Source organism: Natator depressus, chromosome 5, assembly GCF_965152275.1.
Source record: "Natator depressus isolate rNatDep1 chromosome 5, rNatDep2.hap1, whole genome shotgun sequence".
Taxonomy (NCBI): Eukaryota; Metazoa; Chordata; order Testudines; family Cheloniidae; genus Natator; species Natator depressus.
Window position 1 is genome coordinate 117,042,170 of NC_134238.1, and position 72,089 is coordinate 117,114,258.

At 44.2% G+C, this 72,089-nt stretch overlaps 1 pseudogene; it reads left to right on the forward strand.

Annotated features, from left to right (window-relative positions):
* Nucleotides 1-48,630: 48,630 nt before the first annotated feature.
* LOC141987991 (signal peptide peptidase-like 2B pseudogene) lies at nucleotides 48,631-50,348 on the forward strand (annotated as a pseudogene).
* Nucleotides 50,349-72,089: the final 21,741 nt, after the last annotated feature.

Here is a 72,089-nt window from a genome sequence, read left to right on the forward strand (position 1 = left end):
CTGCTTTCAACTACCTGAAAGGAGGTTCCAAAGAGGATGGATCTAGACTGTTCTCAGTGGTACTAGATGACAGGAGGAGTAACGGTCTCAAGTTGCAGTGGGGGAGATTTAGGTTGGATATTAGGAAAAACTTTTTCACTAGGAGGGTGGTGAAGCACTGGAATGGGTTACCTAGGGAGGCCGTGGAATCTCCTTCCATAGAGGTTTTTAAGGTCAGGCTTGACAAAGCCCTGGCTGGGATTGGTCCTGCTTTGAGCAGGGGGTTGGACTAGATGACCTGCTGACCGGGGAGACTTTGGCAAACCAGTAAAGTGCCTGAAACCACTATGGCTTATTGCTAAAAGCAGCCAAGTCAGCAGGTTGTAAATTAGCCAAGTCAGCAGGCTTAGCTTAACCAAGGCAGATGGGGAGCGGGGGGGTTGGGTGCCACAGAAAGGGCAGCTTGACCCCGCATCCTTCCTGATAAGAATTGTGTTGAAGTTGCTGATACATGCATCTTAGAAGAGTAGGATGTGCCCCAGGAATGTCTATTGGGGCCTCAAGGCTGCAAACTCTGGAAAAACCCACACCTGGTTAATCGATAATCAGAAGGAGCCTCTTGCTTGCCCATTGAACAAGTTTTCTTTAAGGGACATATCATTCTATTACTAATGTATAAATAAGGGGGAAAAGTTTGAGGTGGTGGGACTCTTCAGGACTGGACTCTCCCTCTGGATGCATCTTGTGTTCCCCACTAGCAGACAGGCTGCCGCTGTGCCACTCGAGAGCCACACTCAGCTTTGGTAATTATCAAGGGTTGGGGGTGTTTTACTAACCTGTTGCAAACGTGTATAAGTGCTTGAGACTAAGTAAAGTTTGCTTTAAGTGAAAGCACTCTTGTGTTTTCCTGTTTGTGCCAGCCATCTATCAGTTGGACGGCTGTGTCTCCCCTGATTTATTTCCTGACACCTCCTCACACAGAGTAAAAAAGTTACCAAGAGCTTTGGTTGAAAGAACCTCAGGTAACACTGAGGTCCCTTCCAACCCTGATATTCTATGATTCTATGTGCCGTCAACAATTCTAATGCATAAAGGGTCTCTTCTTCATTCCTGGTGAGGAGCAGGGGGAATAGAAGTGTACTTGCTGCTTGAATACTGTTAAATATTCTAGGCAGAGCTACTCTGGGATATTAGTGGGTATCGGCAACACAGCAGTGTGCTAGAGGAGGAGCAGAAAAAAGGGCTCGTCTACTGGACCTTACACCTCACTGCTAAAATAGAACCTGCTCCTGAGTATCAACTGTCATGGACTTCAGCTGGAGGTGAGGGTGTTCAGCATCTTGCTGTGTCATGCAGTTTTGCCATTGATTTTAGAGCCATGGTTTAGGAAGATCATAAACCCAGAGCAAATAATCTGTTGTACTCATTGTTATTCTTTATGGTGATATAAAGATTGGTCCATGATCGGCCCAGTTCTCTTTTAGAGTTAGTGGGCCAGATTCTCCATTGCCATGCTCATTAGATACACCAGTGCAAAGTGGGTGTAAAACACTACTAAATTAGAATGGCAATTATTTACACCCACGCTGGACTGGTGTAAATAAATGCACAAGAATGGGCCAAGTTTTGCGGGGAGGTGTCTGAAATGGTTGAATTACCCGGAGTTAAAATACAGTGTGTTTGTGCAATCTTGGCCACGTTGCTTGGGGCCACATTTTCAAAAGTAGCCTCTTAATTTGGGTCCTTTAGTTTTCCAATGCCAAAATCTTGACACCTATGGCCTAATTTCCCACCTCCACCCCACTGCACACATGGTACCAAGTACCCAGCAATTGCTACAATTGGTGGAGCTGAACCAATGGGAGCAATGGAGGGAAAATTGTCCATACAACCTATCTTTCCTATAAACTGATCACATCAGTCTATCAAAAAAGTGCCAGTTATGTGATACTCCTTATGATACCCCTCATGCCAGACACACGCTATCCTTCGTCCGCAATGTAATTAGTGTTTTTCTATGCACATAGGAACTTACAAGGTGTCTCCTCAGATTTAGAGCACTTCTGATGATGGCCATTAGTCAGCCCAGGGAGAGAACCTTATCTACATATAAAAGTTCTACCGTTTTAATTATACTGATAGAGTTAAAGTGGCAGAGCTCCTGTAGTGTGGACTCAGTTAGGCTGGTATAGTTATTCCCATACAGGAAGGAGAATAAGCTATACTGTTATAACTGTGTCCACACTAGGGGTTGTGGTGTTACAAATATATTGGTAAAAAATCATAACCCTAACTGAAATAGTTATACTGGTACAACTCCCCCCGCCCCCCGCCCCCCGCCCCTGTGTAGACCAGATTTAAGAAGTCTTGGCAGACACTTTTAAATATAATGATAAAAAAATAAGATTTTTCTGCAGATAACGAAGTTCATGATTAATGTTTTCCAAATGCTTCCCTCCCAAGAGGCACCAGACAAAAATCTATTATTGTGGTATAATGTTATCTTGTGGATACCGCAGGTATGGAACAGGTAGTAGGCTAGGCAGAGATACAGAGACAGGTTGAGTTGAGGAGCTCTCCAAGGAGGATACTGAATCTGGTCTCATCCATAAAGTTGTTGATGAAACAGGTAAATAAAAGACTTTCACTGAAAATGGAGGTTCCCTGTTTCTTGTTATTTTTATTATGGTAGCACCCAAAGTTTCCAGTAAAAATCAGCACTCCATTGTGCTGTGCTCTGTATTAGGGTTGCCACCTGTCTGGGTTTTACCTGGATAGTTCAGTTTTTGGATTCTGTAGCTGGTTTTTGACTGGAAAGTCCAGTCGAAACGGGGACCTGGCAACCTTAAATGTTACCCAAACCAAAAGCCAGTTACCGTGGGGCTGGGAGAGGCATGGGGTCATTAACCCGCACCAGCCCCTGCTCAGCTGAGGCTGCCTCCTACCTGCAGGCAGGCTCCTTGAGACGATCCAGCGAGCAATGCGGGGGAAAGGGAAGAGGAACAAGTGATGGGGGTGAGGCCTTTGGGGAAGAGGCATGGCAGGGGCGGAGTCTTGGGGGGGAAGAGGTGGGGCAGGGCCAGCACCTGGGGGTCCAATTATCAGCAATTAGACAGGTGGCAGCTTTACACAGATGCCCCACCCTGGAGAATTTACAATGTAAGGCCTGACAAATTAACTTGATAGATTTCTCTGCAATTGCTGTCTCCAGGGGGAATTTCTTTTTAATGGCAACTGTTAAAATTTAATCAGTGGCATCAGCCACAAATTTAAAGTATTCTGGGTCCCGGAGACTTGCCTAATAGGTATAACACCCTCAGTTCCATACACACACTAAATCCTCTGCTCCGTAGAGCCTACCTGCAATTAAACTAGCTCTGTATAATCTACAATTGTTGTCAAACATTTGGGTTCCTAGGGAAACACCAGCTGGCAGCATTAAAGTTTTATTTGTAAAAACAAAGCACGATAATAAAAAAAACTACACTTTAATAGTAAAAATTTACAACACAAAAGTTTACTCGATTTTTTGAGAGAGCCTGAACAATGTACAGAGTGTAGATAAGAGGGGGGCGGATGGCTAACAGGTTCTGATTGGCTAACAGGCTCAGAATGGTGTAATGATAGGCGGTGCTATCTCAATACCGTCTCGTGAAATTCAGAATAGATGTCTGGCATTGGTATGGAAAAGATCTCCTTTGCAGAGGGGAGTAATGATAGTAATAAAAGGTACAGTACTGCTGCTCACAACCCAATTCCCATCACAATGCAATGCTGTGAAAAAGTTCTGCTCACGCAATGTATTCTGACTAAGTTATGCCTCGGTGCCTTTTTTCACCTTCCCCACATTTAATGAAGCAGAATGAGTTAAAATGATACATCCACCCAGGGACTTAATCCAGGTGAAAGTCCTGTCTCCCAGACCAAGAGCACAGGAGAATCCTCCACTCCATAGAGCAGGGGCGGGCAAACTTTTTGGCCTGAGGGCCACGTCGGGTTTCCAAAATTGTATGGAGGGCTGGTTAGGGGAGGCTGTGTCTCCCCAAACAGCCAGGCGTGGCCCGGCCCTGCCCTCCTATCCGACCCCCGCACTTCTCGCCCCCTGATGGCTCCCCCGGGACTCCTGCCCCATCCAACCCCCTGCTCCCTGTCCCCTGACGGCCTCCCCCCCGGACTCGAACCCCATCCACCACCCCCGCTCCCTGTCCCCTGACCACTCCCAGACCTCCCACCCCTGACTGCCCCCTGCCACCCCATCCAACCCCCCGTCTCATTCCTGACTTGCCCCCCTGGGACCCCTGCCCCATCCAACCCCCCCTTCTCCCTGTCCCCTGACCTCCCCCCGCCACCCCATCCAACCCCCCCTCCTTCCTGACTGCTCCCCTGGACCCCTGCCCCCATTCAACCCTCCTGTTCCCTGCCCTCTGACCGCCCCAACCCCTATCCACACCCCCGGCCCCTGACCATCCCCCAAACTCCCCTGCCCTCTATCCAACCCTGCCCTGCTCCCTGCCCCCTTACCACTACAGCCGGGCCACCCAGAGCACCGGGTCAGTCTGCGGCTCTGCAACTGTGCTGCCCGGCCGCCCAGAGCATTGCACCGGTGGCGTGGCATGCTGAGGCTGTGGGGGAGGGGCCGGGGGCGAGCCTCCTGGGCCAGGAGCTCAGGGGCTGGGCAGGAGGGTCCCTTGGGCCGGATGTGGCCCGCGGGCCATAATTTGCCCACCTGTGCCATAGAGGCTATGTTAGCCTTTGCTTTATTTGCATCCAACTCCGCTCTGTGAAAGGCCGTTTCACCCTTGAAGTAGAAGATCAATCAGCCCCGCCCTTGCTCCCACAGTCCCAGTGAATGAATATCCTTGCTTAAGGTCGCCTTGTCAGAGAGACCGCAGTTGTTGCAACTTAACTGTTCTTGGCATCTTTTGTGGGGGAGAGGCTAGCTTTTCTATGACCAATAGGTGTTGCAACTGCAGATTGGACTCAGTTCAGCAGACAGGCACATGTCCTCACAAGTGCTTATGTATGGAGTTGTGATGGGGTGTACCACCCCCACATTGGCTCAGCAGACGTTAATCCAACTCTGAGGGCCAAGGAGGCCACATGCCCTCGGCTCTGCTAGGCATGCTCCAGGTGGAAGACGGATATAAGAGGGATCAGCTCAGCTCACTCGCAGCTGATGGCCCAAGGGAATGGAAGTGCACTGCAGGTTCCTGCGGAAGGACTGTCGGCACTTCAGGACATGGAGGCCCGTCAGACTGTGATGACCTACGACCCCCAGGCACCCGACACCACAGAGGGAGGAGAGGCTGTGGGAACCCCGAGACAACAAGCTAGTGAGGAATAGATAGGAAGTGACACAGGGAAACTTAACAGGGAATCAGTTGTAGAATTGGGCTTAGCTTGGTGTGGTTCAGTGGGATCCCCTCCGAGCTGGTGGCGGGCAACCCTGCCACCTCCAGGGCCCTGGATTGGGACCTGTTGGAGTAGAGAGGGCCTGGGACCTCAACCCTTGTCACCAGCAGCCCTGAGGTGGTGACCCACCCCCTCCAACCAACATGACCCTGAGGGAGAAGGCACCTATAGTAATTCTGCCCCATAGGCCAGACCACCCTGACAAAGAGCAGAGCTATAGGGATTCTGGCTATTAGGCTGCACAGCCCTAACCACGAGGGCAGCTCTATGGACTCTGGCCATTAGGCTACACTGCCCTGACAGAAAGGGTAGTTATATTGACTCTGGCCATTAGGCCACACGGCCCCAGCTGGGAGGGCAACCATATTGAATCTGACCATTGAGCCACCCAACCAGGCATTGAAGAACTACCTGGACGATCTCCTGAACCTTAGACCACATTGCCCTGAGACTAGGGACAGTCATTCAAACTCAGCTGTGGGACCATAATGCCCCTTCACCCTTCCCCCAAAGGGTGATGGGGTATACCAGCCCGGTGACAGGGGGTTACCATCTGTCAAAAAAAAAAGAAAAAGGCTATACTATTAAGTCCCACGTTGCTCTCTCTCTGAAACCTAGCTTACTACCCACGTGCACTAATGGGTGTTAGCTCAGGCCCATTGACTTCGACAGGTCTCCTTCCATTGCCTTAATATGGGCATCATTTTAAATCCTATTGATATCAATATAAATTCCATCATCACTTTGAGCACATGGGGCTAATAATCCTCCCCAGAGGGAGCTGTCTTCAAACAGGGAGTGAAACGATGGACCAAACCCACTCTGAAGAAAGATGTTGGGGTAGAGATCCTCAGTTGGGTTCTATAACTCCACTCATGCTCCTGGTGCCTCATCCCACTTGGTAAGTCAATGAGTAATATAATGGCAGTTCTCTTACTTGAATGGGAGCTCTTGGTGCTCTGCAACTCTGAAAAGCAGGCCATGTGTGCAAATACAGCAGCCATTCTGTGCTCTTCAAAAGCTCCCGACTGCCTCAGACTTTAGAAACTATGAAGGGAGAATACTAGCCAAGATCCCATGCAAAACTCCAAGCTTCAATGCCAAACTTCATGGATTTGACTGAGTACTTCTTCCAAAAGGTACCATCATAATTAGAGCTGGGTGAATATTTTTGGCTGAAACTTTTTGCAGCAAAAATTGCAGTTTTGGTGACACCAAATTGTTTTGGCCAGAAAAACAAACAAACAAAAAAAAGTTTCTAAAGCGAAAGCATTTCAATTTTTGGAGTTCAAATGATTTTTCTTTTAGAAATTTGCTTCAATTTAATTTTTTAAAATGCAAAACAGTGAGAAAAGGGCTGACATTTTAAAAATGTTCATTTTCCCATCAAATGAAATGTTTTGTTTCACTCAAAATGATTTTTATTTTAAACTTTTCAGTTTTCCTCAAATATTGTTTCCGGTTGACCCAAAACAATGTTTTACATTTCTTTCAGAACTGCCAGCGCACCAAAACCCATTATTCACACAGATCTAATCATGATATTAACTTCTTTATGAAATTGTAGATGTGATTCTCCTCTCACTTACTTCAGTTTTACACTGACGAGAAAGGACAAACAAGTACCTGGATATTTCTCAATTTAATGCCTGCTTCTGCCCATCAGCAGTCTGAGAAAATCATCCCACTTTTGCAGATCATTCAGCCATTCAACCACATCAGAACCTCTGTTCTCTGAACCTCAGGTTTCCCAGACTTCTGTGCCTGAAACAGGGTTGTGCCTTCCAGTATCTATTAATTACCCCGATTATTATCCAAATGCATTCGCTGTTTCCCAGGGCGAGGGGACTGCACGGTAGTTATAAAGATTTGGCAGTAATAATTATTTTCATTTCAGCCGCAACATGCTGAACAGATTCAGAACATTTCCTTAAGTTTTTAGCAAATATCCCAAGTATTTGTGTCCTCCTTCAAGTGCTTGATGCTTTTACTCATGGCCGAGTTTACAGGAGGGTTGGGGGATCTCAACAGAGATTTTTGCATAGTTCGTGTATCAGCCTGGCCAGAATATTTTCAGCAGGGGCCAAAGACAAGGTGTTTTAGGGGGAGGCTGGGGAGAATGATCCTCCAAAAATTGATTCATGTTGGTGCAATATGTTGCAAAGAAAAGAGGGGATTCCCCCACCCCCTTCTTTTCTTTAAGATAGCACTGGATGCTGAAATGAATACCAGAAGGAAGAAAGATACTGCACGTCTTTTCAAAAGCTACCTCAAGTCTCTGTGCTAAAGAGCTTTCTGTTTGGTTGTGTTGTTGTTTGAAGCTCAGACTCAGTAAGTGCACCTCTTTGTGGTACCTTCTTTCTGCTGTCTCCCAGATCTTCTTTAACCCTGTCGTTGCTGGCTATCTCTTGCAGCCTTTGTGTTGCAGAGAGGGGAAGGTGGGGTCTTTTAAGCTTATGTTGCCATTGAATGGAACCAGGTTGTGGTTGGCTCTTCTTAGGGAGGGTGGTAGATGAGACACAAGAAATCTTCCATCTTATGGAGGGGCGTGCAAAGGCAGCGGCCATCCCAAAGCTGGCAAGGAGGTGGAGTAATGGTCTTGGCCAGGGGTTTCCAAACTGTAATATGTGTGCCACTGCTGGTACATGGGCTCGATGTTCTATCAGTTTGTCATAAATAGAAAGGGAAGGGTAAACCCCTTTAAAATCCCTCCTGGCCAGAGGAAATCTCCTCTCACCTGTAAAGGGTTAAGAAGCTAAAGGTAACCTCGCTGGCACCTGACCAAAATGACCAATGAGGAGACAAGATACTTTCAAAAGCTGGTAGGAGGGAGAGAAACAAAGGGTTTGTGGGTCGGTCTACATTTTGTCTTTGCCGGGGATAGACCAGGAATGAAGCCTTAGAACTTTTAGTAAGTAATCTAGCTAGGTATGTGTTAGATTATGATTTCTTTAAATGGCTGAGAAAAGAATTGTGCTGAATAGAATAACTATTTCTGCCTGTGTATCTTTTTTGTAACTTAAAGTTTTTGCCTAGAGGGGTTCTCTATGTTTTGAATCTAATTACCCTGTAAGGTATTTACCATCCTGATTTTACAGGGGGGATTTCTTATTTCTAATTCTATTTTTATTAAAAGTCTTCTTGTAAGAAAACTGAATGCTTTTTCATTGTTCTGAGATCCAGGGGTTTGGGTCTGTGGTCACCTATGCAAATTGGTGAGGCTTTTTATCCAACATTTCCCAGGAAAGGGAGGGTGCAAGTGTTGGGAGGATTGTTCATTGTTCTTAAGATCCAAGGGTCTGGGTCTGTAGTCACCTAGGCAAATTGGTGAGGCTTTTTACCAAACCTTGTCCAGGAAGTAGGGTGCAAGGTTTTTGGGAAGTATTTTGGGGGGAAAGACGTGTCCAAACAGCTCTTCCCCAGTAACCAGTATTTGTTTGGTGGTGGTAGCGGCCAATCCAAGGACAAAAGGGTGGAATATTTTGTACCTTGGGGAAGTTTTGACCTAAGCTGGTAAAGATAAGCTTAGGAGGTTTTTCATGCAGGTCCCCACATCTGTACCCTAGAGTTCAGAGTGGGGGAGGAACCTTGACTCAGTTCATTTCACAATCATTTTTTTCCAGGTGGTACATGAACCAATGGAGTTCAAGAGCCACTGGTCTCAGCTGTGGGGGTACTTGTCCTGCTGACTAGAAGCTCTGAGTCTTAGTGCTTCCACAAGGTACAATGTTTCCCTGTGCTCCCGATCGGGTGATTTGGCAGTACATACCACCCTAAGAGCCACAACATTAGGGATTCATAATGGGAGCAGGTAAAGAATAGGAAGTAGCCTTTCCAGGAGAAGATCCACCTCCTTGAAGGCAGAACTCTAGCAAAGACTTCTCGGTGATCATGCCAAAACAGTATTTACAAAGTTTTTCCTTTTGACCAGAAAAAGGAGGACCATTGTCTGGTGCTTAGAGCACGCCACTAGGAGTCAGGAGCATTTACTTTGCCTCTGATTCTCTGTGTGACTGTAGGCAAATCACATAACATCTATAAAATGCCAGTATTGATCTCTACTTCACAGGGATGCTTGGAGATTAAAGTTTGGAAGGTGCTTGGAGGTCCTTGGATGAAAGCTGCTGCGTAAATGCATATTTCAATTAAATAGTCGACATTTATTTGTAACAGTTCAAATCTGTTAGTCGTTGCATTCTGGGACAGGAAGAATGCACTAACAGAGGGTCTACCTTTAATTATTCCATTGCAGCAGTTTTACCAGAGTCTTTTTAGCAATTCTCCACGTAATTCCTTCCGTTTCATACTGCAAAGGGTCATTTTTATTCATAGCCCTTTTAACTTTATTAAGAGCTTCTTCTCCACTGGGATCATCTGCTTTTTTTTTTTTTTGGTATTCACTTCAAAATGAATGAACCTCTTGATATGAGGATTATCTTTTGTTCCTGGTTTTGCTCTGGCAATGAACTCAACGATAGTTTCTATCTCCTCCATTCTTTGCAAAAAACCCTTACATCAGCATTTATTATTATATTGTATTGAGTAATTTCCAAAAAGTATTCAAGGGAGTGTGTGTCAGGGAGAGGCATTTCATTAGCATTTTTCAGCTTTGCTGGTGCAGAGTCAGTTGAATTTCAGTTAACAATAGGAAATTATTTCTACCAAAAATTATTACCGAGCATAACTTTTAATCATCCTATTCATAGTAAACGTGATTCTAATCCACAAACCTCATCATAGCGGTGTGAATGAGGTCTACTAAGTCACCATTTTCAAACCCTCTTCGCTATAGACTATTTTGCCAATGTATCCATTCAATGTTTGTTAATATGGTCAAAACCCCAGAGACAACTCTGGATTATAAAACCTGCACAAACTATTATAGGATTATTTGTAGCATAACCCAAAATTCCCAGTACTTCTGACTTCAAAGTCTTGCATGGATTATAGAAAAGCATTGCTTTTAATCTTCCTTCTTAAGAGAGACCTCTACTGCATTACCTTCCAGCTCTGGATTTACCCCAATTTTATTCTATAATTTAAACGTTTCCTCACAATAAATTGCAAATATTTTTTCATCACTATAATCACTTACGTATGTGAATGTAAAACTAATATATAGGGTAAGATTTACACAACTCACTTTCCAAACTCCTGGAAAAATGAATTATGTGATCTATTAATATTAATATTCCCCATAGTTCACATGTGTAAAATAGCTCTCCTATTGATGCAGGCTATGCATCTGAGGCCTGATCCAAAGCCTAATGAAGTCAGTGGAAAGACCCTCATTGACTTCAGTGGACTTTGAATCAAATGTTTGAGTAGACAGGAAATATTTGTATCTCATACCCATTTAGGAAAAATTTTAAAATGTCACCAAATTTGGGTTTGTACGCTCCCCAGGGCAGGGATGGTGCCTTGGCTTGTTTTGAAAGATATCTACCACATATTTGGGTGCTCCAAAATAAACTGCACTTGCAATAATACTGTTATGTAAGGTATTTCGAAACTTCTTTGATGTGCCTGTACTGTAACTTCATTAACATTCAAGGTAAAGCTATTTAACCTTTACCTCCCCATCTTTACCAGGAAACCTAATAACCAATGGATGGTATTGTGCCAGATCCAGACCAGTGGGGTACAGGAGTCTGGTCCTTATTGGGATCCAGGAAGTGCTAAAGGACCCGCCCCAGCCTAAGAGAGTACAGGAGTCTGGTCTTATTGGGATCCAGGAAGTGGGCAGGCATAGCCCGCCCACTGCTAAAGGATCCCCCCCCCAGCCTAAGAGGGGGGTCCACAGGACCAGGAAATACAGGAATCTGGTAGAAGGCAGATATACTGGCCACTGGATGAACAGTTTTCTGTTCCCTGAGTGACCAGAGCAGGGGCTGTCCTAGAGCAATCAAGAACCTGCTAGAACCAATTAAAACAGGCAAGCTAATTAAGACACCTGGAGCCAATTAAGAACATACTAGAATCAATTATGGCAGGCAGACTAATCAGGACACCTGGTTTAAAAAGGACCACCCAGCAGTTAGTGGGGGCGTGTGTGTGTGTGTAAGTAAGTAAGTGTAAGGAGCAGGGAGTGAGAAGGTGTGTTGCTGGAGGACTGAGGAGTACAAGTGTGATCAGGCTTCAGGAGGAAGATCCTGTGGTGAGGGTAAAGAAGGTGTTGGGAGGAGGCCATGGGGAAGTATCCCAGGAAGTTGTAGCTGTCACGCAGCTGTTACAAGAGACCCTGTAGACAGTTGCAATCCACAGGGCCCTGGGCTGGAACCCGGAGTAGAGGGCGGGCGCAGGTTCCCCTCAACTCCCTATTTGAGACAAGAGGAAGTGACCTGAACTGTGGGTCCCACCAGAGGGGAAGGTCCCTGGCCTATCCCCCAACCCACTAGGTGGGTCTGCAGAGACTGCGGGGATTGTTCTCCTCCCTTTCCCCGTGCTGGCCAGTGATGAGGTTAGCTGAGTGAATGGCAGGTTTGATCCATTAGCAAATGTGGCCAAACTGCGGGTGGCTGTGAATCTCTGAGGCAAGCAAATCTGCAAATAAGCGCAGGACCCACCAAGGCAGAGGAGGAACTTTGTCACAGTATGAATTCTTCTCCAGGGCTTGCTTCAAGAACTATATCAGATGGCTGACATTCAAGTTAGCCGAGGATGGTTACTAATTATCCCATGACCAACTTACAGTTTTCTCTACTTCAATATTCAAAATGTATTCACAAAATAATTCCTAGTCTGTTCATTGCTTGCAAACAGTGTTCTGTAATATATTTGATATTTGAAAGTTTGAGCTGTGTTTTTTATTTTGATTGGACACATAGGCAACATCACATTGTTTCTGTTAAAAGAAAAGGAGTACTTGTGGCACCTTAGAGACTAACCAATTTATTTGAGCATAAGCTTTTGTGAGCTACAGCTCACTTCATCGGATGCATACTGTGGAAAGTACAGAAGACATTTTTATACACACAAACCATGAAAAAATGGGTGATTATCACTACAAAAGGTTCTCTCTCTCCCCACCCCACTCTCCTGCTGGTAATAGCTTATGTAAAGTGATCACTCTCCTTACAATGTGTATGATAATCAAGGTGGGCCATTTCCAGCACAAAACCAGGGTTTAACAAGAACGTCTGAGGGGGGGGAGGGGGTGGAAAAAACAAGGGGAAATAGGTTACCTCGCATAATGACTTAGCCACTCCCAGTCTCTATTCAAGCCTAAGTTAATTGTATCCAATTTGCAAATTAATTCCAATTCAGCAGTCTCTCACTGGAGTCTGGATTTGAAGTTTTTCTGTTGTAATATCGCAACTTTCATGTCTATAATCGCGTGACCAGAGAGATTGAAGTGTTCCCCGACTGGTTTATGAATGTTAACTCTTATCAGGTCAATAGTGTAAATACACACATGCATGAGCTCCAAATTCACTTTCCACAAATAATCGTACTTACAGCTCACTGTTTCTGTGAATGTTCCTGCCAGTAAACTCATAGGCAGGAATATCTACTGAAAGCTAATGCAAAAGAGGCATCAATATAGCAGAAGCAAGTTCAGGTTTTACAAGTGAATATTCATGAGAAAACTTGGGAGTTATTCACCCAACTCTGCTCATTAAGACTGGCATTAGGGAATTCCTCTGATTCAATCAGTTGGGTCACAGGGAATCAATCAATCAATCTTCACACTCTACTCTTGGGAAAGAAGTTGGAAGGAATGCTTAATCAGGCCTTCTGTGGCCACTCTAGAGGGGAGACTTCCTCCTCAGAAATTAGCACTGTTACTTGCAGAGATAAGGAGGGCAATGAACCTTTTGCGGCTCAGTGTCTAGACTGGGATTTTAGCTGCTGTCCTTAAAGTGGGCTTACCATAGGGCCTAATCTTCCTAGGTTCTGGAATCCCTAACTCCCATAGTTCAAGTTGTCAGGCACCTTGCAGGTGGCTTTCAGCCTCCCAGGATCAGTTCCATTGTTTCTACAATGCAAATCCTGAAGAGCTGTGTCAAGGTTCCTCCCCCACTCTGAACTCTAGGGTACAGATGTGGGGACCTGCATGAAAAACCTCCTAAGCTTATCTTTACCAGCTTAGGTCAAAACTTCCCCAAGGTACAAAATATTCCACCCTTTTGTCCTTGGATTGGCCGCTACCACCACCAAACAAATACTGGTTACTGGGGAAGAGCTGTTTGGACACGTCTTTCCCCCCAAAATACTTCCCAAAAACCTTGCACCCCACTTCCTGGACAAGGTTTGGTAAAAAGCCTCACCAATTTGCATAGGTGACCACAGACCCAAACCCCTGGATCTGAGAACAATGAAAAAGCATTCAGTTTTCTTACAAGAAGACTTTTAATAAAAATAGAATTAGAAATAAGAAATCCCCCCTGTAAAATCAGGATGGTAAATACCTTACAGGGTAATTAGATTCAAAACATAGAGAACCCCTCTAGGCAAAAACCTTAAGTTACAAAAAAGATACACAGACAGGAATAGTTATTCTATTCAGCACAATTCTTTTCTCAGCCATTTAAAGAAATCATAATCTAACACATACCTAGCTAGATTACTTACTAAAAGTTCTAAGGCTTCATTCCTGGTCTATCCCCGGCAAAGACAAAATGTAGACAGACACACAAACCCTTTGTTTCTCTCCCTCCTACCAGCTTTTGAAAGTATCTTGTCTCCTCATTGGTCATTTTGGTCAGGTGCCAGCGAGGTTACCTTTAGCTTCTTAACCCTTTACAGGTGAGAGGAGATTTCCTCTGGCCAGGAGGGATTTTAAAGGGGTTTACCCTTCCCTTTCTATTTATGACACGCCCCCCAAATCTCAGCTAGGGTGAAACACTGGCTGGGATTTCTTCCTGGAGCTCTAGGAAAACAGAGTTAATAAGACACATGCATCTCTAAATATACTACCAAGTACATAAAGACTAGCAATATTTTCTACATCTCAAGGATGATTTTAACCAGTTGATTCTGGGAAACTTTCACGGGAGAGTGCATCAGCCACTTTGTTAGAAGCTCCTGAGATGTGTTGGATGTCAAAATCAAAATCTTGGAGAGCTAAACTCCACCGAAGAAGTTTTTTGTTAGTTTCTTTGACGGTGTGAAGCCACTTCAGTGCAGCATGGTCGGTTTGCAGGTGGAAACGTCGTCCCCAAACATATGGGCGTAGCTTTTCCAGGGCGTAGACAATGGCGTAACATTCTTTTTCAGTGATTGACCAGTTGCTTTCCCTCTCAGACAGTTTTTTGCTGAGGAACACTACAGGGTGGAATTCTCGATCAGGTCCTTTCTGCATTAAAACTGCTCCCACACCACGCTCGGACGCATCTGTGGTTACTAGGAACGGTTTGTCAAAGTCTGGGGCCCTTAGTACAGGGTCAGACATGAGTGTCACTTTAAGCTTGTTAAAGGCCTTCTGACACTTTTCGGTCCACTGAACAGCATTTGGCTGTTTCTTTTTGGTTAGGTCTGTCAGTGGGGCGGCGATTTGGCTGTAGTGCGGTACAAATCGTCTGTAATAACCGGCCAAGCCTAAGAAGGATTGAACCTGTTTCTTTGACTTTGGGACAGGCCACTTTTGGATAGCATCCACTTTGGCCTGTAGGGGGCTGATAGTTCCTTGACCCACCTGGTGTCCAAGGTAAGTCACTCTGTTTAGGCCTATTTGACACTTCTTAGCCTTAACAGTTAGTCCTGCCTCCCTTATGCGCTCAAGGACTTTTTGTAGATGTTCCAGGTGGTCTGCCCAGGAATCCGAAAATATGGCCACATCGTCAAGGTAGGCGACTGCATATTCTCCTAATCCCGCTAGGAGACCATCTACAAGTCTTTGGAAGGTGGCGGGTGCATTTCGCAGCCCGAAAGGGAGTACATTAAATTCATACAGCCCGAGATGTGTGGTGAAGGTTGACCTTTCCTTGGCAGATTCATCTAGCGGTACCTGCCAGTACCCCTTGGTTAAGTCCAAGGTAGAGATGAACTGGGCCTGTCCCAGTTTCTCTAATAGTTCATCTGTGCGTGGCATTGGATAGTTGTCTGGGCGAGTTACAGCATTTAGCTTACGGTAGTCCACGCAAAAACGTATTTCCCCATCTGGTTTGGGAACTAGAACCACTGGAGATGCCCATGCACTTTCAGAGGGGCGGATTACACCCATCTGTAACATATCCCGGATCTCCCGTTCTATAGCAGTTCTAGCTTGAGGAGACACCCGGTAAGGTTGGACTCTAATTGGGCGAGCATTACCTGTGTCAATGGAGTGGTATGCCCGTTCAGTCAGTCCTGGGGTGGCTGAGAACGTTGGCGCGTAGCTAGTGCACAGCTCCTGGATCTGCTGTCGCTGCATACGCCCAAGGGTCATGGAGAGGTTCACCTCTTCCACACCACCAGCACTTTTCCCTTCATAGTAGACACCTTCAGGCCACTCAGCGTCGTCTCCTCCCTGGGCTATAAACTGACAAACCTTTAATTCTCTGGAATAAAAGGGCTTTAGAGAATTAATATGGTACACCGTAGGCTTTCGGTTGGAGGTGGGGAATGCTATGAGATAATTAACAGCTCCCAGGCGCTCCTGGACCGTGAATGGCCCTTCCCACGATGCTTCCATTTTATGGGCCTGGAGCGCCTTTAAGACCATGACCTGGTCCCCTACTTTGAAGGAACGCTCTCTGGCATGTTTATCATACCAGGCTTTTTGCTCTTTTTGAGCATCCTGTAAGTTTTCTTTAGCAAGGGCTAAAGAGGTTCGGAGGGTGTTTTGTAGGTTGGTTACAAAGTCCAGAATGTTAGTTCCTGGAGAAGGTGTAAATCCCTCCCATTGCTGCTTCACCAACTGCAATGGCCCCTTAACCTCACGGCCATATACAAGTTCAAATGGGGAAAACCCTAAACTGGGGTGTGGTACAGCTCTGTAGGCAAAGAGCAACTGCTGCAACACTAGGTCCCAATCATTGGAGTGCTCATTTACGAATTTACGTATCATGGCCCCCAAAGTTCCATTAAACTTCTCCACCATGCCATTTGTTTGATGGTGGTAAGGAGTGGCAACCAAGTGATTTACCCCATGAGCTTCCCAAAGGTTTTTCATAGTTCCTGCCAGGAAATTAGTCCCTGCATCTGTGAGGATGTCGGAGGGCCAACCTACCCTGGCAAAAATGTCTGCTAGTGCCTGGCACACACTGTTAGCCCTGGTGTTGCTTAGAGCTACTGCTTCCGGCCATCGGGTGGCAAAATCCATGAAAGTCAGTATGTACTGCTTTCCTCTGGGTGTCTTTTTCGGAAAAGGACCCAGAATATCCACAGCTACTCGCTGAAATGGAACTTCAATGATGGGGAGTGGCTGGAGAGGGGCTTTGACCTGGTCTTGGGGCTTTCCCACTCTTTGGCACACCTCACAAGACTGGACATAGGTAGAAACATCCTTGCCCATTCCCTCCCAGTGGAATGACCCCCCCAAACGGTCTTTGGTCCTGTTCACCCCAGCATGGCCACTAGGGTGATCATGGGCTAAGCTCAAGAGCTTGGCCCGGTATTTAGTTGGAACTACCAACTGTCTCTGAGGATGCCAGTCTTCCTGGTGTCCACCAGAAAGAGTTTCCTTGTATAAAAGTCCTCTTTCTACAACAAACCTGGATCGATTAGAAGAGCTGAGAGGCGGTGGGTTGCTCCGTGCCGCCGTCCAAGCTCTCTGGAGGCTTTCATCTGCTTCCTGTTCGGTCTGGAACTGTTCCCTTGATGCTGGAGACATCAGTTCCTCATTGGATTGTGGACCTAGGCTTGGTCCCTCTGGAAGTGATATAGGGGATGGAGCTGTTTCTGTTGACTGTGAACCGCTCTCCGCTGGTGCACTATGTTGGGATTCAGGCTCCGGCTGAGCCTCTTGTGTAGGGTTATCGGCTGCTACCAGTTCAGGGTCGGTGGGGCCCTCTGGTGTTGAGGTTGCAAGTACTGGATTCAGTGCTGGCAATGGGTCTGGTGTTGGTTGTTCGGCTGGTTCTGGTTCTGGGACTGGTTCCGTCTGGGTCTCTGGGACTGGATCCACTACTGCTGTTGCAGACATTGGTCTGGGGTCCGGGTCCATCACCTCTGACCGGGTCCTGATAGAAGTTTCCGGAACAGAGCTAGGCCTCACGGCTTGTTTAGCCTGGCTGCGGGTGACCGTTCCCACCCTCTTGGCCTGCTTCACATGATTGGCCAAGTCTTCCCCCAACAGCATGGGGATGGGATAATCATCATAGACTGCAAAAGTCCACATTCCTGACCAGCCCTTGTACTGGACAGGCAACTTGGCTGTAGGCAAATCGAAAGAATTGGACTTGAAGGGTTGAATCGTCACTTGGATCTCTGGGTTGATTAAATTGGGGTCCACTAAGGAAGCATGGATAGCTGACACTTGTGCTCCGGTGTCCCTCCACGCGGTGACCTTCTTCCCGCCCACACTCACAGTTTCCCTCTGCTCCAAGGGTATCTGGGAGGTATCTGGGCCTGTGGATCTCTGGTGTGATTCCGGTGCAATGAACTGTAATCTGTTGGGGTTCTTGGGGCAGTTGGCCTTTACATGCCCCAGCTCGTTACATTTAAAACATCGTCCAGCTGACGGGTCACTGGGGCGAGGAGGGTTGCTGGAGAACGGGGTGGTGGGACGATAAGGGGTCTGGAGGGTTCTTTGGGAGGTAGGTGGGGCTTTGGGCGGCCCCCGGTAATAGGGTGTGGCCTGGGGTTGTCCCTTCTGGTCTCCGCTCCAACTGCGACCAGTTTTTTTCTTCTCTGCCACCTCCACCCATCTGGCTCCAATCTCTCCTGCCTCGATTACAGTTTTGGGCTTCCCATCTAGGATGTACCTTTCTATTTCTTCAGGAACACCCTCTAAGAATTGTTCCATTTGCATTAGGAAGGGCAAATTTACTGGAGACTCACCACTTGCTCCTGATATCCAGGCATCCCAATGTTTCACAATGTGGTAGGCATGTCGGGTAAATGACACGTCTGGTTTCCACCTTAGGGCTCTGAACCTCCGACGAGACTGCTCGGGTGTTATCCCCATTCTGACTCTTGCCTTGGATTTAAACAGTTCATACTTGTTCATGTGTTCTTTAGGCATTTCAGCTGCTACCTCAGCTAAGGGTCCACTGAGCTGTGGCCTCAGCTCTACCATGTATTGGTCAGTAGAGATGTTGTACCCAAGGCAGGCCCTTTCGAAGTTTTCTAGGAAGGCCTCAGTATCATCGCCTGCCTTGTAGGTGGGGAACTTTCTGGGATAGGAAGTGGTACTTGGAGAAGGATTGCTAGGGTTTGTTGGGATATTCTGCTGAGCCTTTATCTTCCCTATCTCCTCCACATACTTCCTCTCTTTTTCCTTCTCCTCCAGTTCTTTGTCCCTTGCTTCCATAGCTCTCCTGTGAGCAGCCGCTTGGTGTTGTTCTGCCTCTTTTGAATTGTGCTGAATAGAATTAGAAATAAGAAATCCCCCCTGTAAAATCAGGATGGTAAATACCTTACAGGGTAATTAGATTCAAAACATAGAGAACCCCTCTAGGCAAAAACCTTAAGTTACAAAAAAGATACACAGACAGAAATAGTTATTCTATTCAGCACAATTCTTTTCTCAGCCATTTAAAGAAATCATAATCTAACACATACCTAGCTAGATTACTTACTAAAAGTTCTAAGGCTTCATTCCTGGTCTATCCCCGGCAAAGACAAAATGTAGACAGACACACAAACCCTTTGTTTCTCTCCCTCCTACCAGCTTTTGAAAGTATCTTGTCTCCTCATTGGTCATTTTGGTCAGGTGCCAGCGAGGTTACCTTTAGCTTCTTAACCCTTTACAGGTGAGAGGAGATTTCCTCTGGCCAGGAGGGATTTTAAAGGGGTTTACCCTTCCCTTTCTATTTATGACAAGCTGTTAACCAGATTCTCTGCCTTCCCTTTAGAAAGGGACATTGTCAAGGAGAGAGGAGAGCTTAAAAAAAACATTAACAAACTGGAAGCAATAAGAATTGGACACATTTTCAAAGCACAAGCGCCCATCCCATGCGGTTCTCAGGCTAAGTGTCTGCTGCTGTCTGGTGAGACACCTTATTGTATAGTTGAAGATATCACCAAGACCTTCTAATATTGGACGGATATACTTATGAATTACAGTGTTCTTGTCAGGCTCTGACCAAGTTTGGCTGCTGTCTTCTCTCAGTGCTGGTCTCAAAACAAGGGAGATCACCGCAGATGAAGAGCTTGCTTAAAACTACTGGTAGTGCCCAATTAGAACATGCAATTGTGGTAAGTTTGTGTGCAATTTATGCATACAATTGCCCATATTTATACCCACACTGACATGTGCCTATCTCTTTGCAAATCAGGCCCCAGCTCTCTCAAGCTCTGGGCCCAAGTCTGCTCCCATTGGCAAAACTCCTATTGACTTCAATGGAAGGAGGATTGGGCCCATGTCGTCATCATTTTTTTCTTTCTTTTTTTGGCTGCTGCTGGTGGTGGTGGTGTTTTGGGTTTGTCTGTGAGTATGTGTCCAAATATATTTGGCAAAAATAGAACAGCATTTGAGCAAATTCACTTCTGGTGATTTACTTGATCCTCTGTTTCTTCTTTAAATTTACAGTTAGAAGTTTATTAGAGAAGGTATTAATGTTTAACAGAAATATACTTAGTTGTCCTCTGTGCTGGAGACAGAAAAACACTATACACTGTATCTAATTGGTTGGAAAAATTCCTTACTAAATAAATCCACACTTTGCAAAGAAAAGATTTACATGTTCAGTGTCCAATATGTATTATCTGTAAACAGATAAATCCTTACTAAAGATTTTCAAGGCAGTATAAATGGTATGCATGAACCCATATGAACAATGAATTGCTTAAAATAATATCTAGTATTAATCATGTATAGTCCCAGCATCTAACAATGAGGATCTTTTAAAGAAAAACTTCCTCTTTTTATAGTGTACATATACCCCTTCCTCTGAGCTCTTTACTGAGCTAACGTCACAGACTGGTGGAGAGAGGACAATAGGCTACAGTGTCCTCTTCCAGATGAATTTTAAAACTGAGGTCCTGTTCTGCTGTGATAAAGATCTCCAGCATTTTTTTGTGAGTGTAGGTTTGTTAGCCCTTGTTTACTGGCCAAGTTCCATCCCAGGTAATTACTTCTACTGATTTAAATATCCCCTACCCCCTGGTTCCAACTGGGTTCAGTTTCTGTTCTAGATACAAGTTCATGTTGTCTTCTAAACTGCTGTGCAGTGTTGACACGTGCACTGTTAAACAATGCTGCATTTCACCCTGCTGGTGCCTGCATTTCAAACCATCGTGCAACGAACCCTGTGTACTGTTTGTATATCCGTTTATAAATCACTTTCTACCAGTTACTCTGTTCGTTCAAGTAGCAGATGTCTGTGAAGAGGATCTCGTCCTGCTGGTGACCCCCATTGAGGAAGTCAGCTTGGTTTCCACATGATGGGATTTCTGTTTTGTTTTGAGTTTGCCTTCTGGAATATTACATACAAAAAACATTATGTTATCAAGCCTGCAAAGCCAAGCACTGAAAAGTAGAAAATGCCAGAATTAAGGCTGCCTGTGCAATCTTAATTCGGCCTCCTTGTGTGTATGCATTATGATAGTCTAATTCTGTGACCACATGCTACTTTTCCCCCCTGAAGGAGCCATGCCTGATTAGGTGCACAAGCTGAACTGTGCTCTGGGAATGAATCAGAATTTTGTAAGTGAATCAAGATATTGTTGGTTGCACCCCCTGCCTCGTTTTGTTGCAGAGCTGGAAGATGGTAGTGAATGGGGGACTGCAGAAGGAGAAAGGAAGGTCTCATGGATAAGGCAGCTGAATGCTGTCCTGGACTGAGAATTGGATTCTATCCCTTCTTGCTATCAGAGTTCCTGTGATTGTGGGCAAGACATTAAAACAACAGGTGGTCATTAATTGTGTGTTCCCCACCTTCTGGATGCCCAAATTGAGACCCTGGGGGTCTCATTTACAGAAGTGCTGAGCACTCATAGCTGCAACAAGAGTTCTGTTCTGAACATAGCATTTTAAGGCATTTAGTAAGTACTCTGAAAACTCAGGCCCTAGGTATCTTAAATTGGGCACCCAAACTTAGTGGAGATTAAACAATTTTGACTTCCATTCCCGATCTATAAAATGTGGCTACTAATACCACTTTCCTTCCAGGGGTGTTCCGAAGATAAAGTCATTAGTTGTTTGTGAAGTACTCAGAGTGGTGATGAATGCCATAGAAAAGCTCATTAGGAAATTAATAATTCTATATTCAGAGCATGCTGTGGTAAATAACCCCAGGCCAGTATGATGGGGTGTAACAGGCATTCACTGCCTTCTGATGGACACCCCAATACCTTAGCACACCTCATCATCGCCAGTGGTCCTTTAAGAGAAGGGCAGAGAGTTCTGACCACCTGGGGTTGCCTAGAAAGGCCTCCAAGGGTAAGCCGCTGGTGGAACCAGCGAAACAGTCCTCCGGAGGCTAAAAGGGCTGGGAGATGGCAAAGGCCAATCAGGGCCCAGCCCACAAGATGAAAAGATATTTCTATCCAATGGCAGTGCTGGAAACCGAATGATCCATCCTCCCTCTGCTTTAACCCAAGAAGGCCTGGTCAGAGGCTTATTTTGACTGCACTTTTCAGTTAGGTCAATGAGAGACTTCCGATTTATTTTTCAGGCGTGTAAGGTCCAAGGGGGCCATCCTGAGTTAGACATCAGTTGAACTACTGAAAATTAGGTGAGCTCACTTAGTGAGATGCCCCTTGGCTCAGATGAGCCTGTGACAGTCACACACTGAATGGTGAAGATAAAATGAAATATTAAATATCTGCTCCTTCAGTGAACATCATCCGTCCTGGTGTACTGAATGAGTCAGGGGTCCAGTGGGAAAAAATAGTGCTTGATCATGTAATTAAATACTGCATCATGATACATGTGACTACATAATGACATTATCATGTAATTAAAGACTATATCATGATGCACAGACATCCTTATTCTGGCATTTACTAAATGTTCAGTGCTTGACTTTTCAACCTTTAATGTTCATTTAACATGTTTTGTTTTGTTTTTTTAATTTCTTAAGTCTTTAAAGAAAGCAAACTGGGGAACAAATACATTCCATCATGTGGAATCATATTAACATCCACTTGAGTCATCAGCTGGGTTGGGACCTTTAGATCTGCCCCACAGACATCTCCTGCTTGAACTGAATAACTGGTGCAGTAGCTGGCAGTTCTTGTTTATGTGAGCCAGCCACTAGAGGAGAATGATAAAGGCACTTTGCCAGTGAATTTCATTGCTATTGGCAGACGAATGATGAGGAACAGGAATCCTGGGTTCTCTAGTAATTACAGATTCTTCATACCCAATGCCTCTAGCATGTCCCTGTCCTCTTTTACTCTTATTTGCTCTCCCTCTGAGGTCCTGCCCCTGGTTCCCCACCCCTCTACTCCTATGGCCACTCACGACTTCTGCCTCATTCCTTCTCCCCTGTGTTCTTGCCCCAGCTGCTATGCTACTGATGTACCCCCTTTCCCTCCTTTTCACTCTTTTTCCCTTGAGTTTGTGTCCCCTTCCCTGCCCCACACATACACACATCACCACCAAATTCTTACCCTCCAATCCCCAGCTCCTGACCCACCCCTCAACCCCCAGCTTCTCTTTCCCACCCACACTTTACTGCTCCTCATCCCTCTGCATTACAAGAATGAGGCCACCGCCACCTTCTCCATGTTCCCTGGGTACCAGCAGCAGAGCAAGGGGAGCACAAGAGAGACAGGCTCCCTGCTCTTAGTTCTGGTGCCCAAACCAACAGCAGACCCCAGAATCTGGGAGGAACAATTGCAGGGAAAGTCCTGCTCAGCCTTGGGCTGGAGCATGTTCAGTTGGTCCCTGGGGATGGCCCATGTACAGTCCAATTACACGTAGGCACACAAAGGGTATGGAGCATGCTCAGTGCAGATGAAGTCTTTGGAGAATTTAGCTTCCAAACTAACAAGTCTGTACTAATCATGTGTAAACTGAGATTTTCCAGAGGTTTATAACATGGTCAGATTGAGGTGAATTTTCACAGGGATAGCAAAAGGCACGTTCCTGAGACCAAGGTGGACTCCTTGTCAAATTTAACGTCCTGTCCCAAGCATGGAGGTGCTAGAGCTTCTCAATTAAAATAGTAGTGAGAATGTTTTTAACATGGAAAAAAACAAGTATTTTTCCCTAATCTCAGTCTCAGATGAACAATTTTAACTGAAATGTAAAAAACAAGCCTGAGGCGGACACCTGATGTAGAAAATTTCAGCCTGAAAGGCTTAAATTTGTCAAAGCTAGAAGCCCCTGAAAACACAGCCTTATAATGGAAAGTGTCGACAATCTTACCGACAGGCAGCACTGCCAGCTCTACCTATGATAAGGAGCCTGGATTTTGAAAGGGATCTTAGCGCAGCCCCCTGTTTGGCCCCTTTAATCTTTCTGGTGCAAATAAATGCAGGTCCAAGTTCCTGAGGCTTGCACTAACTGACTTGTGGGTGGAATTATGGGCGTTAGATATTGGCATATCATGACATAAATTGTACCTACAAAACAGTGAATGAAAATTGTGGGACAGGGTTCAACAATCTGAGCCTCTTGGAAAAACAGAGCTGGGAGAGCAATGAGAATCATAGGATTTATGGCGGCCAAGGAAAAGAATACTGGGAGAACAAGCTCTCTCATGCTTAAGTTTTTTGATTGCTTCAACTTCCTGTCCAGAGGAAAACAAGAAGAGCAGAGGCACCTGAAAATGACAAGTCATGTGAGGGGGAAGCCATTCACATTCTCTCAAACCAAAACACAAATTGTTGGGGTTGTTTTTTAGTTCAGTTACCGTGAAATTTGCCCCTGTACTAAAGCTCTGCACAGTCTACCACCATTTAAGACCCATTTTAAAGTAACAAGAACTAATGTGGTACTTAAGTGGTGTAGTATGCCCTCTGCACAGTGTGAATTTCACTCAATGTTTGGGCCAAGGGAGGAATCATTCTATCTCCCAGACCACACTTCCTTCCTCCCACACAAAGACTTTGCAGTAGGGCAATCTCCCATTCAGCGCCTGACTACACTGAACACAGCTTGTTCCAGAGACACCCAGTGCTGATACTCATCACACTGGCATTTGCACCACACCGCTCAAATCTTCGCTAGAAGAATAAAAGGTCTTCCAGTCTTATGTAAAAGATTTGTTGGTGGGTAGTGTTTTTAATTTATGGATGTATCCCCTGTCAAGGCTGGCGCTGGCACTTTGAGTGCAGAAGGTGGGGGCCCGCAAGGATTCTAAACATTAATACTGGCCACTCCAGGCTGGTATTAAACTCCCAAGATTACAGCTTTTCTCTGACCTTGGATGGGTAGATGTTGCCACCACCCACGTGCAAAAAAAACCCTTTTGGAACCCAGGAAGGCGCACTTGGGAATTCCTTCCTATGGGGTACCCTCAAACCCTTTCACATACACCCTCCAGGGAAGAGCTGAGAAAGAAAAACAAAAGAAATCAGCTGTTGCCACCAGCTAATTCAACAACATGTGCACAAACCTCTTAGGACACACACACAAGACCCAATCCTGTTCTTTAAAAAGGTACATTTTATTAAAAACAAAAAGAAAGAAAATACTTCTGGAACTTAGGCTATTGCTAGATTTAAAAAGAGCAAATATAATAATAATTAACCATCAATAATGGTTTTCTTGAGGTCCAGTTTAATGGTTACAAGCAAAATAAAAGTATTTGGGGGTTAGCACAGAAGAGTCCACAAGCCTTACAGAAATAAAAGAGACAAACCTAACCGCATCTTCCTAGACATTTCCTGATCTACTTACATATTTGGGGTTTCAAATGAGTAGTTTCTAGGTATGATTTGATGATTTTTTCATACCTGGCACAAGCTCTTACAGCATAGTTCCAGCCCTGTCCCTACTCTCCAGGAGAACAACCACAGACAGCCAAAAGGGAAGTCTTGTTTCAAATTTAAAAAGTTCTAGCCCTTCTATTGGTTCTTTTGGTCAGGTGCCCATTCCCTTCCTTTTACCTATGGACTTTTTAACCCTTTACAGGTAAAGAAAGTAGAGAACAGCTACTAAAAGGGATTTTGTAGCTAACTGGCTGGGTGGGTGTCCATAAAAGGGAGCTACCCCACCCCCTTCTATTTATCACCCCCCCCCATGCATAACTATGCATTTTGGGCTCTGTTTCCTTGTACTTCCGAGTAAATCATAAGACTCAAGGGAAAGGGAGACAGGGCAAAAAACATAAGGATCATTATTCTCTCCATGTAGGATGCAAGTATTTCCAGCTGAAGTCAAGTAAATGGGAATGACTTCTATGCTGTTGGGAAAGAATTGGGCCCAAGCAGCGTGGAATCTGCTCTGATGGCAGGATGCATTTCTTTCATCCTGTCTCATGTGATGTTACTTTCTGATGTATGTCCCACATATTAAATTATTTACAAATGAAAGACTTGCGGGGATGGCTCTTTCACAGGCATGTGGCAGTTTTTGTGTCAGACACATAGCTGGGATTATTTCTAAGTGTAAAAAAAAGAAAGACATTTTGGATTCACCTAAACAAGTTCTGCAGTTTCCTATCCGTGATCTAATTTGTTTTGTTGTTGTTTTTTTAATTAGACAACACAGTTTATATTGCCTTTAATCACAGCATACTCACCATGTAATTACTCTCTAAGTACATTTATAAGAATTGTTTGTGTGTGCGGAGGTGAGGGAGTGAGAGGGTGGATGTAATTATGTATATAGGGAAATGTAATGATTAATTATCTTAAGTATGTAATCTTACCAAGAGGTTTGATAAAGTGCAAGCGAAACAATCTCTTCCTGTGTACTAATTACTCACAGCAGGGCTTGAGCCAGCTGTCCTTACTCAGGCATAATTCCCATTCAAGTTTATCTAAAAGGAAGCCCATACACTAAAGTCAGTGGGAGTTTTGCCTGAGTAAGAACATATGCAGCGGGCCACATTCTGATCTCAGTTACTCCAGTGTAAATCCTGAATAACTCCCTTAACTTCAATGACCTTACTCTGGATTTACTCCTGTGTAACAGATCACAATCTGGCCAATGAGTATGAAATATGTGTCATTATCATTGCAGTTTTTTTTCCTTTGCTGGCGTATAGCAGAAGTGTTACTTTCAATTTACATGACCATTTTCCCGTGGTGCACCAGCCAGAATGACTGAATCAGCTTGGTACTTGAAGATCATCTTCCTGATGAATAACAAAGTGAATGGAAACCTCTGGCCATGCATCAGCTTATCTGCTTTTTCTATAGTCTCATTTTGATAGGCTCTGAATTGTTCTAGAACTTGAATATTTAAACACAGGTTTTTCAGATGCAAAAATTATCTTACTATGAGGCTAGATATCTTCCCATGGAAGAAAATAAGATATTCCCTCCATGACACTCCAAGTACCATATATTGGTATGTAACACCTGCCATTTGAGAATCTGTAAAGGTACCCAGGCAAAGCCAGCCTGGATTTTCCTGGGCTCTGGCCTGGATATTCCAGCCCTCAGTATCCACAGTTAGGGCAAGGCTTTCAAAAGAGCTCAGCATCCAGAAGCTGCTGTTGTGGCATCAATGGCCAGATGTTTGTAAAGAACCCAGCACCTAATGTGGGGCAGACTTGCACCTCTTCTCCCTACCCCCCATGCACATGCAACCCTTGCCCCTCCCTGGAACTGTTTTCAGATCTTAAGAAGTTAGGAACTTCTTACCCCAAAAATAATTCCAGCCAGCACTAGCTTGGTGAAGATGCTAGCAACACCAAGAGGATTGCCACTATGTTAACTAAATCAACTCCTACTTCCTCTCCTGCCCAGATCTTCTGCACCACTTGACGTGGGTAGCATAGTCTGTTCTCTTCTGCCTTATACTCCTCAGACACAAGTTCCCAGGAGTGAGCAAGAGGGATCAGGACGAGCATAGAAATAAATAGTGAATTACAACATGGTTGTAGGCAGGGAGGAATTTCTTTAACATTGACTATGAAATTCTACCTAAACTCTCAGTCCTGGGTGGAAAACAAGGGTTTATTGGTGTAACCCACACACCTTCTCGGTGTGGCATTCTGTCCCATCTAGTGGCACTGAGACCACTTAGAGAGAGCGATAAAATGAGTCTTCTCTACAGCCTTAGCTAACAGCCAGTTAGCCTTTGGCTTGTGTGGTAGACGCTCATGCCCTAAGCTCCAGAGGTCCCAGGTTCAATCCTACCGGCCAACAACCAGGGTCTGTCAGTGTTATATTAGGACTAGATATTGGTTGCAGGCATACACCCAAGTACTGAGATTTCTCTTTTCACATACTGTGGTTGTTAAAGTTGCTTAGTCTTTATATTGTGAGAAAATATACCCTGGGTTCTCAAGCAAAACATGAGCAGGACCACAAATTACAGGATTGTGACAAGAACAGATTAGCCGAGTTCCATTTCCCTTTCTCATCACAATCTTCATTTGATTCCTCGTTTTCATGATTGATTGTAATGACAACCAGAAAGGACATGTGGGAGGTAGAGCTCTGGCCATGAGGATAAGGAGAACGGAAAATGGGTCCCAATTGAATTTTAAAATGCATAATGTGAGACAGGCTGAGTGATTTATAGTTCATGCAGGTGGCTCCAATCATGGTGGTCTCTCTCTTCACCTCCCTACTGCATGATATCCAAACCTTGCCTCCACAGATACCTTTCAGCACATCAGCTAGACAACATGGTCAGTGACCTTTAATTCCCTCACCTACACATACAGCCTCACACCTAGTCTCATGTGTCTTGTGCGTTTCACCCAGACCTTTAATAAGTAAATGGACAACATTGAAATCCATGTTAAAAAACTCCAGGGGGTTGGTTGCAGTATTAGGTGGGGCATGACATTTAAGGGCCCCCACTCCTTGTCCTTACCATTCACACTCACCTTCTTGTCTAAATGAAGGTTCTTCTTTCTGCTTTATCCTTCTAACCTTTTGGTTTCCCCACTGTGCTATAGCAAAGACTCATCCTTTATCACTTCTCCTTAATGCTGTATACACATATTTATATTATCTGCACGCAACAAGAGTTATGGGTGAAATGTAACCCTGTGCAAGGAGTCAGCACAAGACCACACACCACATCTTTAACTTTGCCCCTGTGGAGATACGAGCCTCTGATTCCCAAATTCTGTTATAAATGTTATACCTCAGAGCAGAGGAAAACAAGGTGCAGTCATGTCTGAACATGATGCAACTTGTCTGAATAGGGATGGATTTAAGCAGGTTTTTAAATTAAGCATGTACTTGCAGTATTAATAGATGCAGGTTGCCAGAGTGATAAAAGATCTGAGTTTTAGTCCTGAGTCAGACATTTATTTTTTGTAACTGGATATAACACCTAACCTCTTTGTGCCAGTTACTCCATCTGTAAAACTGAGCTACACATGTGCTCATCTTTGGAGAACTACAAATGAAAAAGCACTATCCCATTAATATTAATCCCCATTTTTAGATGGAATAACTGAAGGAACAGGTAGGTCCCCAACCTAACCTATCTATGCCACTCTAGCCCATTATCAGCCCAAAGAAATCTGCCATAAATTAAAATGATCAGAAATTGAAGTCAATGGGACTACTCACATTCTTAATGGTAAGCACATACTTAAGTGATTTGCTGGATTGGGGCCATACTGCAAACCCCTATGGAGAATGTTCTAATGCATGGGTAGCCTATACTTTTTACAGGGTGGTAAGTCAGTCAGATACAACCCAATTTTTACTGGAATGCTCAAAGGTTCTTCAGAGTAAGGCCTATCTTGTACTATATTTCATCTTTCTAACCCCCTGCAGTAACAGCTGCAGAGCTAGTCCAAAAAAAGTCATAAAGATTTGTTTATAGTAGCAAAAGTATATCTTCCCCCACCCCCACTCCCGATCTCCTTGCTCTCAAAAATGCTTTTTACTCAGATTTTTTTTTTTAAAAATTACTTTCAAGCAGAGCCCAAACTTGGACTTTGCACTCTAAAAGGTGAAAGATTTGGAAAGTTATAAATGAGTGAATACAGGTTCTTACAATGGAAACTATTAAGCAGCCTTAACTACAGCAGTTACTCCCAGCATAAAGCACTAGCTAAAGACAGTGCCAAGGTTCCAATAAGTGTGGCAATGCCCTTATTTCACTGGCTTATCATATTTCCTTTCCCAAGAACAGCCCAGGTATCTAGTTCTGTAGCAACCGATCCTGTGCATCACATCTCACTTCCTTTTCTTGCCACATACTTTGAAGTCAGTGAAGCTTCCATTCACAAGCTTTAATTGCTGGAACCCGAGTGAACGTTCAATTAATAATTTAGGCATTTAAAATAATTGACAGGAACTTGTCTGGTATCCGTAGCACAGTCAGAGGCAAAACCTACAGGATTAGTTCAGTTATCTTAAGTAGGCATTAAAGCAAATCTTTGTGACTTCAAGGCTCATACCTGACTTGCTGCCTGATGCTTCTTCCCTAAGGTATGATTTCTTGTCATTAAGGACTGTGGCCAGGCATACAACAGGTTTAATTACACAAAAAATAAATAAATACTGACAAACTAATTCCATTAGTGATTCATAAATACCATGCATGTCTATGCTACTACATAAATAATTGTTGCTCATAAAGCTTCTTGAATTATAGGGGGTGTTGGGCAGTTGTTATATTACCTTTCCGTGCCTCCTGATCTATCATTTGAAACTCCTAATGAGTGAGGTTGCCTGAGGGACAGCCACCAACGGGGGAAATCTTTGACAAAGTGGCACCATTGCACACATTCTTCCAGGAAGGTGTGGGATAGTGGAGTGGTGCGGAGTGGGAACAATGTATGGGCCCTGGTGCTGGTTGGCTCTGGTCTCATGACACTTCCCGAGGATCCATCCCAAGCTTTTGAGGATGCATGGGATCTGGACAATGGCCCTGTACCCTGCTCCATAGGAGGGACAAACCTCACTTCGCTCCAGGGGAAAAGTTGGGTTGGGGAGAAACTTGAAAAGGGGACACTTACAGAGACTTTTCTTCATAGCTACCATCTGTTGGTTTTCTTGTAGGAGGCAATGATGGTCAGATCCTTTGGTTTCTGTATTTAATATATATAATTGTGTGTGTGTGTGCGTGTCTGTAAGAAAGAGATAGAGAGAGCACTTTGGAAACCAAAGTTGTGTATTTACATCTGTGTAGAGCTGATGCAAAACACCACCATTCTGATGTGGTAGCATTTTACACTCACTTTTAACAGGTGTAAATGACTTCACAAAGAGCAAGGCATTGAGAAGCAAGCCCATAAAGCATAATGCAATCAATTAGGAACCCCAGTACACCCCCTCACCTTTTATTTCCATGTTCTTGATGAAAATCTAACCAAGATGAAATGCTTAACGGTAATATTTCACTGGCTAGTGTAATAGCAGCGCCAGCTGATGGGGATCTACGATGCAATCAGAGGCATTCTGGGTTTATTGTACGATGGAGGAGAGGAAGGTAATCAGTAACAGCCAACATGGATTCACCAAACCTGATTGCCTTCTCTGATGAGATAACTGGCTCAGTGGATATGGGGAAAGCAGTGGACGTGGTCTATCTTGACTTTAGCAAAGCTTTTGATACGGTCTCCCACAGTATTTTTGCCAGCAAGTTAAAAAAGTATGGATTGGATGAATGGACTATAAAGTGGATAGAAAGCTGGCTAGATTGTCAGGCTCAATGGGTAGTGAACAATGGCTCGATGTCTAGTTGGCAGCCAGTACCCAGGAGTCGGTCCTGGGGCCGGTTTTGTTCAACATCTTTATTAATGATCTTGATGATGGGATAGATTGCACCCTCAGCAAGTTCGCAGATGACACTAAGCTGGAGGGACAGGTGGATACACTGGAGGGTAGGGATAGGATCCAGAGTAACCTAGACAAATGTGAGGATTGGGCCAAAAGAAATCTGATGAGGTTCAACAAGGACAAGTGCAGAGTACTGCACTTAGGACGGAAGAATCCCATGCACCGCTACAGGCTGGAGACTGACTGGCTAAGCAGCAATTCTGCAGTAAAGGACCCATGGATTACAGTTGATGAGAAGCTGGATATAAGTCAGCAGTGTGCCCTTGTTGCCAAGAAAGCTATGATAAATGAAGGGGGGGTAGCTCCCTTTTATGAACACCCAGCCAGCCAGTTAGCTATAAAGTCCCTCTTGGTGGCTGTTCTCTGCTTGCTTTACCTGTAAAAGGTTAACAAAGTCCCCCCAGTAAAGAAAAGGGTACCTGACCAAAAGAGCCAATGGGAAGGCTAGAACTTTTTAAAATTGGAAAAGAAGCTTTCCCTTTGTCTGTGGTTGTTCTCCGGAGAGCGGAGACACAAAGCAGCAATGCTGTAAGCATCTTTAAGCCAGGTATGATCATAAATCATCAGATCATACCTAGAACTACTTATTTGGAACTCCTAAATGTGTAAGTAGATCAGGAATGTTTGGAAAGACACAGTTAGGGTTATTTCTGTTTATTTCTTATGGCTAATGGACTCCTCTGTGCTAACCCCAGATGCTTTTGTTTGCTTGTAACATTTAACCTGAACCCCCAAGAAAGCTATTTTGGGTGCTTGATTTTTGGAATTGCTCTTTTAAAATCTAGCAATAGGCTAACTTCCAGATGTATTTTCTTTTTTGTTTTTAATAAAATTTACCTTTTTTAAGAACAGGATTGAATTTTTGGTGTCCTAAGAGGTTTGTGCAAGTTGTTTGATTAGTTGGTAGCAACAGCTAATTTCCTTTGTTTTCTTCCTCAACTCTTCCGAAAGGGGGGGTGAAAGGGCTTGAGGGTACCCCACAGGAAGGAATTCCCAAGTGCTCCTTCCTGGGTCCAAGGGATTCTTTTGCATTTGGGTGGTGGCAGCCAAAGTCAGAGAAAAGCTGTAACCTTGGGAGTTTCATACAAGCCTGGAGTGGCAAGTATTAATTTTTAAAATCCTTGAGGCCCCCACCTTCTGCACTCAAAGTGCCAGAGTGGGGATTCAGCCTTAACAAAGGCTAACAGCATATTGGGCTGCATTAGTAGGAGCATTGCCAGCAGTTCAAGGGAAATGACTATTCTCCTCTATTTGGCACTGGTGAGGCCACATCTGGAGTATTGTGTGCAGTTTTGGGGCCCCGACTACAGAAAGGATGTGAACAAATTGAAGACAGTCCAGCGGAGGGCAATGAAAATGATTAGGGGGCTGGGGCACGTGACTTATGAGAAGAGGCTGAGGGAACTGGGCTTGTTTAGTCTGCAGAAGAGAAGAGTGAGGAGGGATTTGATTGCAGCCTTCAACTACCTGAAGGGGGGGTTCCAAAGAGGATGGAGCTCGGCTGTTCTCAGTGGTGACAGATGAGATGACAGAACAAGGAGCAATGGTCTCAAGTTGCAGTGGGAGAGGTCTAGGTTGGATATTAGGAAACATTATTTCACTAGGAGGGCGGTGAAGCACTAGAATTAGATGAAGGTTTCTAACCATCAGAGGAGTGAAGTTCTGGAATAAGCAGTCAGGGCAAAAGACCTATCTGGCTTCAAGATTAAACTCCATAAGTTTATGGAGGAGAAGGTATGATGGGATAACATGATTTTGGCAATTAATTGATCTTTAACTATTCATGGTAAATAGGCCCAATGGCCTGTGATGGGATGTTAGATGGGGTGGGATCTGAGTTACGACAGAGAATTCTTTCCTGGGTATCTGGCTGGTGAATCTTGCCCAGGGTTCATGGTGACTCATGCTCAGGGTTCAGCTAATCGCCGTATTTGTGGTCGGGAAGGAATTTTCCTCCAGGGCAGATTGCAAGAGGCCCTAGGGGTTTTTCACCTTCCTCTGCAACATGGGGCACGGGTCACTTCCTGGAGGATTCTCTGCACCTTGAAGTCTTTAAACCATGATTTGAGGACTTCAATAGCTCAGACATAGGTGAGAGGTTTATTGCAGGAGTGGGTGGGTGAGATTCGGTGGCCTGCATTGTGTAGGAGGTCAGACTAGATGATCATAATGGTCCCTTCTGACCTTAATATCTATGAATCTATGAATGGGTTACCTAGGAAGGTGGTGGAATCTCCATCCTTAGAGGTTTTTAAGGCCTGGCTTGACAAAGCCCTGGCTGGGATGATTTAGTTGGGGTTGGTCCTGCTTTGAGTAGGGGATTTGACTAGATGACCTCCTGAGGGCCCTTCCAACCCTAATCTTCTATAATTCCATAAAGTGCTCATTGTGCACAATATTCTACGCCAGCAATTAAAGAGTTAATTAGTTCTGTGATTTGATGTGTATGGGCTAAAAAAGAATCACCTGAGCTACTGCATCTGTATGGGCTAAAAGTTTATGGGGTCAAAGTATTAAAGTTTTAATCTAGTTTCCGCCTATGTTTGTAGACAGATTTAGAAGAGCTGAGGGCTGTAAAGGATGTTGACTTTTGGAAATGGACAGCAGAGACTGCTATGTCCTTCTCAGTCATTTCTTTCTGTGTTTAAATAAGAGTTAAGAATTTTGTAAAGGAAATACAGGTAAGGGGCTCAGTGCACAAAAGAAAATATATACAGCTCTTTTAATGGAGCTTCCACCTCATTATCTCAAAAGTAGTTTACAAACATTAATGGATTAAGTCTAGCAGTCACAACATCCCACAAGCCACTTGTTTTAGGTATTATAATCCCTTTTTACTGATAGGGCAACAGGGAGGTCAGTGACATGACCAAGGTCACACAGTAAATCCCCATATAAGCTAAAATGAGAACCACGAGATTTGACAGCACATGATGTAGTCAGTTACACCAGTGTAAAAAGGGCATAAAATGCTACCACACCATAATCGTAACAGTTTACAGCAACTTTCCCTTTGCTTTGCACGGATATAAATGGATACATGACATTCAGGGCAACACAGCATTGGGCCTTGTGTCTCAAGTCCCAGACTTGGATGTGAACCTCAGCTGCTATAAATTGGGGTACTTCCACTGATTTACACTAGCTGAGATTCTGGCCCCCCTTTGTTCAAACCAGTAAAGCACAGTGCCTTCTGGTACATTTTAATCTGCTGTATTGTTGTACTGAGTTATTGAAATATGACAGATGTAAATCTGAACCTGGATAAAATGTAAAATATAAATGGAATAGAAATACGCAGTGTGTTCCATTGTTGAGCCAACATAACAGACTATATGTGAAAAGAATTTGTCTTCAGTCTCTAAAAGCAATTGCTTTTAATTCAGAAAATGTACAAGAAATCTACCGCTATACGTTCTGGAAGATTTTTACTTAGTGTTAGATTTAGAATAATAAAGAGTTCCAACACATCACATTGAAAGAAAATTATTGTAATAGAAAATCTGCTGTTCAAGAAAGAGAAGCCAATAAACGTAATGGTTTGGTTCTATTGTTCCAATCCTTGATTATTGCCTTACAGAAAATTCTTTTTGCTTTAGAAGACAACTGAGTGAAAGTAGATGTATTATCTTTCTACAACCTCTTCTAAATTCACTGACAGCCTCCTGCAAAACCCATGAAAATCAGTCCTGAGACTCCCATTGATTTCAGTGGGCTTAGGATCAGGCCTCATCAGGCTAGCATGCCGCAGTTAAAACATCTGCACTTTCTAGGTTACAACTGGCCTGGCGGTTGCTGAATCATATCTAGGAGTAAATGTTGATATTACTGTGTATGTTTTCAGTCAAAACAAGTAACTAGAGCAAGTGCTGAAAGAACTACAAAGGTTCCATAGTAGCAAAAACTGTTTTGCTACTGAATGTAAAGTGTGCACCAATGATTGTAAGACCCGGTATCAATTATATGGGTATGGGAGTGTCTGTGCTAGAGCAGTGATATCGTGTTAGTATGGACTAAGGGCCTGATTCACCTTTGCCTAGTACCTTGTGTAGTCATTTACATCAGGGCAAAGAGGGTGTAACATGCTACCCATTCATAATGGCAGTGTTTTCCACTGGCATAAATGATTGTACAAGGTGAAAGCCAATGATGAATCAGACCCTTTGCTTCTACTATCTGTGTTAAACCTCTAAGCATGCCCAGTGTGAACTGGATGTTTGAAGAAGCCTGAGCATATTCACCTAAGCAGGTACTTGTGCAGTTTAGTATGTTCTGTGTTTTATCACCTGTATAACCTGACCCCAGCATGTGTATCAAACACTACAATGGTGGTATAATTTAACTTGAGGAGACCCAGCTCATCTAGCATGGTCTTCCCTTGCTGCTGAACGATGGCTACATCGATAGTGTTCCAGGTCTTTGTATTTGGTTTTCTGCTGTTCAGTGTCCGCATTCAATTTTCATCTGCTCTGCAAAATTGTCTAAGTATTTTTTATTTATTGCCACTTCCATTAAAATAATTTACAAAAAATAAGTCAACTTTCACATGAAAAACATTCACCATTAAAAAAAATCACAACCTCCACTGTCTTAAATAGGTGGAGGTGTGTGGCGGGGGGAGGAATTAAGTACAAGAAGCAACCTGTAATAAGAGACAGGATGGTGGTGGGAACATTGGAGGAGGGAAATGTGCTAAAGTAAACTTCCTTCTCTCCCCAAGTACCAAACATTCCTTTCACAGAACTTTGTGTCCCTCCAGCCCTTTCTCCTTGTCAAAATTAAACTGAAAACAGTACAATATTAAGCCATTTCAAGTGCACAACAAATTGTCTTATTAGTCCTACAAAACCTGGGATTATTAATGCTGCACATTCCCCATGTGTCGTCTGTTGGTACTTTACCCACTTGTATATGCAGATTTCTCTTTTTGTAGAGTGCTCCTGTGACAGTTGCGGACAGAACCACCACATTTCTGAGGGATGGAAGAACAAATCAAACAGTCCAGAAAATTGTCACAAAAGCTCAGGGAAGGGGAAAAATCAGAAGCAAAAGCATGCATTTGGACTAGATACAAAAAGAAGGTGTTTACAACCATTTCCCTACTTCTTTCTTGTGTCCTCCTATTAGGAACTATTTTTTTCAGAATGGAAGGATACATTGTTTAAACTCACTGAATTTGTCTTGTTAAAAAAGAGTTGTTTTTTTTAAATGAAATGCAAAATTAAGAAGCCTGACTATGCCAGGATGAACTACAAGAGGCTATCCGTGCACCCTGAAGGGAGTTGAAGACACATGCACCCACAGGCAAAGCTGGCCCCTCCACCACAGGTGCAGAATTGAATGCTCCTTGGGCATTGGAAGGAGGGCAGTCCCATTACACAAGTATGAGACTGGATTCCTGTATAGAATTTCTGTAGCAGCTCTGTGGCTGGGGGGAAGGATTACCCCATCGCCCCAGTTCCACATCTGACCAGCACCTGGGCCAAGGAATTTGGCCCATGACCCTATTATGCAAATTGCTAACTGTTCTAATTTGCATATCTACCAATAATTTGCAGGTCGCCATAAACTTCTGCCTTTTACCAACGGTAAATCCACGCATTTTTAAAAAGCAGGACTGCAAACTTTGCTTTGTTTTAGGGATGCATTCAAACACCAGGCTTGTTGCAATACCACTTTAATCATGCTGACTTTCATTTCTGCACCGTGTTCCTCAGACAGTCAACCATTTTAAGAGTTAAAAGGCAAATTGGCCTGTGCAATCGCCCAGACTCTGCCTGATGACTTGCATGTACTGCTGGACTTCTTTTGGTTCAGTTTCTTTCATCACAGTCGGGAATAAAGTTCTTCTGTATCAGATGAAGAGATCGCAGGGGAGTAGAGCCATGGTAATCAGCCGCACTTCATAGGGGAATGATTAGTTTATAATATTTTGTTTAGCCTTTCTGTCTCTGAGCCATTGTGCAAACTCCCTATTAAAGCTGCATGGAGGACAGATGTTACAGCTTTCAAGGCCTGAGTTAATAATAAAATGACCCTTTACTAGGAAATAAGGATGTCCTAAAGCCTTATTTCCATAGCATTTGAAGTCACCACTTCCCAGACCTTTCTGATGAAGGGTGTGCTGCCTACATCCTGAGCTTGCTTTTAAATCGCTTACATTGTCATTAAAATAGAATGATACTTGCTGCTCTTGTGTCAGTTCTTTTCTCTGTGCTTCTTTCATTCAGATCAATATCTATCTATTAGCTGCAGCAGGGAGGCCCCTGGAGTAGCTTTAATTCAAGTAGTGGCTACTTCTCAACAGGACATAGTCAGTGATTGCAACATTAGGGCACGGCTCTTAATGTCGGCTTAGGCTCAATACTGGTATGGAGGCTAAAGAGGAAAATGGCCTCCCCGATTCTGGCACATACATTGTGTGTGGAAAAGAATGCAGTGCACTTACAAATGTGGGCAAACCTTTAAGCTGGGGCCCCAGAGCTCAAATGCCGGTAGTGCTGGGAAATAGCTGAGCTGAAGGAGCATATAGCAACGCGGCGTACATTCTGGGGAGTGACATGCACATGGTCATCCTAAGATCCATGTGCTCATTGGCATCCCAGATAATGGCTGTTTCATAACAGCAGTTGCTGATTCCTGGGCTCTGGGAACACCGGCAGGAACAGTTACATACTCTAGTGCATGGAGAGGCCGCTGTGAACAACTGCCCTCTTTTCAATGTACAAGGCCTAAAGATTAAAGGTCTATAGTTTTTCCATGAATTCTTGGCAGGTAGGATATTTCACAGCATGAAGGCGGCCTGCTTAGCATTTAAAAACCCAAAATTGCCAAATTCTCCTCTCAGAAAAATTCCTTTGACTTTAGTGGAGTTACCCAGAATTTTACACTGATGTCCTGGGCAATGGTATTTACATTTGAAGAATAACTACAAGTATTACGGTCTCACAGTGTCCTTCTTATATATTAGTTTGCCCACATGGAAGCGTGAGCACACTGCTCTTGGTAGAATAGTTACACTGGTGCAACCACTTTGATTTTAAATGGATTGGGTACACTGATGCAGACCCCTAAAGAAGAGTCCCTTGAAGCAGTTTAAAGCAGTTTAGCTTTATTCTATAATTTATTCATTATTTGTATTGCAGTAGCACTGGGAGCCTCAGTCATGCCCCAGGGTCCCCCAGTGTTAAGCACTGCACAGAATACGGCCTCTGTCCCAAAGAGCTTTCAGCAATGGGTGAGAGGGGAATGCAGGACAGGGTGAATTAAAAGGAGCAAATGAATAGGAGAGTGAGGTACATAGCAATCAGAGAGAGTGAGCCCATCTGAGTAAGTGGAGGGGGGTGGGGAGGGACACTGAAGGAAAGGAACCAGGAGAGAGGCTGGTACAAATATCAGCAGACAAAGTAATATCCAGAGTCCCAACTGAAGAAAAGAGTCGGTCACATGCTTGGCATGGGGCTTGGTGATCTTGGGAGGAATCTCTGAATGAAAAGGTGCCCCCACTGGTCTGGTCTAGTTGGGAGCTGAATAATGGGGTCCCACCTGGGCCTCACCAACTGCCCCTATTATGGCTGGGGGAGTCCCTCTGGCTTCTTGGGGTGCTTTGCCTGTGGGATCTCCAGATCTACAGACAGATGTGCAAGGCACCCAATCACATACAAAAAACAACCGTTTAAACAAACCCATCTCTCTCCCTTCCCCATCCTCCGTGCTACACTCTGGAAGGAAGGAAAACAGCTGCTTCTGGTTTCTTTTTAACAATACTTGAAAGGCGCTCCATTACTACGGCAAGGGATAAATAGATGGATGTAAGCTGTTGTACACTAACTGGCTGGCTTACGGTGCCGGAGAGATTGCCAATGTAGTTTGCTTTATTTGCTGCTGTTCGTCTGTGGGCAGCATTGTGCTGCGGTTGGTATTGATTGTTCTCCTCCCATTTTAGCATAAATGCAAATGGCGGTTGTGTTCCATCATGTTTTATTTAGCAAAAGGCACCAAAAGAAAAGAAAAGGAAATTGTTTAAAATTAAATGTTCCTGTCTCTTCAGGCATTGAGATGGGCGCTCGGATTCATTTTAGCTGTGGCTGAGAGAAGGAGCAGTAACAAAACAATTATTTGGGGAAGATTTTGTTCTCTAGACATTTGCAATTAGAAGAGAAACGTTTTAAAAAGAAATCATGAGAGTTAAATGTTGTTAACTGAAAGATAAAGATTGGTAGAACTTGCAAGAGACAATGCATGTTCCCTGCACAACAGTTTTGATACACCTTGAACCCAAATATGCAACCCATCTTATCCTAATCCTAGATGGCTCTGTGACACCAAAACCTCTGATGCAAACACCCCTGAGATTTCAGATCGGATCTGAACTGGCTGACTTGGGCTGCGCATGGGACTTAATCATGGGAACTCAAGTCTCCATATTTGAAAAACTGTCCTTTAACCCTCTGCACGGCAAAACACAGAAAAACAGCCTGCAGAGGGGCAATGAAAGAGTACTTTTTTGAAATATAAAATTACAAACCAATTCATGATCTCAAAATGCAGTTCTACTCTGGAAAGTTATGATGCAAAAATGGCCCCCTCTTGTTCAACTGGTCTGCTCTCTATTTCTATTTGGACTTAAATCTTCTAATTGTACTGTCATCTTTTTCTCCTGTTTATTCCTGTTAGCACCATTCTCAACACAGCTATGGGAGAGTGAATTGGATTCTATTTTGGATCATGTGTCAACAACCAGAACTGTTTTCAAGAGCACAATGTTCAAAGACAATGAGGTTGCACACATGTAACCGGTGGTGGAATTAGTGCAATGTAAAAGATTTGTTCCAGAACACGAATCTATGCAAAGTTTGCCTGCATTTTTTTAGTTAGAATTGAAAATTCAGCCCAGTTTCCCATGGCCGTTAGGTTCACAAATCTTTTGTGTTGACACCAGCAGAATGCTCAGATCCATATGGGTTTGAAATGAAGCCAGCAGACCACTGCCTGGTTTCTACTGACCTTCACTTTGACCTCTGAAACCGAAGAATCAAAGTGATATTCATGGAGTGTGAACCCACCTGGAGTTCAGCAAAAGAAAATGTGTACACAGTCTTTGTGAACCAGCACAGGCCCCACCCTTGAGGGCACCTGAGTCATTGAACTCAGGGCTAAATTAACGTACCTTCATGCTGTTCAACACGCTAACTTTATAGAATAGATGAAGGACCTGTGTATACTGTGGGGCAGCTACTCCAGGGTCCCTTGCTGTACAGTAATAATTCCTGCGGGGGGGTGGGGAAGGGTTGCAAAACAGCAGCTGATGAATTTTCCTGACAATGGCCTCTATACAGCATTGAGGGATACTCTCAAAAGTGCCCTTAATTCATAAGCATATGTAGAACTAAAATGATTTACAGCTGAGCTATACTGTAAACCAGAGCTGTGATGTTTCGGACAGCTACAAATAGAGGGACTGACTCAACAAGGGATCCTGAACTCAATGGTATTTTCGGGCACTCAGCACTTCACAAGAGGAGGCAATGTAAAGCATACTGGCCATGAAGTTCCTTGCTGTGTTCTAGCTGCCAGTGCAAGCTGAGTCAGAAGCTGTTGCAGAAGATCTACAGAGCTGTGAACTCCGTTTCTGGCAGGAAAAACATAACCTACCTCTAAGCACAGTCACACTCCAGAGTCAATAAGTACACACAATGAATGAGACAAAGCATGAGATAAGTATTCAAGCTGTAAGTATATTGATAGACACACTCATGGTCATCTATGTTGCTTAACTCCTGCAAGTCACTGCAGTATATAGTGCTCCAAACTCTCACAATATATGGTGATTTTTCCTAAAGTCCCAGCTCTTGGAGCCATGTAATGATGTAGGAATTTCAGCTTTCATTTGGAAAAACAAATAGTAGGTTTCTAGCCCTGAGGGATGCCAAGGAAAGTTTGAAGACATGAACCAACATGGAATCTGGCCTCTAGTTTTAAAAAAGTTCAAACTGTTTTTTTCATTGGACAGATTTTCTATGAAGCACTGCATTTGGGATCAAAGAAACAGAGGTGCAAAGACATTTAAAATGAAAGAAAGGCATCATGCTTAAAAACAGCCTGTCTCCAATTATTAGATTACCAACTCTCGCATTCACACACAGCTATTTAAGTCTAGTAGGCTGAGGCCACAACAGCTAAAGCAGGAGATAAAGTCAACAACAAGAGTGCTTGACTGGGATTCAGGATATGTCCGCACTTAAAATGCTACCATGGCAGAGTTGCAGCTGCATCGCAGTAGCGCATCACTGTAGACATTCACTAAAGCAATAGGAAGGGCTCTCCAGTCACTGTAGATAATCCACTGGCCCGAGAGGCAGTTGCTAGGTTGATGGTTGATTGACGTAGCACTGGCTACACCAGGGGTTAGGGTTGGCTTAGTTATGTCTCGGGGGACGTAAGAGAGATGTAGCTATGACAATATACATTTTCAGTGCACACCAGCCCGCAGACAACCTGCAGTTCCCCATAAACATCCTATGTGACATTGGTCAAATCACTTAGGGTGGGACCCACAAAGGGACTTAGGCGTCGCAATGCTCAGCATGACAGTAACTAACTTTTGGGGACCTAGAAAATCACAGGAACACCACTGAAATCCATAACGCTCAAGTTAGGCACCCAGGCTCCCTACACAATGAATGGGGAGAGACGAGCACTTTACAATATGATCCACAAATGCCAGCACCCTCAGCAGGGAGCCGCCTAAACTAGACAATGAGACATGCCAACAAGAGGGATATGTCCTATGCCTACAAACTCTCTCTCTCTAGTCCAATGGCATTTCACTGTGGATAAATACTTAAATAGTCATGGCGCAGATGGAGAGGGAGAGAGAGAGAGAGAGAGAGAGAGACTTTGTAGTCCAGTTTTTGATGCCCCCACTTGCAGGGGCAGGAGACCCAGAGTCTAGTCCCCCTGCCCCAATTATTCTTCCATTACCTATCTATAGTGGAAGTTCATCAGGCGGGATTGAAAGAGTCCGACACCAGAATATGCCAAAATTCAGTGGTCAGAGCACTCTTCTGAGAGGTGAGAGACCCCTGTTCAAATCCTCTCCCCCCTGAGGAAAAGGGGATCTTAAACCTGGTTCTCCCACATCCAAGATGAATGCTCTAAGCACGGGGCTAAAAATTATAAGGAGGACACCATGGGCACTAACACCACCTCCTCCTCCCAAATTCAGAATGGGACCCAACTCTGGAGGTTGTGGTTGAGTGCCCCACGATTGTGCCCCACGTGCAACTTAGGCAGATGAATGCCCTGGTTCATTAATCAGTCTGGGGCTTAGATAAGAGACACATGTCTGGGCACCTAGAGTGAGGTAGCAGTGTGCATGCCCAGAGGCAGAAACTGAGAACTTTTATAGGTTCTGATTGAGATTAGGTGCCTGCAGGGCTTGGTGGCAGTTTTGTGGACTGCAGTGAAGCCTAAAAGCGGGATTTAGACCTCTAAGTACCTTTGTGAATCCCACCCATAGTCTACCCTGAACCTCTGTTCCCATCTGCAAAATGGGGGTAAAATTTCCCTACCTCACAGGTGTGTTGTGAGCCTAACACCTTCTGTGAGTGAAAGGTGCTCAGATATTGTGTGCTGGAGGCCATATGAGTACCCGGCAAGATAATGGAGATTGACTGACTGGTGGTTGCAGTGGTTGGAAACTTGGCAAAATAACCTAATGCTGTCAAGGCTGGAGAGGTTAAGTGGCATGCCCAAGATTACACAGCAAGTCAATGGAGAAGCTGGGAATGGCTGGGTTCTACTAGACTACAGTCTTCCCCGCCACACACACACACTCATTCATGCCTTTGTGTTGGGCAGCACAGGGTTTAGTCTCGTGTTCCAATCATTCTTGCAATATTTATCTACCATGAACCAGCTTCAACAGGAGAGATTGAGGGAGCCCAACATCAGAATATCCCACAGCTCAGTGGTTAGAGCACTCCCCTGAGAGGTGGGTGACCTTGGGCAAGTCATTTCATGTCTCCGTGCCTCAGTTTCCCCATGTGTAAAATAGTGACAAGATCTCCTTTATAAAGCACTTTGAGAAACAGAGCTGAAAAGTGCTATAGAGGAGCTAGATGTTATTACTTTATTTGACAAAAACCAGTTTTGGGGGGTTTGGTTGTTTTGTCTTTTAAACGTCTCAGTTACATACCAGAGCAATGCAGCTATGCTGGTTTCTTTTCTACTCATGCATCCTCCACAAAATGGTTTACCAGATTCTGGTTGTAAAAAATTTTCATTACAGGTTCAGCTGTGTATGGCAAAAACGACCTCGCCTGATGTTTAGAGGCAAGGATTAATTTGATTTTTGGATGATCAGAACTGAGGGGGAGTTTGCAGCATTGGCAGTTGGAAAAATCATGTTTTCACTTCTAAAGGGAACCAATGTATTTATTTATTTGTTTCATAGCACTGCACTCCCCTTTATTTCAAGAGTTCAAGGCATGAATTCTGTGTTTTGTCCTGTATTTTTACCTTCCATTTTGACATATCAGTTCAACAGTATTTCACAGAAACTGTCCTTTTATTTATGCTTTTACCATTCCTATATGTGCCAAAAGAGAGGCAGAGCTGGTATAGTAAAACATTCCTTTTAAACAAAAAAACAAAAAAAAATCCTAAGCCCCATGGCAAATGGACAGTGGCAAAAATCTGTCAATGTTTTTACTGGATAAAGAATGCCATCTGGTGGAATAACACCACACCAGGTGTTCTGATCTGGGAGATGAATATGTGGGTTGAGGGAGACCTCTTTCTTAGGGAAAAACCAGCTTGTCTTCCTACTAGATAGATGCTTGATCAGACACTGCTGACCTTGTCTGCCTTAAAAGCTAAATACAGAGCTGAAGAATGAATGCTGGCACATCAGTAGATTTTGAACCTTGACAGAACAGAAGCTTTATTTAATTTGATCAGCTCACACAAGAGATTTAAAATTGCCCTCAGCAAAGACACACTGGCATTCGCTCAGATTTTTGAAGGCTAATGTTATTTATGGTGTATAAGCTAACTATATTTTATGTGTTCAAATGAAACGAAACAATCTCTTGTGACCAAATAAAGGATAAATATGAACACAATTGCCTTACCCTTGAATTAGCCTTCATCAGGCTCATTGCAAGTCTACTGGATTATTCACCAATAAAGAAACCTACCTCAAACTCCCGCTCCTTCTGAGAACTGAACATGGTATCATTTAAAATAAAACAATTACTCTATACGGATTTCAATTTGACTCTACAGGTAATGGGTCTGTTTCCATCAAGCAGCTGTTTCTCAAAAGTAGGTTACAGAATTGTAAAGAAAATATGTCCATCTTTTAATTGTTCTTCTTTGCCCTATAGAAAAGAGGATATAAAATATCCTCATCAAGAAATCCCCTGTGGCTTATCTCTCCCTCAGTTTCCCTCAGATTGTGCAATTAAAGTAAGGATTATTAACATATATGCTGAGATCTATTTTAAAACAAATCAAATGCAGCTTTGCATTCATGAAGATTCCTTTCCTCTTCTCTGTTGAAGGAAAGGAAAATAAGATTAGTTTTATTTGTTTCCCCATGCTGCCTGGAAGAAGGGAACAAAGACCTTTGCTGCTGTGATATTGTCATAAGCCTTATTTTCTACCTCGAGGGGGGGAAAAAAAACATGCTCTTAGGGCCTGCTCCTACTGAAGTTAATGGCAAAAATCTCCATTTACTTTTATAGTGAAGGATCAGCCCACCCAACCTTCAGAGCCTCAACCCTTAATTTCTCACCTGGTTCTTTGTCACATGGGCCAAATCCATCAAAGGTGCTAAATACTGGCAATATTCACTGATTTGAGCAGGAGTTGCATGCACTCAGCCCCATAACATTCCACATTGAAACCAAAGGTCGGGGGGATAATGTTATAAGGATAGCCTTGCTGAGTTTCTCCCCGAAGATTCTGTTGAGGGGGCAGTGAACCCCATTTCTTCTGTTCCCTCACCCCACCCCCAGGTCCTGAATCGTCTTCAAAAGCTTTCAAGTCAATGGAGCTGTGAAAATGTACACAGGCTGATAATCTGCACCTATGTTTTTCACTTAATCTTCTCTGCACTATTAAAGAGCAGTTATGGTCATTAGCATTTCTCATTTATATTGCAGTGGCACCCAGAGGGGATATTATAATCTATATAATGTGATTCCAGGATTGTCACTCTGTCTGTCACTCTGAAGCCTAAACCGAAAATACCTAGAGAGTCAGTGTGAAGAGACGGGAATAGCTACAAGCCTGGCTGAGAGCTCATTTTGTTTAGAATATCACCAGGTTGAATGATCACTGGGATTTGCATCTGTTAGTATCCAATTTTAAGTTATCAGCTTGTCAGAGGTCCCAGCAGGCGCTGCCTCCTGGCCACTTATTAGGATCGACTGAGTGGAACCCAATCCTCTGCCACTCTGGATCCCTGGGGTGTTTGAAGCTCCTGGAGCCTGAATAGAGTCCAGCCACTGCCCCAATGTCAGGGTCCCTAGGCACGTTCTTTGGGCACAGACCTTCTATCTGGCACCCTCCTATGAGTGATGGAACCTGCTCTCCAGCCGCCTAGCCGCTCTGGCACAGTGCTGATCCCTCAAACTCCCCAGTACTGAGATGCATCCCTCTCTCAGAGCTCCACCCAAAAGGTGTGACACTTCTGGCTTACAGTTTAACTCTCTCAGGGGCATGCAGTAGTTGTGAAGCAGTCCACACACTCACACACACAGAGGCGTTGCCCAGTCTAACATCTTTATGCTTGTTACATTTAATCATGTAAAAGCACAGGACAGCACAGATCACACAAAACAATACAACATCCGAAATGCAATGTCCCTTACTTGCTCACCCTTCCCTTGGGAGTTCTTGGGGGATCTTGTGTGCTCTGTCAGGAAGGCAGGGTCCTCCACCCTCCTTGCCTACCCTGCTCCTGCCACAGAAACCCTCATCTCAATCTGGTGCAAAATGGCTCTATTCCACAGGTAACCCGGTTAATCCCTTTATAGACACCTGCTGGGGTCACCTGCTTCTTTTGTTCTGACTTCTGGTCATTTTTCACTGCTCTCAATTCCCCCTTCCCCCTTACTCCCTTCAGACAAGAGCAGGAAATGTTTCCTCTCAGCTAGAGCAAACCCATTGTCCCAATGTCTTTGACTATGAATTAAAGATTTGAGTGCTTATTGATCACCATTGTCTCTGGCCTGGCAGAGACATGGCACAGCTCTGCTGACTTATGGGGAATCCACAGACATATAGGCTTCCCATGACACAGTAATTTCATGATACAGTTTCATAAAATCATTTACAACTTGGAAGCGGTACAGAGAGAACCCCCAATTTGCCACAGCCATTTTCAACTTTTTCAACCATTACATTTCCCTTATTCAAAATGACCATCTCCTATTACTGTCACTGGGCATGAAGTGAGCAAGAAGGCCACCACTTCCCTACAGTCTATCTGCAAGTAGAAGTGAGGCTGCCTTTAATAAAGTTGGCTGCCACTTCCCTCGGTTTTCAAAATGGCTGCCACTCTATAGTTCTGGGCTAGGGACTGAACAGGACACAGGGGCTGTGAGGACAGAGCAGCAGAGACACTGCTGACTGGGAATAATGAGGGGGAGCAGGAGGCAGATTATGGCGTTGCAGGGGAATAGGGTACAGCGGTCTGTGGGGGCAGGAGGAAGCTTGAGGGGGTACAGAGGGCAATGATGGCATGGGAGATGGAGGTGATTGGATGGCAACTCCCCAACCTGGGGGTAGTGCTGGGTAAGAGGTGTCCCCTCCGAGCAGCCAGGAGAAGGCAGCATCACAGTTGTTGCCAACTCTCATAAACTGACGGCAAATCAAAGGATTTTGGTGCCTGAAGGAGGAGCTGTCATGATAACACAAGAAGTTGCACTAATCCCACAACAGTGTATTATACAACCGTTCCTGTGTGTGTATCCACAGTCATATCTGTTTACTTTTCTGACTAAAATGTGGTTTTTAGACTGGCTTTTAACTCCTGTTAGCGGAATGGGCTCGATTCTACCCTAGCTGGTACATTAGCAATAGAATTGATACCTGTAGTTCAACACACAGAACCTCTATTTCTGTTGATGTGTAAGCCAAAAAGAACACAAAGTACCTCTCTGATCCCAGGGTGGGTTGACTGAGCTGGTCCTCATGCATCAGAATATAAACTACTGAGTGGGCAGGGCGGGGAGGATGAAAATTCCCTTCTAGGCTGGTTCTTCCATAACTGTGCTTTATGTGGTTCTGTGCACTTCCTTGTGGAGCAGCTAGTGCTAGCCCCTGTCAGAAACAGGATACCGGACTTGACCAACCATGGTATGGCAAATCCTATGTCACAGGGAATAATTAGTGTATCGTGCACTAGCATGTTTGTTAAAACAGAAGTAAACCTTTTGAGTGTGCTTAAAGGACTGTGTGATGAGGATTAAAGAAGCAAAAACCAAGAGCAGGAAGTATGCAGTGCTGTAGCCTTGTTGGTCCCAGGATATTAGAGAGACAAGGTGGGTGAGGTAATATCTGTTATTGGCCCAACTTCTGTTGGTGAGGGAGACAAGCTTTCGAGCACATTTCCCAGACCTGAAGGAGATCTCCACGTAAGCTCAAAAGCTTGTCTGCCTCACAAACAGAAGTTGGGCCAATAACAGATATTACCTCACCTGCCTTGTCTGTGTAGGAGCCGAAAGTGTCAATCCAACACCATTACATATCTCCTTCCTCGGAGTATAGGGAGAGCAAGTATGCTTTGATAAGCTTTAGGCATCTATGCCTACTCTGTGAGCCGTTGTCTGCGGGAACTATGGGGTAAAGTGCATCCCCATGGACACACAAATGCCTCATCTACACATAGTTTTTGTACTGGTATAACTAGGTCAGTTAGGAGGGGTGATTTTTTGTTTAGTTAGATCAGTACATTTAGAGCAGTACACATTTCTAATGTAGACAAGGCCTAAGTAGCAGTCCCTGTGCTTCCTCAAGAACTGTGGCCTTTGTGCGCAAGTTGTTGGGTGGCCCCAAACTCTTCTCCCCCAGCCCTCCCCGCAAGAATAGCCCAGTTGCTAGATTTTGAGATGGAGGAAAGTGTCTCTATTCTTTGGTGAAAAGTCCAAATGGAAAATGAAAGGGGACCCAAGAGTCAGCTCTGGGTATTTCCTATCTCTGTGAGGCCGTGCTGCATGAGGCCTCCTGTCTGCATGGAGACGAATCTGTGATGTGCAAGGTATTGTCTCCAATAGCCATGGAAAGGGTCACTGTGTGATGTGCAAGGAGGAAAAGGTAATGCCTGGCGGGAAGGGTGGTGCAACCTATCTTCATGGGAAAGGAAGAAGCAGAGAGAAGAGAATTTGTTGTGAGGCTCGGCCCCTCCAGGAGAACAGTAAAGGAAAGTGGGGGGCAGCACCAGAGGATTTCAGCTCAGAGTGGGTGCACTTGCCACGTGAGCTGAGACAGGCCCCTCTGCTGCCGCTTCAAGACTATACTGACTCTGCCTTCTGTTCTCCACATTCCCACCTGGCCCCTCGGGCATTCAGAAAGTTGGTCCCAGCAGTGATGTGGGGCAACTGCAGCCTCTCTGAGAAATGGAGACTGGCCCAGCTGCACGGAGCCCAGGGTTTACTGGTATTCGTAAGAGAGAGACTAGACTCTTTCTTCACAGGAGGCGGCAGTAGGAGCTGTCAGTGCCCAGAGATTGCAGCTATTGCACCAACACTGACCCCATTCAACCATTGCCCTTGCATGCCAATCATTGCCATCCCCATGGCTGTGCTCCATGACTCTGATATGCTGGATATCAGGGGCAAGAAATTCAATGAGCCCCCACTCAGGGCTGCCATGTACCTCCCCACGAGGCCCAGCCAAGACTACAGCATGGCAATCCTTGTCATCTCGGCAGTGGGCACCGTCATGATTGGTGGCTACTGGGCAGGGCTTGCGTGGCAGCAAAACCTCAGCACACAGAGCACCAGGATGAAGAGGACGAGGAATGCAGTGACAAAGCAGCTGACTGCACCCTCACCATGATCTGTGTTACCATGGTAACATCCTCCTCACTGCTACGCCTTCTCTATTGCTTCCACAATCGCTTTGTCTGTGTTGTGATTGGGATATTCTACTGCATTTTCTCCAAAGCTCTCTGCAGTTGCCTCTCTCCTTTCGTGAGAAGAATCCCACTTGGAGAATGCAGGATCCACTTGCCCTGTTTACACAAGAGCACACAAGTTCGGATGTTGCTCCTGAAAGTACCTTGCAGCTCCATCACTCTGCTCTGGTGGGTTTTCTGAAATGAGGACTGGTGGGCATGGATCCTACAAGATGCTCTAGGTGTGGCCCACTGCCTCTTCATGATCAAATCCATTCACGTGCCTGCTATGAAGAATTGCACCTTTTATGTATTGGCTTTTCTGGTGGCTGATGTGCTTTACGTATTCATCTCTCCTTTCCTAGCCCAATCTAGGGGGAGTATTATGGAGGTAGCAGCTCTCCGCCCCTCAGACTCTTCCATAAATGAAAAGATTCCTTTGGTACTAAAGGTTCTGAAATTAAACTCCTCTCCATTGGATCTCTGTGGCAAGGCATGCAAGATCCTAGGATTAGGGGATATCCTCATTCCAGGCTTCCTTGTAACATAATGCCACAAATTTGATATTCAGGTACAGTCATCCAAAGTCTATTATGTGGCTTGCACTATAGCTTATGGCACTGGTCTTCTAGGAACCTTTGCTGTCAGGGCATTGCTACAGATAGGCCAGCCAGCTCTACTGTACTTGGTGCCCCTTATGCTTATCACTAGCCTTTTTGTTGCTTTTTGGCACCAGGAGCTCACATTATTCTGGACAAGTCGTCGCTTTGAGAAGAACCTACCTTATCTCCCTTTGGAGAAGGCTCCTGCCAGCTATCCACAGCTCTCAAATAATTCTATGCACCAACATCTCAACAAGAGAGAGAGCAAGAAAAGACCGATCCCATACTCAGCTGAAAAAGACAACAGAAATGAATGATTACAAAGTGAACACAAGTGAGCTCAGTTCCATGCCGTATACAGAAGAACCAACCAGCCAAACTGGGGGTGACCATGTGCAAGAAATCTTCTGAGCAGAAAAAAGCAAACTGAACTAGATAATGCAACTCACTGGATTTGATCATATGATCACAAACTTAAACGTCCCTCATCATGTGTGTGAAATAGAGGATGCTTTAAAAGGTTTCTCATCTATGATGGTCAGTGATCATTTTAGTGACCATTGCCTTCTTGTTTTCTATGTCATTTTTCCAGGTTTTAACTAAGGCAGCAAGCTGGGAAGGAAATTACAGAAGCCCCAGCACTATCAGAAGCAAGCAGGGTGATTACTACTACCCCCAACCCCACCCCCACTGCCACAAAAGGGTCTGTGCTCCCCCCCCACCCCAAAATTGAAGGATTCCACAACTGTGGCTTTCTTGGGTTCCAACGATCAGCCATTGGTGCCGTAGGGAACAATAGGGGAAAAGTGACAAAATCCCAACCCTTGCAATCATGTTACCTTTTCATATTAGCTACATCAGGCAAAAGGCCAAGAAACTTGCTAAAAGTAAACAGACCTGAGGTTCTCCTTTACATTTATCAGCCCTCAAAATTAGGGAGGGATATTGTGGTCATAGATTTCACAGTCCCCAAAGGCAAGTTCAGCTTGTGTTGGCCTGGTTTGGTTATCTGCTACCTTTGTTCACTGGGTTCACCTACTAGTCACATGGTCGCAGTTGTTTCTGCCTTCCCTCTGAGATAGACAACCAGAACTTCTTCCTGCAATCTGGCTCACATAGTCATCCAAGCCCTAGAGGCACCTCTTAAGGTCTACTTAGTATCTGGCAGAAAGTCAACCAGGTGAAGGAAGTCTTCAGATGAGTGGAGTTGGACCTCCTCCAAGATCTAACACCCCCCCGCCCTCGCGGAGTGATGTTGCCCTTCTCCAATGGGCAGGTTAGTTGGCAGAAGGAAATGAGTGGTTGAGATTGTGATTGCGGCCTATGGACTCACCTGTTCTCAAGAGGGGCTGAGCTCATTTCCAAAAAATTACCCTTTTAGTGCGAAGAGTTGGGAAGAGCCCATTTAGTACTGATCTAGGAGTTGCCCTAAAGAGTCCCTTCCTGAAATCCAACTGCAAACAGCAGAAAAACCAGGAAAGGGATCTGTGTTCAATGACAGGCAGCTCTCGCTGCATCCCTGCCTTCCCTACCAGTGTAGAGCCCTCCCCCATCCAGTAGCCGCTAACATGCCTGCATCCCTGGTGAGCTGATCAATACATTCTGAATAGCTACAGCCCCTTTTTAGGAATTACCTTCCCTGTATCTCTCTTGGAGCCTCTCCAGGAAGTGTGTTTAAGTTAGCTGACCTGAACTAAAAGTGTCTCACCTCTTCCTTCATTGAGGATTTGCCCATAATGCCAGCAGAGGAGCCTCCAGGTACGTTTTAGGTATACAGTGTTCTGTGCCGAGAAAAAGAAGTCGGACAGAGTATGGGTTTCCTCAGGAGGAAGCTATGTGTGGACAACAACATAGTAGTCTCCTGAGCTTACAACCTTAGAATCATCTTCGGGTCCTATTTTTGCAGGCTGCAAAGCAAAATTTAAGGAATGCACAAACGTGTGCAAAGTTCGTCCTCCTTCTACACAGCTCTAGTCACCATATCCAACAGTTATGAGGCTAACACATGAAACCAGTGCAACAGCCAGCCCCCAAAAGGTGGTTTTTAAAATGACATTAGAGACCGTTCAAAATGCTTCCTCTCCAGAGTTTTACATCTTAAGTTTTTATTTCCTATTTATGATATTCTCTCCACTATAGGTTGAGCTTCCTTTAAAACAAGGAAGCAAAAAAGCCTCAGGTGTCAAGCGTGAAGTGAATACATTGAAGAACCAGACTAACTTATAATAGCAATTACATTTCTAAAATTATGCAAAAGTGGAGGGAAAGTCTCCACAATGATATGATCAAAAATCATATCAGAGAACAAATGTCTCAAGCTGTTATAGTAGCTGAAATACTTGGGCTGAAAACCAACGTACCCAGACCTAAAAGACAATCCCAAACAAGTAAAATAAACAAATGATTACTAACTAATTATGTCATTTATGTTTATTGAAGGACTACTTGGTTTTGGATTTCTAAAGACTCCTGATCTCAGATGCATTTACCCTACATTGTCATTTTTCGTCATATCTTATTAGAATTTGATTGCAGCTCTTTAGAACTCTTAGCACTTTTGCTCAGTGTGGCATGAAAATTACAGACACTGGAGAACTCAGAGAGGCTTCCTACCCTCAGATATACATGAGAGGAGGGGGTGAAGTCTGATCAGAAAACTCCTTTAATTGTATAAAAGAGCAAGAGATTTTGCAGGCAACAACTTGTCTCCCCATTACTCCCAGTTTCCCTCAAACTACCAGGGCGGTGGGGAGTGGGAGAGTGTGAATCTCTCTCTCACATGCTCATACACAGAGATAGGCTACTGAGATATACAGCTCTGGATGCTAATTCTAGTTGGCTTATTTATTAAGGGAAAACTTTAATATAGCCCAGCAATTAGGAATTGATGAACAAGTGATGTGTAGATTGATTAGCTGTCCTTAGACTCCTTCTCCTCTTTACCATTAATAAGGTCTGATGAATGGTTATTTTTTTAAAGTTGTTTACTACAAAGAGAGCAGAACTTGATAGACAGTATGGAGCCATCAGTAAAAGCTTGAAATAGTTTACTGGAGGGAAGTGTTTCAACAAAGAGCTCAAAGGAGGAACCAAGCTGCTTAGTCTGAGGTTTAAAATGGCAATTTAAATAAGTGAAAGAATGGAGGCTGTCACTGTATGTGATTGAGAAACTGTGCCAAGCCTTCAGATATAAAGGTGATGGGCACAATGTAAAAACCTGGGGGCTGTGGAGGGACAGGAAGAGAAGGATATTTAAATTTTCCCCACCTTTCCCTATCTTGATAATGAAAGGACCCTTTGGCATCTCTGATTGATACACTGAGGACTGGAGAACTTTGTCCCATTTGTCACATAGTTCCACAATTTGTCACATCTCTCAAAATAATGCACCACATACAGAGTAGGGGACTTTAAGGTCTCGTCCTGCTTATAGAAAAGTCAATGACAAAATCTCCATAGACTTCAGTGACACGGGATCAGGTTCTATATCTTTCTCTTAATGCTCTTTCCTCCATTCGTTCATAAACACATGTTGTTTGACTGTGCAAAATACTAAGTGGCCAGTGGCTAATTACTGCTCCCCACCTTCAGGGAATAAGAGACAGCTCTTAAAAATATGTGGTAGAGCTGAGAGATTCTTTGGGGACTAGATGTGGAAAAATAGCAAGAGAGGATTGTTCAGCTGTGATATGAAAAGCAGCACTTTACTGCCCCAGGTTTATAGGATTACTGTTCCTAGAGGGCCTTCCTGTAGAGCTGTATTTGGCTGTGGTGATAACAGAATTAAGAAAGGGAGGAGGTCTTCTATCGTATCTTTTCAGTGCTATGGGGATAAAGATATGGAGTTTCTCTTTACTGTGGGTAAATATTAAATACTTTTTCATTATACCCAAATACCCTATTATACTCAATGATGTAACAGTGAAAATGCAATCTGATGCTGCAGCTGCACTATTTCTTACACTTCATTGTCACAGTTATGATAGAGCCGTTGAACAGCCTCCGCTGGTGTAAATCAGAGTAGATCCATTGAGTTAAGCGAGTTACACTGATTTACACCCACTGAGGATTTGCCCAATATTTTCTGTATTTTAAGATCCGATTAGTGATCATGGCTACAGAACACCTGGGAGAGTATTAGTTTTTCAGAGATTTTAAGGCCAGAAGGGACCATTACGATCACTTAGTTGGACCTCCTGTATAGCACCGGCCAGAGGACCTTCCCCAGTAACATCTGCATCAAGAACGTAACTTTTGTTTGAGCTATAGCCTATCCTTTAGAAAGAGCCAATCTTAATCTAAAGCCTTCAAGTGTCCTTACATAAGTTGTTCCAATGGTGAATTACCCTTATTGTTAATTGTGTGTCGTATTCTTAGGGTGAATTTGTCTAGCTTCACTGGCTCTCACTACACCCTTTTCTGTTATCTATCAGAAAATTTTTCCCCAAGTAGGTACTTGTAGGTGTGATCAAGTTACTTTTCAATTCAATTTTTTTCAATAAAGTATATATTAATATATCATAAACATTTTAATCAGAATGAAACATTGCAATGGATCCAAAACTAAACATTTTCAGCATTTTCCTTCATGGAGAATTTCAAAGTGTCCAGGTGTCATTCAATTGCGGAACAAACTCAAATTTTGAAATCTCTAAATCCTTCATGCAACAGAAGTTCTGTCCTCCACACCACTCTAGATCAGATCCTTAGTCATCCTTCTAGGGCCTGATCCAGTTTTCTTTGAACTTAATAAGACCCTTCCCACTGACTACAATGGGAAGTAGACTGGGCCTTTACTTAAGGTAGGGTGCCTTGAGGTCGTGTCTGTGAGACAGTGGAACATGGGGGTAGGGGAAGGATTAGAGCGTGGGAACCAGAAGATTAAAGAAGAATCTTTTGTACAGAGTGCACTTCTCTCAAAACAAATGAAAATCTAATAGAAAAATGTACTGGATGACTATGCAGTAGGTAAGCATGGAGCTGCCGATATTGGGCTAAGGGAGAGTTGAAGGTTAGTTTGAAGTTTGTGAACCAGTATTAATGAAATGTCCAGAGCCAATAGCAACACCTTTCATATGAAATTATATGGAAATGCATTATTTCTCATAAGAGAAGCTCCTTAAAATCTGCCTAAATTGAAGCCTGACAGTTTTAGATAGTGTAATTGAAGAAAATGATAAGGGAATATCATGGAAGATCATCTATTTCCCATTATATTAATAACAATCTCAACCTACTCTGCATGTTAACACTTTGTATTTACCTCATCTCTTATTTACAGAAATATGTTCACTCTATTCTCCTCCGATAAAAGCTGAAAGTGAAAATTTGGGTTAGTTCATCCCGTTCCAACAAAGCAACTCCAAAAAACCAGTGTATATGGATCAGCCTGAAATGTCTCCTTTTGTACAATTCTTCAGATCTTAAATTACATCTGTCTTCATCTGAAAGAAAAGGTAAATGTGTGCAAAGTTCGTCCTCCTTTTACACAGCTCTTGTCACCATATCCAACAGTTATGAGGCTAACACATGAAACCAATGCAACAGCCAGCCCCCAAAATGTGGTTTTTTAAATGACATTAGAGACCGTTCAAAATACTTCCTCTCCAGATATAGTCAATGGGATATAGTCAATGTTCCTCTCAAAACAGTCAATGGGACAACTCACATGCTTAAAGTTAAAGTTTGCTGGATCAGGGTTTAGTATTTAGAGTCAGGGATTAGGAGCCAGGGACTTGGTTCTGCCATCGTGTCACCCTTGGGGAAATAATTTAGACACAGATTTTCAAAAGTGACTTCTGGTATTGGATGCCCCCAGTGACACACAGTGGGCCTGAAGTTTCAAAAAAAAGTGCAGAACATGCAAAAATCCAGTGAAAGTCAATAGGAGCTGCTGGTGCTCAAGCAAAGCACCCAAAAACAGAGGTACCACAAACCAGTGGCCATGTTCTAAAAATATGGACCATGATCTCCCTGTGACTCAATTTGTGCATCCGTAAAATGTAGATTACATCCATGCCAATGTGAAATTTCTGAGATCCTCACATGAAAGGTGCAATACAACTGCAAAGCATGATCGCATATAAAGTACCCGGAGCTAAATTTTGAAAGGGCTTCATGGGAGGCACAAGCCAAGAAAAGTATTACATCATTTTGTAACCTCACAGAGCTTTGCAAATCATCTAATCCTGATCGTAGAGCAAGGATAACATTCAAAAATGCACATGTGGTTGATTAAATCCCAGTACCATAGTAGTTTTTTTGTTTATTTTTTCTCTATATCAGCATTTCTATTGTGCATCTGGTACCCATAAATCCAAATTACACCTTGTATATCCCCGTACATGTAATGATATTACCTCAGCCTTCTGCAAATAAAGTATTATCCTTCTCCTTTAGTTTAACTGAGTGTTAAATGACTCGCAGATGCAGACAAATAGAGATCACAGAGTATGTCTGGCCTATTATGGAGCAGTTAGAAATCCCTGAAAATATGGTATGTGCAATAAAGAAGAGTTAACATTGCGATTGGAATCTTAACTTTTGTTCTTCCTATAGTTTTATATTCAAATTTGCAATCTTAATGTTGCATCAGCACAGGCTTCTGTATGTAGACAAGGCCTCAGAGTAGAATTCGGCACTATATCGTAACAGAAGGGGGAAGAGCTACGGTTGTATGTTCCAACTTAACTTTCACATGTTCTTTCTAGATATTTCCATTGAGGTATTTAAATATGGGCAGTGTGTATTTTTGTTAATAAACATTAAATATTTTCTTTGTGAATACACACACACACACGCACACACACGTTCTATTTCCAGGAGACATAGCCCCATATGATTACATTTAAGTCAGTGCAATGAGAACTATAAAGAATTCTTGTGACACTGCTTTTAAAATAAAATACTTCATTTGTATTCTTCCCTGAGATGGAAGCAAATGTGAACAGCATCTCAATAAATTCCTAAAGGACAGCTTGAGAGTCATGAGTAATTGAGTTTGCCAAACAGCTGGGGAAAATATGGAGAAATAAATGTAAAGTTGTCTATCCTGCTAGAGAGAGAATGCAGACAACTGAAAACTCAGTTAAATATCGACTGGAGTAACTGATAGTTACTGTTAACCTGTGCTTCCCATGGGAATGTTGAAAGTACTGATTTCTAATTAATGTTCACTATGCAAAACTATCATAAGCAAGCTTAAAATGTAGTCAATGATTACATTAACTGCTGATCAACTCTGATTCAATATGGACAAAAACTGATACTCTTAAGCATATCTTGACTCAGTACTCTGGCACTGATCCAGCCAAATGTGATTAATTTTGTTGCTTGGACCACCTTCTCTAGTTCTAAACATTTGTGTGATCCAGTGTTATTTGCTGCGTGCACAGTTTATATTGGTCATTTGTTAAGTGTTGACAATGTGTTTGACTCTCTTCAAGGCATAAAGTACAGAAAACAATTACAGGGTTTTTGTTTGTTTGTTTGGAGAGGGAGAGTTGCTAAAGGTTTAGTTTTAGTAACCAGATGTTCATAGCTTAACTTTTCTTCAGGAGCTGACCAATTCCAGAGTGGGTTAATGGTCCTGGTAGGAAACTGAGACATCTTGGCTAATTTTCTCACTGTTCCCAGGGTTGAAAAGCTTGACAAAGTGCCAAATGTCTGGAATGGCAATTTTTAATTTAGTTTGCTACTGTTCAACTCTCAGGTGTACCATCTTATACAAATCTTTAATTATGTATTAATTTCAATATTACATGCAGTACACAAGAGCTGCTCATTAAAAATTGATCTGTATTTTATCAATTCTATTTAGTATTAATTATAATGCAACATTCACTGGAAGAGGCCTCCAGATGATGACGATATTTTACATAACTAAGCAATAATTTGCTAGCAAGAGGAAATACCTTTACAGGTTTAAACTCTAAATAAATCAGTTAGAAAAAACAAGCCAGTAGTATATGAATCACAAAGAAGCCATTAATGCAGGTGTTGGAAGAAGTGTCATTCAGTAGTTAGAGCAAGCAGCTAGGAGTCAGGAATCCTGGGTTACCCCCAATGTCCTGCATGTTGAATCTAGTTCAACCACAGCTATCAGACTTGAAGCAGTAGTTAATTCTGGCAAGTCTTGTGGCCTGGGTTACGCAAAACATCAGACTAGATGCTCACAATGGTCCCTTCTGGCCTTAAATCTGTTAGTCTATGGAGGGGCTGGGGAAATGAAGTTACAGGCAGCAGCTTCCCTCTCTCTTCCCTGAGGCCAGTGAAGGAGAGTATTGCCATGGAGGTAGGTATCAGTCCCATTTTTCATTTCTTGGTCCCCTGATCTATTGACTCTCTTCCCTTTCACCCACACAGGGAAAACAGGGTCCCTGTTATAGTACAATCATTTTTAATTAGATATCCTACAGTAACATTTGGTTTAAATGCAGGGGAGAGAAGTGCTTTTAACCATTAGCATATCTACGTTGTTCAAGGAGAAAAAAAAGGCATCTCAGACCAGTGATGTTAAGTGCCTGGTTGAGTCCCACTGTGCAGTCCCCTCGGAAGCAAGTTATAGGGGTCCTGTTCTCCCTGTGAAGTCTAGCCCTGCTACCACTGCATCAGTGGGCATTTTGCCATTGACTTCAGTAAAAACCAGATCAGGCTCTGTGTCTGGATCTGCTACCATACAGTGATTAATCAGTCAACCACAACGATGCAAATGAGACCTTTAAACTGTGTAAGGGAGAATCGGCTCGTCTCCCTGACAAGCCGCACAGAGGAGAACAGCAACCTATTGGCAATTGGTTGTGACTAATTAAGCGAGCTAAATGCATGGGCAGCTTAATAAACAGTGATAGCCAATTGCTAAACAACTACTAACTGCTCATTGCAAAAGTTTCTGAAGCCTTTTGACATGGACTTTGGTTAGTTAACACACAAAGCTGCCTAGAGGAATAAATGAGTTGCCACTCACTGATGACTGCTTTCCACTGTAGAGCCCAGGAAGAAATTGGAAAAGAAAAGTGTAAAGCAGCTAAAAAACGGAGATTGCCAAAGCAAAAATGCTTTCTTAAAAAGGATCACAGTCCTGGGATGGGACAAATAGAGCCACAATGCAAAGGAAGGACTGCATCAGTGAAGAGAGAGGGTAAGTATATCTTATGGTTAGAGCAAGGCACTTGTCTTGATAAAGAATAGAAAACCCCACTAGTCACCTGTGTGTTTGACAGGAATACTTGAGGACTATGCCCTTTATTTAAGAGGCCACTGCCACTTTAACTTTAGGCAGAGTAATGAAGTCCTTTGGTACAAGGAGGTCTTGATAGGGTATTCCCACTCCATCTTAGTCACAGCCTCATAAGCCAGGTAAGAGGAAAATATGTAGGTCTTCAACTTTGCAATTTTTATTGTATTACTTGGAGGGAGAGGATTGAAAACCAAAGCACCTGGGAAATTACCCCTCCACTGATGCTTAATTCTGGGATGCTTAGTAGAGAGGTCTCACACTCAAAGCCCCAGCTTTAGAGATTTCACCTCTTCAGAGGCTCTAGAAGGGAGACTCTTGTGAGAAGTTTTAAGACTTGCTGCTGTCCCTTGAAGAGCAGATTGTGAGCAATCCTTCACCCATCCCTGGACCAAACCACTGAAAGAAAGGGCCGGGGAGAGCGTGCTTAGCGTTAACGGGCAACTGAAGGGACGGTCTGCAATGCTCTCTTTCAAACCCTGCTCAGAGGCAAAAACAAAAGTTTGCTTCTAAAATTTAGCAATTTTGAGGAGAAATCTTGCTGCCGAATTAAAAACACGATCGTTAAAAACGCTGGGCAACGCCTCTGCAAGGGGAACGCCTCTGCCGTGTGTGCTGCTGGGAGACGGAGAATTCTTCTGGAGAGTTCTTCCCGAGGTGGGTCCGAAGCCCAGTCTCAAAGCAAAGAGCTGGTCTGCCTCCAGTTGCGCCCCTGTGAGTACAGTGACATGGAGAGTTCTGAGAATAAGAAATTGTTGACTTAGTGCTGCCAGGTGGGGAACCTGGCATGTGAACACCAAACTTGCATGACTTTTATTTTTAAGGTATATGCATTGTATGGAATGGATTCCAGTAGACAGCACTGCTCCTGGTAGATTACGTGCAGCTTGGCTTAGCACCCAGTTTTCAAAGAGCTCAGCACCTCAGAAAAATCAGAAGAAATATTATTCGTAATAAAGGTTTCACCAGCTCGGCACATCTCCTACAGTGTTACTTTGGGTACCTAAAGTATTCATAAAACAGCTGTCCCACCTAACTCCTCAGGCTTCCCATCACCAAGGAAATGTCTTGGGATTTCCCCCCTTATGGTATCGGGGACTAAAATGTATTGCCAGTTTGATTTCTGAAGTCTGTTCATAGATGCACCCTGCAGACTGCTACCACTAGAATTGCTATGACTGTTCTAAGTAGGACTGGCCAGAAAACAAGGATTTGTTTCACCAAAAATTTCAAGGTTTTGACATTTTTCATTCCACATTAAAATGACACCTCTCCCCCACACTCTAGGTGAGTCCCTTAACCACTGGGCTAATAGCTTTCTGGGTGGGTCTCTCTCCCCAGACCTGAGAAACCTTATAAATGAAGTTTTAATCAAAATGGATAGATTTCTGCAAAAAGTTTCAGTGTTGACAAGTCTGTTTTCTGACAAAAAGATTTTTTAATCAAAAATATCTTGACAAGATCTAGTTCTAAGCCTTTGACATGTTGTGAGCCTAGTTACATCATATGGCTTAGAAGGTTTTGACATGTTCCTGTGTACAATGGAATACTCTTAAAGCAGCCAGAGCACTAGATGTGCCAAAGCACTAGAAGTCAGCCTGAGTGTGAAGGCATCATTCAATTGTCAGCTCTGGAATTAGGTCCTTATTTTACCTTAGGACTGATAAATCTTGGACAGTGAAAGTTTTCCCACCTCACCTCCCTATGCTGCATTAATGGCTTTAGTGGGAAGGCGTAGTTCACTTTCTACATGCAATCAGTCCCTGGTCTTTACGATGAGGGTGACAAACAATGGAGTCAGCTTCTGCTAACTGTGGTGGTGGATTTTATGGACCATGGGAGGGAAAGCCAGCTCTTCTTACACAACATACGTCTGTGGAAGTCTTTCATCCCTCCCTCTATGATCCATGCTGGAGGCCCATATAGCAGTTCAGCATATAGGCAGATTCTAACCTGCTTTGATATGAAAAAAAAAGGATCCAAGTATTCTGTGCTAGGAACTTGCTTTTAGATGTAGAACTGTATTCAACAGAAAGATTTCTTAGGGCTGATCAATCTGTGTTGTGGCTGGAGGTCGTTGGGAAATGGAGATATTCATTCTGCAGAAAATTGACCAAAAAAAAAAATTTCAAGTTTCCATGGAAATTTTTAAGCTTTCAGCAAAAAAGTAGAAATCCAAAATATTTTGGCTGAAAAACCAGAATATTTTGATTCTGAAATGCTGCACTGGTGCCTCATGGGAGATGTAGTCCTGCAGTAGAATCTGACTTACAGAAGTGAACAGGAATGAGGCACTCAAACTACAGCTCCCAAGAAGCATCACAGCGGAATTTAAGAATCAAAACATTTTAGCTTGACTTAATCTTTCTTCAAAAAGCAGAAACTTTTCATGAACAGTTTCATTTAATCAAAAACCCAATTTTCCATCCAAGACAGCTTAGATGGAAAATTTTCAGCCAGCCTTTCCTCCCTAGACAGTGAAACACATTAGTTCTGCTTTGGGAGTCTTGTGCAGCTGTTGGGAGTATTATAATCATTATTGTTATGCAACAGTAGCACCTATGGTTCCCAGTGTGCTAGACACTGCATAAGCACACAGAGATGGTCCCTGTCCTGAAAAGCGTACAGTCTAAATGTAAGAGACAGAGGAAGTATTATTTTCCCCAGCTATTAGATAGGGAACTGAGGAACAGAGAGATTAAGTGGCTTGCCTAAGGTTACACAAGGAATCTGTGGCAGAGCCTGGAATTCAGCCCAGATCTCCCAAGTCCCAATTCCTTAACCACAAAGCCATCCACTGTGCAGTAGAAAAAAGTTAGAATAACTATCTATCTATAAAGCCAAATGCCTTAACGAAGATAATATTTCAGCGTTCTCAGTCATAGAAATATAGGCCTCAAAAGGACCTGAAGCGGTAACTAGTCCAGCCCCCCATGCTGAGGCAGGACCAAGTAAACATAAACCATCCCTGACAGGTGATAGTGTAAATTAGTTTTAAAAACTTCCAATGATGGGGATTCCACAGCCTCCTTTGGGAGCTATTTCCAGGACTTAGTACCCTAATTTGAAAGTTTTTCCTAATATTTAACCTAAATCTCCCTTGCTGCAGATTAAGCCCTTTACTTCTTGTCCTACCTTCAGTAGACATGGAGAACTGATAACAGTCCTCTTTTGAGAGCTTATCAGGTTCCTCCTCAAGTCTCCTTTTCTCAAGGCTAAACATACCTTTTCCTCATAGGTTAGGTTTTCTAAACCTTTTATCATTTTTGTTGCTCTACTCTGGACTCTATCCAGTTCATCCACATCTCTGAGAGTGTGGCACCCAAAACGGGGTGTTGTACTCCAGCTGAGGTCTCACCAGTGCTGAGTAAAATGGGACAGTTACCTCCCATGTCTTACATATGGTACTCCTGTTAATACACCAGTTGAGGAGTGTCCTTATCTCTAGGGCACCCCCTTATATATGGACACAGCCTTCACCTCTCATACTCCCCACCCCGGTGACTACATCCTCAGCCATCATGACAAGTCCCAGGCAGTGTCTTCTCCTGACTCTCACTGGGTTTTCTGTGGGTCAGTCCTCCAGCCAAGTCACGTAACAGCTCACACCCGTTCTGGGGTAACAAAAGGTCCAACTTAAAATCCAGATCAGATCCCCAAACTAATAGTTCTTCTGCCCCACTAGAAACACTTTGGCTCATATAAGTGACCTGATTTTCTAAGAGACCAAGCACCTGCAATGTGAGCTGTAGTGCATGGGGTTTGGAACCTCTGAAAGCCAGGCCAAACATGTCAATTACCTTTGTAAACCGCCCTCCTCCTTCCCTGCCACCCTCAGCTCTCTGACCTTTATCTGTGTGGAAGGACTGATTAAGTTGCAATTTTGATGGGTTTTTAGCAATGTAGAGGACAGAGCATGGAAGTAAGTATTGATCTTCTAAAGACTCCTACCCGGATGCAGGCCTCACAGAGCATAATTGCACCATCCAATAATGCTTGGCTGATTTATGCTCTTGAACAGTCCATTTGTTTTAGTGATCTTTTAAAATCTGTCTTAAAAGGTACTTAAATTGTATGATGTATTTTCCCCACTAACATTGTGCAGAACAAGCTCATAATTGATTTTCATTTTCCCATTTCATTCTGTTCAAACAATTATAGGCTAAAAATACCCTAACTGATATTAATGTCGTTATGGAGGGAACTTACTTACCACTTTCCATTTTCAACAATATGAAATGTCTGATCGATTCTTTTCTAGCCAGTGTTTAGAAACAAGCACGAGCACATTTTACAGTTACAAATCCTGCTCTCTGGTTAGCGGTACCCTCCAGTCCTTATTTACTTCTCAGCGAAGTGGTGCTAATACACTGTGGGGAAGATCCAGAGCACACTGAAATCAATGAAAGTATTTCCATGGTCAGCTTCAGTGGGTTTTGGATCAGGCCCAATGTGAAGTCTTTTCCAGATGCTATACCATTAGCGCCTCTCACAATTGGCCACTGAAATTGCACCCACAAAGCTTGCCTGTGCCCCTCTCACCTATAAAAACTGCCCCTCATCTGTCCCAGTGAAATCCTAAAACACAGCAGAACCAACACGGTGCTGCTGTTCAGCTGGGGAGAATCTAGGGAGATTGTGATATGGGTGCACACTCCTTGTCAACTGCAGAGCCCAAATTCTCCCCCATCGGGGGTTTGGAGGGGCACAGCAGGGAGAAGAGGGGCAAACGGATGCACAGCAATGCAGAATCACTGGCTTTGTCCCGTACCCAGAGAATCTGGGTGCAGACGTAGGCTGCAGGAGCTGCAGGATGTCTTCATGGCCACTCCAGTGACTAGGGGGACATGGCAAGGACAGAATTAACTATGCAAGGAAAGAATTAAGAACAGATTGACCATACCCATTAAGGCTACAGGTCTGGAAAGCTGGAGACTTTATGCAAATGAGGCAATACACTGATATGCATATTTGAATATCCACTGTCTCATTTTCATAGCCCCCATCAATTCCACCTCCATGTAGTGAAATCTATCAATCATCCTCTAGGGTTTCTCCTTGGTCTCCCATCTCTCTCTGGTTCTCCCACTTTTCCTCAACTTTTCCCATCTCCCTCTCCTCTGGCTTTCCCCTTTAGTTTCCCTGGCCCTCCCTTCGGAAAGTGGTACTTGTTCCCTCAGACTCTGGCAAGACTCCTCCTCTCCAGTGAGTACATGTTTGGCACTGGAAGCCAGACTCTTAACTCCTTCCTCACCCTGTTGTAGACTGTTTCCTGCTTCCTGCTTCAGTCTGCTGTACCTGATGCCTACAGAGCTGGCTGTGGAGTGGCTTTGCAGGAGGAGAGGGAGCAGGGAGATGGTCCTTGCCAAAGCACATAGTCTCTGGGGCCATTTCGGATTCCTTCCAGAGAGGCTGCCTGACAAGTACGCTATACAGGCAGCTGTTCTGCTGCCTAGTTGAGGGGGCCTGGAGTTTGGTCTCCTGGAGGCAATAGGAAGACTTAATGGGTATTGTCCATTGATTAGAGCTGGGAGCAATAGATAGACTGAGGGTAAGTGGAAGGCCACAGAACAGATGGATGGACGGATGGATTGATAGGCTGAGTAGAGAAGAGGATACACTAAGGCAGGGGAGGGCAAACTACGCCCAAAAGTCCTGCACTTAGGAAGGAAGAGTCTCAGGCACCGCTACAGGCTGGGGACCGACTGGCTAAGCAGCAGTTCTGTAGAAAAGGACCAGGGGATTACAGTGAACGAGAAGCTGGATAGGAGTCAGCAGTGTGCCCTTGTTGCCAAGAAGGCCAACGCCATAGTGGGCTGTATTAGTAGGAGCATTGCCAGCAGATCGAGGGAAGTGATTATTCCCCTCTATTCGGCACTGGTGAGGCCACACCTGGAGTATTGCGTCCAGTTTTGGGGCCCCCGCTACAGAAAGGATGTAAACAAATTGGAGAGAGTCCAGCGGAGGGCAATGAAAATAATTAGGGGGCAGGGGCACGATTTACGATGAGAGGCTGAGGGAACTGGGGTTATTTAGTCTGCAGAAGAGAAGAGTGAGGGGGGATTTAATAGCAGCCTTCAATTACCTGAAGGGGGGTTCCAAAGAGGATGAAGCTAGTCTGTTCTTAGTGGTGGCAGATGACAGAACAAGGAGCAATGGTCTCAAGTTGCAGTGGGGGAGGTCTACGTTGGATATTAGGAAACACTATTCCACTAGGAGGGTGGTGAAGCACTGGAATGGTTACCTAGGGAGGTGGTGTCATCTCCATCCTTAGAGGTTTTTAAGGTCAGGCTTGACAAAGCCCTGGCTGGGATGATTTAGTTGGGGTTGGTCCTCCTTTGAGCAGGGGATTGGACTCGATGACCTCCTGAGGTCTCTTCCAACCCTAATATTCTATGATTCTAAGAGATGCAGGGACCTATGCCAATAGAAGGGGTCCCCTCAAGGGAACCTTCACCATCCCTAGTCCCAGAAGTCCCCCCTTCCCTGCCATGCCCACTCTCAATAGGCATGGCAGGGTTATAAGGCCAGTAAACAGACTAACGTACGATGCACCTGGAGTGGTTAGTGAGGAAGTGTAAGCAGGGTCTGAATGAATGCTTCCCTGACAGCTAGCTTGGAGGGGAAGAGACTATGGGTATGTTTATGTAAATACAGTTTGTTCCTGCTCTGCTTACATATTCATCATTTACAGCTGTGTCAAAGGATCAATTTTTGTCTGGTGTTAGGTACAAATGACCTTAGTACTGAATGCAGGGGTTGTGGAATATGGTTACCAATGTTGTAATTATTGTAGAAATACAGGAAACCTGTATTAACCTGTCCCAAATGAGGGGGGGCACCTTCAGTGGAAAGAACGTCATTAAGCAGGGGCTCAAATGTCAGAGCACTGTGAAAGTAAGGGGTGGGGATAGGAGTCCCAGTGTCCTAGTCAGGAGGTTATACAACCTCTCCCCCCACTCCCCCTTCCTGGGGACTGGCTTAACTTGTTGTTCCCCATTGTTCAAAGAATACAGCCAAATAGGCTTCATTAGGAGTGTCTTTTGTTATTTTAATTGCTCAGTCAGAGCTGAAATAAGTTGTAGTAGCACTGTGTTTCTGCCCTGCCTGCTAAGAGCTGAAATCACTTAAAATGGGGCAGTGTTTCTGCCCAGCCTGCAAAAGAGCTGAAAATCACTGAGAGACTGATGTGCAGAGGTCACAGCAAAGAGGCAGAAGGTGACTAACAGCCAGCAGGGTGGTGGCAGAGAGGCATGACAAGTGGCTGGTGGAGGTACACAGCAAAAGCGGTGAGCAGGTGGCTGGTGAGCAGAGGGTGGAGGAAGTAAGATGCCTCTTTGCCCCCCACCCAGTGTGGGAGGTGAACTCTGCAGATGCACCTCTGAACTCTGAGTCTGCACTGACCAAGGACAGCAACTGAGAGAAGGGTCAGGCATGTGAAAGGGACTTTTGGGTTGTTGGACTTAAGAAGCTGAGGGGAAAAGGACACTGCCCAACTTACTTTGGGATGGGTCTTTTACTCAATGGTTTATGTTTATGAACCCTGTGCACGGTGTTTTCCTAAATTAACTCCGAGTTACTTCCCTCCTTTTATTATTAAAAGTTCCTTTTCTACACTCGGACTCTTGCTGGCGAATGGGGAAGTATTGCCTCTCAGAGACGCCCAGGTGTGGTGTGTAATTTTCCCAGGTTACTGGGTGGAGGCTCGAGCCGGTTCTGTGCTGTATCGATGGAAAGGAACCCCTAGATATTGAACCCGGCCCTGACTGCTGCTGTCTCCACCAGGCAGAAGGGTTACATTTGTTATCTGACCTTCTTAATCAATGGAGTGTGTCACCCAAGGAGATTTATTCCGTGGGAGGTCTTTTCTAAGACTGCTTTGGCTGTGGCCATTGTGGGTGACTGTAAATACGGTAAAATGCAAATGGCAAATCTATTTCATGACTTGGTGTGCTCATTCCAGTTGTAACTAAAGTGCTTCTGAGAATGTCCCTGTAACCTGAGGAAATAATCTTACTCAATGTCAGTAACTTCTTCATAAAAACAACTCACTTGCACTGCCCTTGTCATTTATGTTGTAGTGGAATGGCTGGAGCAGGCTATCTTTAGTAGCCTGGTGCACGAGAATGTCAAATCCAGACATCTACAGAGACGGACACCAAGTCTTTTCCTTGGTTTTGGCAGCTGAAATGTCACATGTGCGCCCTGTTCAAGACACTTAAGACAGTAGTCTTTGCTTAGTTACAGAACGGTCTTCTCTGCCCTGGATGATTATAGTTATGTTTGGAGATTGCTGCTAGGAGAAAGAACTGAGGGGAGGGAGGGAAAAGGGTTGGTGTGATTAAAAAGTGGAAAGACAGGCTTGTTAGTGAGTCCAGCAGTGAGGAATACTGTGGATGATTAGCTCTACCCTCTCTGTACCACAGCTATCATTGAAATTGAAAGGAACGATCACCAGAGGCTCCAGGGGGTGTGGTGGTAATTCAGTCAGCTAAGGAATCCTATAACTGGACCAGAAAAGACTGCCTCTTTGAGAAGTCTTCAAGGGAAACCTAGAGTAAAACAAACCAAAAATACCTAAATAATAGAAAGACAGAGATTTTTATGGATAGCTGTGCTGTGTTTGTTACAACAAGGAAAATCATTTTGCTTTGTTTGATTATTGGCCCTTTGTGGTTACTAGCCATTATACAGTACATTCATCTGCGTATTTGCTTTGGTCAATAGAAACCTGCTAATTTATTTCCTCCATCAGCTAAACCCCTGTCAGATAACCCAAAGGCAAAATTTCATACCATCCTCAGTGAGAATTGCCTAATGTAAATCGAACAGGTAGAAATGCAGAGTCTCAAAGACAGACATGAGTTGGCACTCCATGCTAAGCCCCTTTGCTAGGGCTAGGGTGACCAAAGAGCAATTGTGAAAAATCGGGACGCGGGTAGCGGGTAATAGGCACCTATACAAGACAAAGCCCCAAATATTGGGACTGTCCCTATAAAATCAGGACATCTGGTCACCCAGCTAGGGCACACTACCAGCCTGGCACCAGTCTGCTTGAATTCTCCTTTATTGTCAGGGCCTTAAGGAATGGAACCCTTGGCATATTCCTAGCCCTACACTTCTCTCCCACTCTGGCTTTGTTTGTAAAAACTTCACTTCGGTGGTACTCTTTTCAATATGTACTTACTGAAATGACTGTACAAGACAGTATTCCGGACATGGAGCTCCACCTAGCAGGACTTCCATTTTACAAATCTAGGGCTAGATCGTGACTTGGAATACACGCCCTTCTGGCAACTCCTCTTATTTCCCCGCCCTGGGCTACCTGAAGATTGGGTCTGGGCATGCGGGAATAAGTGGGGCTATCAGCTTGCTTACTCCCTCCCTGGAGTAGGTGGGGAAGGGCAGGGAATGGGTGGAGCCTTGACTCCACACACCCCAACTCACTAGCAAATGCAGTGGAGCCAGCACTATGTGGGTAGTAATTTACTGCTGGCATAGGCCAACAGCAAATTACTGGTCCCTGGGAATAATAGGGAGCAGGGAGGGAATTGTGGTTCCCTGAGATGCAGTTCCTCCTTTGTGATGCTACTGAGGTGGGGCTCCCTGTTACTGCGGGCTGGGCCCTTCTGGCACAATCTAACAGGGGAATACAATGAAGGAATAATATAGTTCAGAGGTTCTCAAACATTCTTACAGTGTGGTCCTGTGAATAATGAGAATCCGCTGGACCAGTTCCCCTCAGATCATTATTCCATGGATCACGCTCACTCCCATTTGCAATTGCACTTTGGCAACTGTAGCATTTGCTTATGTAACCCATTCCTCAGTTTGTGTCACCTGTCCCTTTCTACGCCCCATCCAATACAGAGGCTGAGAGTCTGATCCAGCTGACAGCTACATGGCCTGCTTCTTCAGCTCAAGCATTTGAGACTCATGCTTCTAACTCTGGAGGTTTTTAGGTTGGTGTCTTCCACGCTGGTGGCTATCACATTGATAGCATTGAAATAATTGTGTTCATTTGGTTTATTCACCTTCTGCTGCATTTGTTTCATTTTCAGCTGATTTATCCCCTTACAGGCCTTCACTCTGCTCTTCCCCTTAGAGCCAGCTCCTTATTGCTTAATTGATGTTTTCTGTATTGAATATGTGTAAGTGTAAGCAGTGTCAGGGTGAGCTCCACCCTGACATCTGGTGGTGAGGTGTGGCAAGTTGTGGAAAAAAAAAAAAAAACTTTAGGGGCTGATCTCATTTGCATAGGCACACCCACCCCGCCTAGACTGAGGCCATAGCTGCCCAAATGGTCACTTCGGCTGCTGTGGGATCCCCAGTGTCTCTGTTATTGGGGCAGGAAGAATAAATTGTTATTACCCTGATTATGGGAACTGTGCTTGGAACTGTACTTGGCCTTTTGCTATGATGGAGGGACTCACCATCAACTAAGTAGCACTCGCTAGGCAAGGGTCATGGGTTCCAAAACTGTGTGAATGGAGAGAGACTTGAGACAGGTATTAGTACCTGGTGGTGTGGGCCCCTTTGTGAGGGCCTGAAGCACCAATTGCACCTCTGTCTCTCTCCACTGTGGAATGTCAGAGCTAATTTTGGGTCTATTAAGAGTCTTGCTACAGGTACTGTGCTGCATTCACTTTGGCCTTAAGGTGCACCAGCACTAAGGCCCCCACTACTATGAGCTGAAATCACTAAGAGCTGAAATCACTGAGCACTGTGTCAAGTAGTGGGGAGCCAGAAGATCTAGAGTGCAGCGGTGTGTTCGTGAGACGGCGAGCTGTGCGGAGTGGAGCCGGTCGTGGTGGAGCGGAGCCGTCTGTGAGACAGCGGTGTGTTCGTGAGACGGCGAGCTGAGCAGAGCGGAGCCATTCATGAGACAGCGAGCTGAGCAGAGCTGTTCTTGAGACAGCGAGCGGTGCAGAGCAGAGCCGGTCGTGGTGGAGTGGAGCCGTTGGTGAGACAGCGGTGTGTTCGTGAGACGGTGAGCTGAGCAGAGCTGTTCATGAGACGGTGAGCGGTGCAGAGCGGAGCGGGTCGTGAGACAGCGTAGCAGAGCAGAGCCCTGTGGGGCAGTCAGCTTCAGGACACGTAAGGTGCCCCTTACCCCTTTCCCCCACACACAGGCACATTTTAGCCAGACTGGGGAGTAACACTATGCAGATGAACTTTTGAACTCTGGGGCTGGACTTTTTGGACTTTGGGTGATTTGTGGATTGCTGGACTCAAGAGACGTTTGGGTGCTGGGACTCAAGAACCCGAGGGAAAGGGGCATGCCCCAATTTGCTTGGGGTGGTTTTTTTTGCTCATGGGTTGTGTTATGAATCCTGTTGGTGGTGTTTCCCCAACATAATGCCACATTGTTTCTCTCTGTTATTAAAAGGCTTTTTGCTACACTCAGACTATGTGCTTGCGAGAGGGGAAGTATTGCCTTTTGGAGGCGCCCAGTGGGGGTGGTATATATTTGTCCCAGGTCACTGGGTGGGGGCTCGAGCCGGTTTGCATTGTGTTATTGGAATGGATCCCCTAGATATTGAACCCGGCCCTTGTTGCTGCCAACTCTGATGGGCAGAAGGGCTACATAAGCAATAAAGCGTGAGAGGCCTCATGACCATTAAGTTGCTGGAATGATGAGATGGAGTGTTCCTGGACTCCTTATACTTTTCTGTGGTTTCCCCTTCAATGGTTATATGCATGTCATCATCTCATGATGCAGTTCAGGAGACAGGACAACAAAATGGAGCTGGCTGGCTTTCACTTTCCATTCTCTGTGGAGGGGCATGCAGCATGGAGATTGGCCAAAGATATGTTAAACAAACATGTGACAGATGATAGTCACACCACCTAATGCTCAAAGGAGCTGGTCATGAGCACAGTGTAAGAACCACTATAGAACAGTATAAAATCTCTCTATCCAAAAGACACTAGGCACCATGCAATGAACAGAAATACTTATTCTGAGGCAAATTGAAAGCAATGGATAGGAGATTTTTCAAAATTCTGGACCAGATTATCAGTGTAAATCAATATAGCGCCATTGCCTTCAATGGAACTACACTGTATTTACATCATTTGAGGATCTGGACCTCAAATGAAACAAAGGAGCACAATGTTTAAAAAAAAATCCAATAAAATGAAGTGCTCAACCATAAAACTTCTATTTCTATGGAGTCAGCCAAATCCCTACCACTGCTCATGTTAATTTCTGAATTATTTCCTGGCACACTAACTCTTTATATATTTCCTGCAGTACTTACGGTTGGGTAGCACATAGGATTGAAAGGTAGGGAGCCATCATTCTTTTTGAAGTCTGCCTGTGCTTGCCAGGGCACATCCTGAGCAGGTATCAATTGGCATCATGCCAATGAAGCCAACGAAGCTGTGCCAGTTTACACCAGCTGAGAAACTAGACTAATTCCAGGATAGTAATGGCTGGAAGGCCACATTTTTATTTTATTCATTTCCGTTTAGGACCACTTAGAAAGAAGTAAGCAGCAGCTGTGTATTGATTATCTGAGGTATGTTGTACAGGGGAGAAAAGTTCGACTGTAGTTTAATGTTAAAAGAACAGTCCCCTAATATACCTGAGTATGGAACTAACACCTGGCTGTTGTGAAGAAGACTAAGGAAGAAAGATGAAGACGAAGAAGAAGACAGACAAAGGACAAAATGTTGTCCCCCTCATGCAAAGCTCCGGTGAACAGATTTTGTGTTTAGAACCTCCTCCCCTCCATCCTGCAGGCTGTGCAGGGAACAGCAATCCACCCACTCTATCGGTGTAACTTATATGGCCCTCATTATCACACTCGTTTTTAGG